This window comes from Protomyctophum bolini, assembly GCF_963924005.1.
Source record: "Protomyctophum bolini genome assembly, chromosome: 16".
Lineage (NCBI taxonomy): Eukaryota > Metazoa > Chordata > Actinopteri > Myctophiformes > Myctophidae > Protomyctophum > Protomyctophum bolini.
In genome coordinates this window covers 16,647,287-16,714,218 of record NC_137877.1, presented here as the reverse complement: position 1 = coordinate 16,714,218, position 66,932 = coordinate 16,647,287, and the positions used below count along the sequence as shown (strand labels likewise).

Sequence of the window (66,932 nt, the reverse complement as noted above, 5' to 3'; positions counted from 1 at the left end):
TGCTTTCCTTCTCCTGGGATTGGCGCTTTCCTTCTCCTGGGACTGCTGCTTTGTGATCAATGCTTTCCTTCTCCTGGGTCTCTGCTGCTTTGTGATTGATGCTTTCCTTGTGCTTCTGGCTATTGATTGGGGGATCATTACTTCCTGCTTCCTGTCGCTTGCCGTGTCCTCCCCTACCCTTCTTCTTCTCTTCATGTACTCCTCTCCTGCACAGAGAAAGAGTTATGCTTCATCTACTGTTTATCCATTTGTACGACTGTCACTCACTGAAAACAACCCTCTTACAGTTCATGTTCATGTTAGTTATTTGTATTAGCAAGAAACCCCTGACTAAAATCACCATGAAGTTGAATAAAAAATGAACAATCCAGAAAATGCTAGGTTGTGAATTTGTGATGTTATATGGGCGTGTCCGGAAATACACTGAAGTACACTGTGCAATGCAAACTAATGGGCGAGTGCGCTCTGGTGCGGTATTTCCAAACGTGCCCATAGTCCCATAATGTGTTTCGTTAAAAGAGACACACCCTTTGTGTCTTTGGAACTGTGTTGAAATTACCCTAACTGTGACCTCCACTGACCTCTGACCTCCACTGTGCTGCCCTCTGCTGGCAGGCTGGGTTGACTCCTCCTCCACTCCTGTAGCTCCTCCTCCTCCTGGCTCCTCCTCCTCCACTCCTCCTTCCTCCCTACGGACACGCCCCCTCCTCCTCCCAACATCCTGCTTAGCATCCTTCCTCGTTTCCCTCAATGTATCTGTCCTTGTTTCCTCGTCGGCTCGCGTTTGTGGTTCCTCCTTTGTCGTGGCTGTGAACACAAAACACTATGTGAACATGAGCCAATCGAAACACTATGTAAACATGAGCCAATCGAAACACTAGCCTATGTGAACATGAGCCAATCGATACAGTCTATGGGTGCAAGCACACTTAGGCGCCAAGAGGCGGCAAGAAAACGCCTGCAGCAGGCGCCTCTTCCTTGTTTTTAGACAGCTGGTGGATGGAAATGACGCTAGTGTGCGGCTTCAACTAGTAGCATCGGCAAAGTGTTTCCCCTTTTTGCCGATTCGACAAGTTGAAGTAAGTAAGTACAAGTTGAAATATAGCGGGGTGCAGTACTAAGTTCCGACACGCGTTTTGGTCCGACAGTCATTAGACCGACAACCTACCTCTATCCCTAACCTAACCTAACCATAACCGCAAGCAGGGGAGCAGCGCATGTTCGATCGGTAGTCCGACCGTTGTTCCCGCATGTCGGACTAATTCCCCGTCGGAATTACGTTCAGATCCCCCACCTATAGCGTCATTCACCAGCTGTTTAAAACCCGGAAGAGACGCGTGGTCGTGGCGTTTCTTGACACTTAAGTGTGCTTACAGCTTTACACCCTATACTGACATGAGGTTATTTTAATGACGTCATAATGAGTTGACATATACCTGCGTCACATTGGTTGGCGCTCCCTCTCATGGCCTGGGGGCAGAGAGCAGAGGAAAAACATCCAGGTGGGAAGAGAAGTCAAACTGCCCTTGAGTAAATCTAGTGTTACTGAGAAATAGTGGCTCATATGTAGAAGTAAACATAGTCATTCAAATAATTGGACCCTTTGATCCCCCCCCCATTTTTTATATAGATTGAATACCTTATGTATGGATGGTAGATGTTTCAGGACCTCTGGGTTCTTGTTTATGGGTGGAAGATGGTTTAGGTTAGCTGTAGGAACATCTTCCTCTGGAAGGCACGCACGCACACACACACACACACACACACACACACACACACACACACACACACACACACACACACACACACACACACACACACACACACACACACACACACACACACACACACACACACACACACACACACACACACACACACACACACACACACACACACACACACACGCGCACACACACGCACACACACGCACACACACACACACAATTTGTCTGTCCCTGAATTACCTCTAATCCCCTCTCAGATGACATGTTTTATGCACTCCATTGTTCCCTTTTCTTCAAAAATAGAATCCTGGATGATGTCGCTACATACATACCGTGGTTATGTGTGACATCATCAAGGTGCAACAGGTCCTGAGTGAATCCTGCCGTGATGTCATCATACAGGGACAGTTGAATGATTTCCCCATCAGGACCCATGAGCAGACTGCCCAGAGAGCTGCCTGCTTGAAACTCTGACAACAAGCAACTTTAAATTAAAGGCATACACATAGCAAAAACACTACGTTTATAGTCCCGCCCCAAATGAAAGGGGGCTGAGGGCACCAGAAAATTATTCCCCATTAATTTTTCCATAGACGTTTCAGAGAAAGACATTTAAAGCCTCGGACAAAGTCAACTAGGATGATGACAAATCATGACAATAAACACAATAGCAAAAATGATTTGTGATGATCATGATTTGTCATCATCCGAGTTGGCTTAGTTTGTCCGAGGCGTACTTTCTGAAACGTCTATGGAAAAATGAATGGGGAATTCTCTTCCAGTGCCCTTGAAGGGGGCGAGACTGCGACGCTCTAGGACCAATGGTTAAGAAAAAGAATATAGGCTATATATATATTGTCACTGTAAGGTCACTTGTATGTCGAAAACAGTAACTTTTCAGGAAAATGGAAAAAAGAAGGTGCATGCCGTGTCATTAGTGTCAACTGCAGGCAGGTGTTTTTTGCCTGTGAGATGAACACCCAAATCTCAAATTAAATATGAGACCAGGGAGAAAAACACCAAATGACGTACGATACGTCAATGGCAGTGTGTTGGATTGAAATGTCACAATGTGTACTCATGTAGTATCTGTCACTGTAGTATGATAAAGTAGGACATGAATTTACAAAACAAAAAAGCATGAGTTGAAATATGGAGATATGAAGTTTCTGCCCATTAGCAACTAAATGTAATCACATGAAAAGAGCCAATCACACCTCTCAGTTCCGCAGGCAACACCCCTCTCTGGGGGTCACTGGACTCCCAGGCATCCTGGAGGTCAGGTCCTGTTTGACCCCTCCTCCTCACTACACTCCTTAATACTCCTATTGGAGGAAAGGATGGGAAAGATTACAGTTTTGCGCACAAACACACACACTTACGCACAGTGTATACAGTATTCTGTAGGCTAAAACAGACAGATTGACAGACCTGTCTTGGTGTCCATTCTCCCTGGCAGTAAGACCAGCACCGTTCCGGGTTGGAGACAAACTCCCTCTGGCTTTCTCGGAGCTTGAACCCCAGATGTGTCTAGACACCCACTGTCCCACGAGGGTTCCTGGTGGTCCCAGGACCTGTCGGGGCGGGGGTGGGCCAGTTGGTTTCTGGGAACCATGGTGTATAGAGCGTCGCAGTCCCTCCCCCTTTCAGAACGACGAGTGGCCCAGGAAATGAAATGCAATGCATTTCTCCCATATGATTTTCTTTAAGTATTTATTTAAAGACGGTTACGCCGCGGACAAAGCCAACTCGGATCGTGACAAATCATGACAAAGAACACAATATTTTGGGCCGATCAAATCATTAGAAAGAAGAAAATAAAGGCAGGAGACAACACTTTTTTGTTTTTCTTCTTGATCGGCCTAAAACATTGTGTTCATTGTCATGATTTGTCACGATCCGAGTTGGCTTTGTCCGCGGCGTAACCGTCTTTAAATAAATACTTAAAGAAAATCCTATGGGAGAAATGCATTGCTTTTCATTTCCTGGGCCACTCGTTGTTCTGAAAGGGGGAGGGACTGCGACGCTCTATAGCAGTGGTTCTCAGTGGGACCCTCCCCCACCCCCCGACTAGCACTTGGAATTGTGGGAGTTGAGGCATTACATTTTGTTTGACTGGGTTCCACACACACATTATTGTGACAATAGCCAATCTACAAGCTCACAGCGCTTTGCAATTTGCTTGTAGATCGGCTATTTTCTAAATGTTTGCCTCTTTCTTATATTGCTAATATTTGACAATTTGGTCAATGTTTAACCATTCATAAAAGGTCTTAAAAGTGCTTAAATTGTCACTTGTGCAGATACCCTACAGTTAATTAATGTACTGTATGTTAATTTGTTTACTGAGAAAACAATGTTGCACATTACGCTAATTATCTGGGGAACCCCCAAAATAATTTGGTGAGTGGTGACCCCTCTGGTGGTCCCGACCCACAGTTTGAGAACCAATGGTGTAAGTAATTACACATACTCAAGGAATTTGAGCTATTTACTTGTTTATTTCCATTTTCCGATACTTAAAATATACTATACTTCCTACATACATCCTAGAGGCAAATATTGTACTTTTTACATCACCCATTTTGTGCTATTTAAACAAAGTTTGGACATGTTTTTAAATGTTACTTCTACTTTACTTTTGAATACATGGCTTTTATCTTGTAACAATTAAGGTATTCCTCCATTGTGGTGTTGCTCTTTTTATCGGGTAAAAAAAACAAACATCTGAGTACCATTACCTGTGGGGTTGGTCTTCCAGAATGGGTGGGAGGTGGTATTTCAGCCCAGCATCCAGACCAGCTCCAATCTGCTGAAGATCCAACAAACACTTTATTACACACCAGGGATCATCAACATTTATCAGTTCAAGGACTCTTTAGTTGAGAGAGAGATAGAGAGAGATGAAGCAGGGACCCCCAGTATATCGTATATTACAGAATATAATAATATTCTGTGACTACTTGAAAGGTAAGGAAAATGAAAACTTGCTAGCAGCTAGGGCTGAAATTCTAAATTATGTATTTACTTACTATGGCAGTAAATTAGTTTTAAGGTCAGAGGTCATGTGTTACCATGATTACCATGTCTACTGGTTCCCCCTGGGGTTGTCGCTGCGAGGTCACAGGGGGGAGGGGCGCACCTGATAGAAAGAAAGGAAGAATGAAAGATCCAATGTTATTTAGTCACAAACACTTGTTATTTCTTTGGTTCAATACCGGCTAATTTTGCAACTTTTCACGACTCTTACGGAATATGGAATTATGAAATATGGAGATAGGCCTACAATGTTTCTTGCCCGACAGTAATGACATGAACAAAAAATAACATTGGGGCCAGGGCGGCAGTGGTTCGTGGGTAGAGTGGTCGCATGGCAACCGGAAGGTTCCCAGTTCGAACACGGGCTTCTCCCCCATGAGTTACGAAGTGCGTTACGAAGTGTCCTTGAGCAAGACGCTGAACCCCTAATTGCCTTGCTTGGTTTCCTCCGCCACCGGTTTGTGAATGTGTGTGTGAATGGATGAATGCAATGCACAAATCTATGTAAAGTGCCTTGGATTAAGGCATTATTATATAAATGCACCATTTACAAAGACTGTCTTACCGGCCATGTGGGCCCGTCTGCTCCCGGCCAGGTGCCCTCCATAGTAAGTGACGTGGGACAGCCGACTGTTGGTCCAGGATGAGTCCACGGTGGCCGTGTTCAACACACACACACCCTGGTCCTCCGTGTCAGAAGCCTGGTTCTGGTCCTTCGTGTCAAAACCCTGACTTTGGTCTTCCATATCAATGCAGCTGTGATTCAAATCCGCTCCATGTTGATCTGTAGCGCCTGTCTTCATGTACACACAGTACACGTCACCTCCTGCTCCAAGATAAGAATACTGACAGCAGACGAGATGAGAGGAGGGATAACATGAAGGAAAGAGAGTGGTGGAGAAAAGAGTACTTTAAGAATACAAAACACAAATGACAGCAACGTGAAAAGTCACACTTGATGTGCTTAAAGGATCACCTCCGACCTCACCCATTTTCATATCATCATACAATTGTTACTTACTTACTAACAATATTCATTATAATATGGTACAATTTGTGTCTACTCTGTGTCTCAGAGGAGGGCTGTAGACAGTTCAAACCTGCCTACCAGTGGCATCATCGGTAGGCAGGTTTTCAGCAAGGGCGATTTTTATTTATTTAAATTAATGCAGACAACAATGGCTTCTATTATAGCATGCCTGCCTGCAGTTCCTATACCTATGAGCTTTCAATTCCTCATCGATGGTGTCACCGGTAGGCGTGTTTCTGAACTGCTCACAGCCATGAAGATGAAGTCGTCCTTTAACAGATGTAGGGGTGAGTCTATGCGTCCACTTTAGACCACTTGCGTTGTCCAAACTAAAATAATCCTCACATTCGTCTAATTTACGGTATATCCTAACCCAATTTTGTCCCAGTTTGGATGAGTAGCAGATCACCTGAGGCTGTGCTGGTTCACCTGGGGACCTTCGTCCGTGGCCTGGCACAGGATGGAGCTCTCTTTGTGGAATAGCTGTCCTCCTGGATGTATGGAGAACCAGCCCTGGATTAAGTTCTGTGAGTGGGATGGGGTTGTTTAGTTAACAAAAATGAAAGAAATCTAACACAAACCAGAATATGAAATAAATACATTTTTAAAAACACATTTTAGTTAACTGAAATAAAATAAAATCACACCTGTGTGAAGTGAGGGGCGCTCTTATCATCGTACATCATCATGACATAACATTCGTAACAACAGTCTATTCGCTCACATATTCAACACATATGACGTAAATTCTCCATTAATTGTCAATGGGGGGGGGTCATGCTCAGACATCAGCTGCTGCAGGGATCAATAGGTCCTACTCAGGCAGAGCTGCAGGGGCCAATAGGTCATACTTGGACATACACACATTCAGTCACTCTCAGGAGTGCTTGGCACCGTTCAAACAGCTACAAAAACTGAAACTTTGTGCTAATTAAAATCAAATAGAAAATGTCTTTAGTTTTAGTCTTTGTCAAAAAATCTACAGAAATAGCAGAACATGCTAATCTAAAAGCTCACAATGTGTCATGATGTGACGTGTAGATCTGCTAATTATTTTTGCTATTTGTATGACCTTGTTGAATCTTACCCCTGACTAATCCTACAAAAAACAACTAAAACAAACCAAAATAAAAGTCATCCTTTTCACAAAGATAGTAAAAATAAACTAAATTAACGTGAAATTGAAAACATTAGGCTATTCAAGAAGTAGAAATTCAAAACTATAATAACCTTGTTGTTGGACATCCGTCACAGATGTGTGCCAGATTTCTGGTCCAGGGTGGAGCTCTGTGTCTGACATAGCAGTCCTGGATGTATGGAGCAGATCGAGGCATCAGGAGATACAGTGGCATTCCGACTATTTAGCTTCTACGTGCGGTTAGAGTTAGGGACAAGATTAGTAATGCTGTGAGTCGGAATGGCGATGCGGCGGAATAGCGGGCTTCGGAATGCCTTCGTGTAACCATGGTTAGCCAAACAGTTTTGTTTGATGGGCAGAACACAGCCATCAAACACAAATGTTTGGTCAAACCATGTGACGTCCATTGGAAAAGCATTGAGGCTGCAATCAAACACAGACAGAACACAGAACATACATTCTGCATGTGTGTATGGGGCCTATGTGTGTATGAGGCCTGACAGAATACCTGGAGGACCTCGACTTTGTGGATGATGTTGCACTACTCTCACATGGGTTAATAATGCGGATAAACAACAATTGTCAAAACGCACAAATCCAGACACTGGAAGAAGTCGACAAATTCACATATAATTCGCAATAACCAAACAGGCATTAACATGGAACCCACAAGGAAAACGGAGCAGAGAGAGACCCAAAAACCTGGAGAAGGAGCACAGAGCTTGATGTTAAACAGAAGGGACTGACGTGGAAACAGCTGGAGAGGATGGCACAAGACAGACGAGGGTGGAAACGACTCAACAATGGCCTATATGTTCTGAAAGGAATATAACGGCCTAATTAAGTAAAATATGAACATTTGTCAAGACGGAAATGATTATGATGATTATGCAACATAATCGCAATCATCTCAAATAGTTGCGATCACACAGGATAGAATAATTGTGACAGGCCTACCCAGTCTGTGGTTCAGTCCTCCTGTATGTGTGCAGGATGTCTGACCCAGGACGAGAGTCTGTCTGTGGGATATCAGTCGTGGATGTTTGGAGGACCAGCTCTAACCTGATTTCCCTCCGTGCCTTGTGCCCCTGATGCTCCTGCTCCACATCTGTCAGGAGACACACGTGGATTCTTTGTTTTCATGTATTCAAACTCCAAGCAACAAAACGTACTCTCACTCCCAAAACCAACTGCAGTGACTTCTGTGGGGAAAATCTGACAAGACGGAAAACGTTTGACGTAACGGGGGTCCCCTGCCGAATGTTCAGTCGACTCACGCAGAATATTGTCCCCCCGAGACGTCATACGTTTGCCATGTGCATGGTCAAAGCCGCCCCAAGCCGCCACCTGTTTGTCGTCTTGAGAAAGAGAATACGTTACTACCAGCTGTTTACTTTAATTTAAGTGGCTACTGTAATGATATATAATTAACCAAAAGTTATTATCCATCCATCATTTTACCTCCATGGTATTTCTGTCCATGGGGTCTCAGAGGTTGCGGCTCAGGTGGGTCAGAATTGGAGTCCTGTGGGACCCGGTGAGGTCTGAGATGGAGCCTGGACTGGCGGGGTGAAGTTCTGGGTGTTCTGGGGCAGGGAGGTGGGGTTCTGGGCGGTCTGGGGCAGAGAGGTGGGGTGCTGGGTGGTCTGGGGCAGAGAGGTGGGGTGCTGGGTGGTCTGGGGCAGAGAGGTGGGGTGCTGGGCGGTCTGGGGCAGGGAGGCAGACTCTGTATAGGTGTGGGTGGGCAGCCATGGTGCAGGAAGGTGGGGAAGGGCAGGAGGAAGGGAACGGGATGAGAGACTTCTGCTCTGAACTGTGGAAGAGTGAGAGAGATGGATATAAACAGAAGCCAAATTACAATACAACACTTGCAAACTCCATCTGTGCCATTTAGATGACATCAGGGAAAATAACATAGATGTGCCTTCTGTATAGACGGCAACAGCATATTCGGGGGTTGAAACCAAAACAAAAGTTATAAACACCCTTCCAGAGTGGAAATCTTTGAAAAGGCTCTGCTTCACGTCTCCATATGAATGGTAAAACGCTGTGATGTCATGGCTCATGTTAGCTCACGCAGCGAATGATGTACAGTAGCCTAAACAAACAGCTGTGATAGGAAGTAGTAGGGAAGTGGTTCTACGCATGCTGCAGTGTGACTGATCACCATGACCTAGCCACCTGGGATGGCATGCACACTACAGCATTTTTAGTCACTGGTGCGTCTCCTTCTAAGCGCAGAATGAAAAGTGAAAACGCAACAGCACTTTACAGTTTTGTCGTCTAAACGTGGCAAGGACTCAGGAGGTGAGGATTAGTTGTGAGTCCAGAGCAATCTTGCAGTAGCCACATTCCAATTACGTTTCTGCCTACTCACTCCCTGTCAGAGTAATGGGGATCCTTGAAATTACAAAGTTTGAGAACCATTGTGCTACACTAAATGTACAGTATATATTGGACTGGAAGACAATGTGGAGTGAAAGGAAATTAAGGTATTGGAATTCATCTTATGCTTCTACCTGCTTGTTGCCGTAAGTCAAGATGGCTGCCGTCAGCTCCCTTAAGGTGCTCAGCTGCTGCTGATCCACTTCCTGTCTGGCCTGCTGCAAGCCCTCCCTCCTTCTGTTCCTTCTCTTTGATTGGTAGGCGGTTGCCAGGGAGACCAGGTCCTGGAAGCCGAGGAAGACATTCTGTTACAGTGGTTGAGTGTTGACAATATATTTGTATAATTTTGGATACTTGATTGATTTTCTCTCAATACCTTTAATAATAATGTTGTAGCTACGTTTGATGCAATTTATATAAAAGTAAAGCTAGCCTATACTGTAGCTTTGCAATTAAAGAAAGGTTATTTTTATATAATCCCTCAATGGTAGATCTTTCACAATAACTATTCCACACATGTGTATTTGACAACTTCCCTAAACATTATTAAATATTGTTTTTAATCCTGACTCGAGTGTGTCCCGCCAAATTGATGTTGCAATGGAAATATATTTAATCTTGGATTATACTGTTAATAAATACAGTTTCTGACGATGTGGTGTTGCAACAAATACATGGGCGCTAAGACCAGTGTTGGGCAATATTATTCAGGAGAGCAAAGTGCTACTTATTTAAAATATGACTTTATTATTATATTAAAATATTATTATTACTTAAAAAAATATATAGTATACCAATAAGACGCCCTAAATGGTGAGGTCGCGTGCACACATCCGCCTGGGTGACGCCAGACTGCTGGGCGAGCGCTGGCGCTTTGGATGGGGGGTCAGATCAACATATGGAATTAATTCTGTACTGGCCACGGATATATGGAGCGTGTCTTGAGTGTACAGGGTTTGATGAACAGGAATCAACAGGAATGTCAGAACAGGTCAGCTCCATATATGGAGATCTAAGGGTGGCAGCGGGGGGAATGTCTTGAGTGTACAGCGTTTGATGAGGTCTGGCCATATATGGAGCCATTGGAGTGTGTCTTGAGTGTACAGGGTTTGATGAGGTCAGATCAACATATGGAATGTCAGAACAGGTCAGCTCCATATACTGTATTGAGATCTAAGGGTGGCAGCGGGGGAAGTGTCTTGAATATACATGGGATATGATGAGGGACCAGGTAGGGCCTGTTGAGAACTCTACTAATAACTGTGGGGCGGGCCCGTCTATAATTTGAATGGACAGGCCGTATCAGTCAAAAGAAGAGGAAGGATGGGTGGGGAAGGACTGATCAACATATGAATGTGAGAACAGGTCAGCTCCATATATGTCAGATGCAGAGTTGCTGGCTGGCTCCATATGATCTAGGTGATGATCCAGTCTTCTCCATGTATGTCTATCCAGGGTTTGATGAGGTCAGTGTCGTGACACAAGGTGTGACACAAGGTGTGATACGATGCACTGACTGACTGACTGACTGACTGACGGGAAATGCAGATTTTCATAGTAAACGCAACCTACAGTCGCAATAAAATTTCATATTATATTACATATAATTTCCCCCCCCTAACTTCCATAAATGCTATTTCATAAATGCTAAAGTGATTTTGACAACTCCATTGGACTCTCAAACTGTCTGCTAAAGACAACTAATTCCACAATAAAGTCACAATACCAACCTTGATGAACAATCTTCATTTAAAAAAACGTGCGCACACAGCCCCACACACACAAACACACACACACACACACCTGTGAGTAAAGGATCAGGGGTCCTTTGCGTGTGCTATAGGTCTTCGGAGGGGCGGGGTCTAGCCCACCCAGCAGGTGACCGCTATTGGAAAGCCGCAGCAGGGAACCATGTGACCTCCAGATGTAGTAATCCTATTTGACGAGAGGGTGTAAGGCGAAGGCTTCATTTGAATACTCTTTGAACAGGAGCATACTTGAATTAAGTTGAATAAAAGTAATCCAGTGCAGTGATAGGTCGTTGAGACATGGAAGAAGGTTCATTTTATAATTTCCCAGACCCCCTTCATTCATTCATTCAGTATTTTCATTTTGTTCCTTTAAATCAGTGCTTCCCAAACTTTTTCATGTCAATTAAGGACCCCCAAAATGTCAGACGGACCCCCCCGATTTGAAAATATATGCCAAAGACATACTCACAGGCCTCTGGGGCTGGCCCCATTGGCCCGTCTGTACTCACAGGCGTCTGTGGGCCGGCCCCATTGGCCCGTCTGTACCTACAGGCCTCTGGGGGCTGGCCCCATTGGCCCGTCTGTACCTACAGGCCTCTGGGGGCTGGCCCCATTGGCCCGACCTCTTTCTGTCCAGTGTTGGGGGATAACGGCGTTACAAAAACTGAAACTATACATTCTCTCAGGTTATCCTCGTGACACATTCTGTATCTTAGAGGGAAAGATTTACAGACAGTACATATTTACATATCGTACAAATGTATGTTCTATAAAGTAACAATGTAATTCAGGGGTGCCGTGAATTAAAAAAGTTATTTACTGCATGATGGGGTGACCTGTGACAAAACAGTTTGAGAACTATAGTCTAGACGTGTGTCGTATACCTGTGGTGTGTAGCAGACGTCTAGACGTGTGTCATGGCGTCCTGTGTTTTTGTGGGAGAACACGACCTGTCCACAGCCTCTACTCAGAGCTGAAAGAGTTAAATCCTTCATTCTGAGTCTCTGAAACACAACATACATCATATCCATACAGTATACAACTCAAGAGCCATAAACGTCAAGACGTCTAATTGCCAATTAAGTCCCGGATGCCACGGACGACAAGACGTCTTCCCTTGGGAATTCAATTATTATTATTTTTTCATCCATATTTTGAAAATTCCTCTAATCTGGTGTACAGGTGATGACATGCACATTACATGCATAATATAATTACAAATTCTTTCTTTCTTTATAATGGGAAAATTGGCACTCAAAGCCTAAACTGGTGACCACCAGGTGGCGCTGAGTTGGATGCAAAAAAGGTGTTCTTTTTTATTAACAGTGTTAAATAGCTCTTTATTGTGAGAATAATCATTGCTATAGTATTTGTTCAGTAACAGTGTTAAATAGCTCTTTATAGTGAAATTAATCACAATACTACTTTTACTCAAATCCAATTTGAATACAGGACGTTTACTTGTAAACAGATTAGTCTTGTGTTTTGGTATATTGGTACTTTTACTCAAAACTCTTTTTACATAAATGAATTTCCTAATTTGTCAAACAAAACTGACATGTAAAGTTCACACCGTGTTACTTCACGACATGATAGCAGATCAACACTTTTTAACATTTTGAAAGTAAATGTTTTGAAAACACAAGGTTTCCACATTCCACCCAACAGTGACGATATATATACAAGTTCTAGAACTACTGTACAAGCTATAAGTACTGTCTGTCTGTCTGTGTCATGAGACTAAATGTTTATTTCTAGTTACATGTAAGTCTCGTACCTGAGATTTGCTCTCAAAGATGTACTTGTCCTCTGCACTCTCTCTCTCTCTCTCTGTGTGTGTGTGTGTGTGTGTGTGTGTGTGTGTGTGTGTGTGTGCATCAGCTGATGCCAAGGTAACACAAACACAGCCACTTTGACTCCATCCCTAGCAACAAGACCTCAAAACACACAACACACACATGCTGAGAGCATAGCAACAATTAAAGCCTGTGCGTGCGTGCATGCGTGCGTTGGTGCGTAAATAAATAAATAATAAAGAATATATTGTATGCTCAGAGTTGTTCTGGACACTATAGGCCAATTGATTGATTTATTAAACTCATGTTTATTAATTGTATTAAGAGTAAACAAATAAACTACCATCATGCAAAATGTTGGACAAAATAGTTTATATCGAGGTGCTCAGATGTCCTATTGTGCTCACCTATCTTGTATCCGCATAGTAAGCATTGAAACCTATTGCTATGAAATACGCAAAAAAAGTATCAGATTGATTAAATATGTACCAAATGAAAAGTCCCCCCAGGTTGGCAGTGTGAGAGTAGCGCCCAGGAATAGGTCACCTCAAACATGAACCAACAGGTCACAGGTCACCTCAAACATGAAGCAACAGACAGACGACAAAAAAAGGACAAAAAGATAGATAATTCTAAACAGCTGAACTGGATGTAGACCCTCCCCCAAGTTCCCTCCCCTTTCAGCTCTCCAGGGTGGGGTTCATCGCGTGGGTGGGGCTCAGTGGAGGTGTGTTCTGTAGGATGTTGGATTTAATGGGGGGTGGGGCTCAGTGGAAGGTGTAGTGTAGTCACTACACTACACCTTCCACTGAGGTGTAGTGGATGGTGAGGCTCAGTGGAAGGTGTAGTGGATGTTGGGAACGTACACATCTGCATCTGAGAGACACCTGGACAGCACTACAGGTCTGTTTTTATATTTAGCCGGTTGATATTGATATAAAGCTTATAACCCACGATAGCTGGAGTGTTAATGTCCGCATGCTGTTTACATTTCTTTTTTGAAGGGTGCTACCCCTCCAATGCATGGATTTTGAAGATTACGTCATATGGTAGATAAGTCTATGGGATTTGTTATGTTTGTTTAGAGCACTTTTCTATGTATTTGATGCATTACCATGTATTGTTCTTGCTTAATTAATGTAAATCGCTGTAAATACCTACATTGTAAAGATGGAAGGAACACGTTATTCCAACCAGCTCCTTTCAGGTGCCCTAGGGGGCTGACCAGCCGGGGAGCTGACCAGGATTACTGCATGTTTTTTGTGATGGTTACCTACCCTAGGGATTAGGGAACACAGGGAGAACATGCAAACCCCACACAGAAAAGCCCTTTCGCCAACCCCACCTACGGTATGGGCGCTGATGATGTGGAGGAGAGAACATGCCCCCAGCGTCCCTGACGGGAATCGAACCTGGGACCTTCTAGCTGTGAGGCGACAGTATACAGACTGCACCACTGTGCCCCCTGCTGTTAGGCCTACATTTCTGACAAAAAAATAATTAAATCAAAAAATAATCAAGACATACAATACAAACAATAGTCTGTCTGTAATAGTCCATGGCCTAGTGTGTATCAAACGTGCTTGAAATTGAACCGTTTGATACTAGTTAAAACACTGGTTAAAAGCCATCTGGGTCCTGTCCCTATCAGTAATACCGGCACTCCTACCAGTACTGCCAGTATTCTACCAGTACTCATCCACTCAGAGCCACTTCCTGAGGACGGCCATCGCAGAGCCAAAGGTTCCATGTTCCTGGTGGCTCCACCCACGGTGAGCCAAGAGCAGAGACCCAGCCTCTGGGCCATGTCCTGCTGCCAGGAGCTGGGAAGCCACCTCCTCCACATCCCATCTCCTTATCCTCTCCTCCTGCTGCTGCCCAGCGAGCAGCAGGGAGACCAGTGCGGGGTACAGGGCCGAGGAGACGCAGGCCACCAGGAGGCCGGCGTCCAAGAGCAAGGAGAGGAGCTCCTCGTCGGCCGCGTCTGGCGTCATGCCGTTGACCTGATCCAGGGTCAGCTGGAGCAGCTGCTGATCTCCGCTCTCGGCCATTAGCTTGAGGGCGGCCAGCCGGGAGCCTGGTTGATCCATGAGCATAGCGGCCACCTGTCGGACGCACGGTGTGGGGAGCCGGTGTCCGGTGCCATAGAGGGAGCGGATCATGGCCAACACCCGCTCATCCCCGTCCACTTTCCCCTCCTCCCTCCGGGGGCAGTGTGTGAGCAGGGCGGAGGTCAGCTCCACCCAGGGATTGGACAGCTCCTCCTTCATCGTCATGGGCGGCCACACCCGAAGGAGGAGCACAAGCAACTGAAACTCCTCCCATTTTCGGGCGGCCTCCAGCAGCTCCCGGAAGAGGGCATGTCGCTTCTCTTCATTCTCGACATCCTCCATCTGGACCACTCGTCGTCCGTCTCTCAGGATGTCCCGGGTCCTGTGGAGCAGCAACAGAGCGATGTCTGCGTCTCTGAGGCTGAAACTGCTCTCTAGGATCTGCAACACGTCGCAGCGTGGCCGCAAAGGCAGTGCATCATCACCGCAGAACGGTCGCAACCAAGCTACCAGGTGGTCTGAGGTTACCGTGCCATAACCACTCTCCGTGGCAGAGTGCACAGCGCTCACCATGGACTCCAGCACCCAGAGGGGTTGTGGGTAATTCTGTGCATCTGTGTGGCTGCTGAGCGCAGACACTAGTCTCTGCACGGCGTCCTGAACGACTGTTCTCACCGACAGGTCCGGGAGGGGTGTGACGGACAGTAGCTCTCCGATCAGCTCCAGGGGCTGTCCGTCAGTTGTCATGGTAACTGCCAGCTCGTGCACTCTGGATCTCTCGGAGCGGGAGAGGTCGAACGCCCGGCCGTAGCCTTGTAGCTTTGCCTGTCGGCTGTCTCTGAGCGAAACGATGAAGGCGTGGCCTAGCGCATCCAGGTGGGCCTGTGAACGTTTCAGGTGGGCAACGGCCTGCTCAAAGGTCAACACAGCTGCCTCTGTCCCCTCCTGCTCAAAGGACAACACAGCTGGGTCTGTCCCCCTCCTGCTCAAATGACTCTCTATTGGGTTTGTCCCCTTCTGCTTGCCATGGTCCTCTTCTCCCCTCCTCTTCCACTTCTCCCCCAGCTGACGCAGGGTAGTGTCGGCTCTCCTGACCACCTCACAGCGAGCCTGGACACTCAGCTTATCGGCCGCCGCGGTGGACAGCGTGATGTCGTCCAGGAAGAGGACGACGTCGGCGGGGCTCAGTCTCTCCAGGTATCGGCTGCAGATGTCGTACGCGTGAAGGAAGTCGCGGTCACCCTGCGGGGGTCTCTTCAAGAGCTGGGGGTCTCCGTTCCAGAAAAGCCTCTGCAGCCACGCGGTGTGCACCGCGCTGGCGGTAAGTGTTGCCCCTCCCATGGCGCCGCCAAGCATGGGCAGGTGGTGGGCTAGTTTGGAGAGCGACAGCACGTTCTGGCTGGTTAGGACCAGACCCAGAGCGGTCAGCGGATCTGAGGATATGTCTGTCAGCTTGCTGTAGTCCATTCCATCAGCGACAGCATGGATCTTCCTGAGCAACTTGACGTGGGAGTCAAGGCTAATGCGGCCGGTGATGAAGGCCTCACAGCCGGCGGCCTCCAACAGCGTGTAATAGTAGAGCAGGCGGCCCAGGTCGGTGCCCTCAACGGCAGGTAAGACATACTTCATCATGTGGTCATGGAAGGCCTGCGGTTCTGCCTTCAGCAGCTCAAACAGCCCCAGAGACTGGCTCCGCCTCTCAATGTCCTTGGTGGAGAGGCCGCTGTCCGTGAAGAGGAACTCCAGCTGTGTCATGTAGACGTCCCACAGAGGTACGTCGTAGCGTTGGGCGAGACACAGAGAGGTCCTGAACACGTCGTCCTCCAGTGTCTCTGCCAGGCCCAGAATGCTTTCCTTCTTGTACTCAGTGTCAGAATTGAACCGCTGGACGTCCACGCCGCGGCACAGACCTCGGATCGCCTGGGTCTGAGTCAGTTCTGTCAGACGCTCGTTGTACGCAAGTAGCTGGCCTATCAGCTTCTCCAACTCCTCAGGCCAATCCGAATGTGCCGAAACGTGTCGGGTGACCAATTGGATCAGCAGTGTCGGATTGGCGTGATAGAGGGTGCGACTCTTGTCCTTGAAACAGGGCACCAGGTGGGCATAGATCAGCAGGGAGTAATAGTATGCCGCCAGCTGCAGGCACACAGGCGACTGGCTGTGCTTCTCAAAACACCTGTTGGCATCCAAGACCTGTGGCAGGGCCAGTAGATAGGCCAGAGCCAGCGTCAGGTCCCTGGGGAGCGCATCACCGGCGAGCTGCAGCAAGACCTCCGTAGAGGAGAAGGGCGACTGTCCTTCAGTCTTCATCTCGGCCAGTTTGCCGGTCCTCAGCAGAACCTCTGTGAAGTTCTCCTGAGGCGTGCCGCTGCCAAAGGACACAAATACGTCCTGACTCGGGTCTACATACGGGTGGTCAAACAGCTCCTGGTAGAATGGGCTGCAGCCCTGTCTCTCTAGGTTGGCGTTCTCACCCGCCACTTCCTGGTTACCAGATCCGGCGCCGTCACACTGAATCGGCCGGGGATAGTTGATTGAGTCTTTCAACCAGCAGTTGTCTGTGATTCCGGTCAGGGGGACCTTGGTGGTTGGTCCCATGGTGGCCAGGACTTCGATGGTTGTGGCTACGGCGGTCTTGTGGAGCAAGTCCCCCCCTGTTCCAACAGAGGACGCCAAGCTCGGGGCCCCAATCTGGGGGAAGTTGGTCTCGTCTACATCCTGTCTTGTCTGGGCGTCGGTGGGATCCATCTGGTTGTTGACCGCCCGGTATAACACCCGAGCATGAAGATCGCTGGAGGCAGCCAGGAGGCTGTAGATGTCGTTGGGGGGGCAGTGGGCGAGGGAGAAGCCCAGCAGCTGTTCTCGAGCCCCCAGGTCTGTGTAGCCCTCGCTCTGCCCCAGCAGACTGCTCACCTCCCAGCCCAGACTGTAGCCTGCGGCCATGAGGTCCCGACAGTGGATGTAGGAGGCCTTAAAGTCCAGACGCTGGAGAGCGTGCTCTGCCAGCAGGGTCAACACTTGACCTGTTCGCTTCACCTCGTCATCTCCCGCCACCCGGAGGAGCCTGGCCAGATGCAGCATTGCAGCAGATTGTTTGTAGGCTGTAGAACACTGCGAGACGCAATCTTCCACCACAGACAGGCGATTTGACCGCAGGCGCACTTGAAGTGGCAGCATGTTAACACTGAGGTCCTCCAGCTGACAGAGGGCACAGATGAGGTCCAGTTCCTCCTGGATCGCCGGGGGACAGTCTGTAATGAGCTGGAGACCAGCTCTGGCCAGGTCCATACAGGGGTCAGGTGATGAAGTGGAGGAGTTGAAGTATTCTCTGGCTGCAGCCAGGACCAGCTCCACACTCACGTCATAGGCCACTTTCAGGACTTGACCTTTGCCCTGGAAGGCGCGGATGACTGGTGGCACGTTGCAGCTGACCTTTGAGCAGTGCATGAAGTAGCCCGCCAGGCGGATGTTCTCCACGCGGCCCGAGCACAGCAGGGATTCCACGTAGACCTGGAAACACGTTTCTACCTTCAGGCAGGAGTAGATGTCCCGCTGCATGTCCAACATGTCCTGGAGAAGATCCCGCCACTCCGCCTCGCCGACCGGGGGGTCTCTGCGTCCGATGTGTCTACAGAGCGTGAACATCAGGTGGTAGGCTTCCTCTTCGGTGTCCTGACTATTTTGCACGTAGGAGACAGGTTTCTGAAGGCCATGCTTCCCCAGCACCTCTAGCACGCCCAAATGCTTCTCCAGGCGGTCCACCCGGTCGTGGAGGGAGGAGGTGAGGTCCGTCTCCGGCCCATAGCCCCTCTCCGGCAGGCACTCCAAGATGTCGTAACACAGGCTGAGCTGATCATGATCATCTCTCTCACTGTTGTAAATGCACTCCAGAGCCAAGGTCATCAACTGGTCCGAGTGCTCTATGATCATCTGCTGGCAGTTGGGCTTGGAATGCTGGAAGACAGTCAGAGGCAAAGAGAGGTCTCGCCGGGCCAGGCCGACCAGGTACTCCCTAAGCAGAACGTTGCACTCACCGTCCGCCCGACTCTCACAGCGGCGCAAGAACGGCATCATCCACTGGAGGACGTCCTTCACGTAGCGCTCCTGGCTGGAGTAGTTCATGAGGAGGCAGAGCTTGTCGATGTCCCTGAGCTGCCGTAAGTCCCGAAGTGTTACACTCGACTCACACGGCGTCTCGTATATCAGGGTTTCCATGGTGACCAGGTCATCGCACAACTGCTCCAGTCCGGGAATTCTGCGCTCCTTTCCCAGACTCACGAGCGCCAGGGCGCAGTCCACCTGACCGGAGCTGGACTCAATGGCCTGAGCTCTGCTCAGGTACCAGTCGGTCAGCAGCTGTATGGAGGGTGTGAGCGTATGGAACCTCAGCAGCTCTGAAGCCTCTTCATACAGGAAAGTGTAATCATCATCACCGGACGGTGTCTGGTCCAACACTGCTCTGCACTCCTCAGCTTCACACCAGTCCACGTCTCTGTGTCTTTGCGCCATCCACGGAGCAAACAGCTTATCTCCATTGTCATCCAAATAGGCCTCTGGCAGCAGAGCGGCATACTCGTGCGGAGAGGTGGTTTCTGGGAAGTTGCAGAGGATGGAGAGGCGATGTTCCAGTAAGTCTGCTCCGTGATACGTGAACAGGACACCCAGGGCCTGCACGTCGCTCTCCCTGGCATATTTTCTTGCGGAAAGAACGATATTCTTACTGCGGAATTCCCGGAAGAACTCCGCGTCAAACCTCTCCTCGGCAGCGTGAGGACCGCCCAAGATCTCTTCATACGTGGCCAAACGGTCCAGGTACCGGAGCAGCTTCAGTCGGTTCAGACACAGCTCCTTCTGCTCCAGTTTCATGCTGCTGAAGTCCACCTGGGCCAGAAGAGCTCGTCTCCTGCTGTTCTCTATCTCCTTCCTCTCCATTTCTCTCTCCTTCCTCTCCAGCTCCTCCTCAGCCGAGAGGAAGTCCTTGTATGGAGGAAGGTCATTAATGTCTGCGTCCTCAGGTATCGCGAACCTGCCCCCATCCTCTCCGTTGCCTATGGCGATAAGGGCCTCCAGACCACTTCCTTTGAGTCCGTACTCCAGCAGCTCCTTGACAGCGTCCACGTCCCCGGGCACTCGCTCAACGCACTCGCGCAGTACTGTCAAACGCTTCCTGATCTTACTCAGGTAGTCCTGCATGGAGGCGATGCCGGCGGAACTCTTACTCCAGCGTCTCTGGTACAATAGGTCTGTGTCCAGGTCGTAGGCCTGTGCCACAGACAGGGCTTCGCCATACTCCTCATGGTCGATCTTCCTCTCGTAAAGCTGCATGGGTGTGGTGGACGTCAGGCTGACCAGCCGGTAGTTCTTGACCAGAGTGCGTGGCCGCTTGCACCGTGGTGGGGAAAAGCATTCCATCTCTGTCACGTAGTACAGGCCCTGCTTGACGTAGTGGAGGCAGCGGTCCTTGGGTGATGACTCAGCATCAGAGTCAGAGTCTGACTCCGCCTCCTCACCCTCACCGACACTCGGGCTGCTGTCCAGATGGCTGCTCTTCTTCTGCACTTCACACTCCAGGCCGAGGAAGTGACCACTGTGTGCGGCGGTAAGGCGTGGCACAGGTTCTAACCATTCGCAGGACTTTCCCAGGAGGTTCTGGAGGGTCCTGACAGAGGAGATGCTGAGAGACCCAGAGCAGCGAGCAAGGATCAAGGCCTCGTTGCTCCACCAGCTCACATCCGACAGTGGGTAGTACTGCTCGTTGTCCTTTAGTTTCTTTCTCTTCTTCAAGGAAGCGTTCCAGTCTGGGTTGATGTCCTCACAACCCGGCTGTTGTTCCTGGCTCCAGGCAGCTCTCTGTCTGAGGGCGGGGACCTCCCACAGAGACAGGCATCCGGAGAGGTGAATTACAGCCAGCAGTCTGCCATCAGGACTAAGGCTGAAACGGAACACGCCGTCCTGTTCGACACCTTGTCTGGAGAAAAACCTAAAGCAGGGCAGGGCCTTCTTCTTCTGAATAACACTGCCATCATCTTCATAGCTGGGGATGTTCTTGTAGTACGGAGACCCAGACAGAATCCTCCAGGCTGTGATGCCACAGCGTGACGCCCTGGCCTCACTGTGGTCCCCAGACTCACAGCCTCCGACCAGCAGCATCCGATGTCCAGGGTGGTATACAGCCGAGGTGACACCGTGGGAGTAGTGGGTGCTGAAATTGAAGCTGTGGTTCTCCCGGATGCTCTGATTGGTTCCAACGGCGACCAGGTAGCTCTTCAGCCCACCACTGTACGTGATGACAAGGAGCTCCGTGGACCACTGGGTGCTGGCCGTGTACTCCAGGAAGACGAGGCCCGCCGCGGCGCAGCTGATGTCCCCCGGGAAGCTGACCCCCCCGGGGGGGATGGTAAAGAGCTCGCTGCCCATCAGGTCAAAGATACGAACGGTGCCTGCGCTGTCGGCATACGCCAGTAGGGTGCAGTCGTGGCTCCATGCCACCCTGCGCCACTTTGGACGGGGGTCCTCGGGCACCGGGCACTTCCCGACGGTTGATCCAAAGTCATCCCTGGCAGATCTGATCTCCACACATTGGTCCTGAACTACGGCCAAAAGTTTGCCATTACTCGCCAGATCTAGCTGCCATTTGATCTGCTTGTCGGCCAGCCTGACGAGACTGGGAGGCAGATGGGAACGGTACGGCAGGTAGTGAAGGAGTGAACGGAACGCCCCCGTCACTGCCTCCACAATGACAGAGGTCGTCTGCTCCGTGTCCGTTTCCGATGGCCATTCTGCATTGATCAGTAAATCATATAAAATGTTTTCATCTTCATAGGCCATGTTTACTGTACCGACGTTCTGTTCTGTCTGTCGTCCCTCTTCTTGTCTCTCTCTGTCTCTTTATGTCTCAGTTTGTCCCTCTCCATCATTACATCTATCTCTTCCATTGTATCTATACACCCATCATTCATTTAAACACTGTAAACACTCAGACACCTTATATAGACAGACACACAATACAACACAAAGCATTGTCATGCATTTCTTAATGTCAATTTGCGCAGGTGTTCTTCTCTGAACCTGACGTTCCTTCAGGTAAATACTGTAGTACTTTACTAATGTAAAATTGTAAAAATCACACCCGTGTGAAATGAGGGGCGCTCTTGTTATCATACATCAATTTATGTTAACGGACATTTGACATTGCTACATAAGGCGGTCCCTTATTGGCCAAGCGCTGGCCATGTGATTGGTTAGCCGAATTGCTCATTTACATATGACATAAGTTTTCCCTTCAATGTCAATGGTGTTTAATCTTTTGATGTTTAATTTACGTCATATTCTCCTCCGCGTGCATCATCAGTGTCCATACCCGAGGCAGGGTTGGCGAAACAGCCTTTCTGTGTGGAGTTAGCATGTTCTCCCTGTGTCCCCTGGGGTAGGTGCCCTCACAAAAAACATGCAGTAATCCTGGTCTTTAAACTACCTCCCCCTGGCCAGCTGGGGCGCCTGATGGAGGGGAAAGGAACTGGTGAAAAGAAGCAGTTGGACTCCTTGTGCATATAAAGCATGAGGTCAGTCCGCTGCCCCCCCAGGTTGGCAGAGGAAGTGTAGCGCACAGGTTTACATTAGATAATTGGCACTGGGTGAAAAAATGTGTTGCAAAATCGTGGGATACAAATTATAATCATTTATAAAGAAGTAATTTACGTCATATTTAGCGAAATTATCAGCTCTTATCATATCATACATCATGCATCATCTCATACTGGCCAATCAGAATGCCTGTTGCCTGTGATTGGTTAGCTCACATACAACGTAAATCTTCTCTTCAATGTCAATGGCGTTTAATGTTTTGATGTTTAATTTACGTCATATTTAGCGGAAATCTGACATCATTTCTCCGTTCATTGTCAATGTTAGCCATGTTTGCCAAGATTTGCTCTTGAGACGTGTGGGGACAAAATCTGTTTATAGAAGGGGCTAGCGCCCTTAAAAATAACACCTGTGTGAAGTGATGGGCACTCTTATCATGGTACATCATCATGAAGTAAAATAGACACTGCCGATTTGCTCAGACACTATGACGTAACATTGTCCATTCATTGTCAATGGGAATTTGATGTTTGTGTAGGACAAAAATAGACACTAAGATGATTTGCTCAGACACTATGACGTTAAGTTCTCCATTCATTGTCATTGTAAAATTGGTGTAGGACTGAAATCTACACTAATATCTAAATATAGGAGAGGCTAGCACCCCTCAACAACATTGGTGCTGTTTGACCTTCAACAGATACGCTAGCATGGGCACTACTATGTAGTATGCACCACAAACCTGGAACAATATTCCAGACCATTAGGAAATTCCGACTATAGACGTTTTTAAGATTTAAAAACATATTTAACATTGCTTACTTTTCACACAATATCGCCGTCGGAACAGTCTCTTTGCCTGTGTGAATAAGGTGTAAACCGACCTTAATATTAATAATAATATTCAGTAACTTCTCTTATTAAATGAGATTTTTGTGATATTCAACATTAAAACATTTTCATTTCCCCATACCTTCCTCCCCAGCATAAATACAAATTAATTATTCCCACTGTTTTCTGTCACGTCATTCTAGACTGTATACTCACAAATCCCATAAAAACATAATTTAGAGAAAAGAAAGATGAGGAAAATACAGCTACAACGTGTGTGTGTGTGTGTGTGTATATACACACACATATATATATATATATATACACACACACACACACACACACACACACACACACACACACGTTATATTATTACATTTAATTTATACATAGCCTGGATGATATGAGGAAATAACCACATTTAAAAGTTCAGTTTTAATTAATGTATTAAATAATCAATTAAATGAATGAATTAACCAATGAATCATTCTATGTGACTTCTGACTAAATATCTATGATTTGTCATTTGATTAAATGACCATGATCATGAAATGATCATTCACTGGGCTGTGTGATATGTGCCAGATTGGCCTGTATGAGTACTCAAGTGTCTTTGTAAATGACCTGTGCCACAAACTGTACAAGTGAATAGCTTTCCCCTGTATGACAGCCAAGCTACACCGGGCATGTGTGAGTTTGACGTAAGCGCACTGCGCGCACAAAGTATGCGTGCGAAATGCCCGGCTGCACCAGATCTGTGGCGTGCGGCAGATTTGTGCGGGACCTTCCGGGAGGATATAGATACGCGCGCATGGGGGCATACGCACGTAAAAGAATTAGAACCGATCCTATTTTTAGAGCACGCGTAGGATGGCCCGCGGTATCCGTGTGTCTGGTGTAGCTGGTATCATTGACATATATTGGTCCTATCCAAACGCACTGTACGTGCAGAAAATTGCCTGGTGTAGCTTGGCCGTCAGTCCTCAAGTGTTGTTTAAGTTCACTTTCACTAAAGCATTAGCCACATACTATACAAGAAAGGGTCATTTACCCTGTATCAGTCTTCATGTGTTCTTTTAGATGACCCATTGAAAGCATGCAACACAAATTGTACAAATGAGGGCTTTTCCTCAGTATGAGTCCTTGTGTTTTTAGGGTACCCATATGACTAAAGCCTTTGCCACATATACGTGTAGTACAAGAAACCGGCTTGTCCCCTGAATGATTCCTTGTGTATTGTAGGTGTTACGTAAATCCATAGCCTTTGCCACAAACAAGTGTATTTTTAGAGCACTCTAAAGCCTCTGCCACAACCAATACAAGAAAAAAGCTTTCCCCCTGTATGAGTCCTCATGTGTTGTTTAAGATTACTTGAGTTGACACATCCTTATGTGTTTTTTAAGTTTATGCATTATTTTATAGCCTTTGCCACAAACTGTACAAGTAAATGGCTTTTCCCTTGTATGAATCCTTAAGTGTCTTTTAAGAGCGCCCTTTTCACTAAAGCATCTGCCACAACACGTACAAGAAAAGGGCTTTTCCCCTGTGTGAGTCCTCATGTGTTGTTTAAGATTACCTGAGTTGACACATCCTTTGCCACAAACTGTACAAATAAAGGGCTTCTCCCCTGTATGTGTCCTCATGTGTACATTTAAATCACGACTAAAGGATTTACCACATACTTTACAAGTAAGGGGTTTTTCCCCTGTATGAGTCATCATGTGATTTCTTAGAGCACTCATTTGTCTAAAGCATGCACCACAAATTGTACAAATAAAGGGCTTTTCTCCAGTATGAGTGAGTTTGTGTGTCTTTAGTGCACCCCACTGACCAAAGCCTTTGCCACATATTGTGCAAGAAAAGGGCTTTTCACCTGTATGAGTCCTCATGTGTGTTCTTAGTTGTTGCATTAATCTACATTCTCTGCCACAAACCGTACAAGAAAAGGGCTTTTCCCCTGTGTGAGTCAATTTGTGTTTTTTTAACAAGTCATTAAGAGCAAACCCTTTGCCACAAACTGTACAAGTATATGGCTTTTCCCCAGTATGAATCCTCATGTGTAATTTCACAACTTCCGCTCGACAAAAGCCTTTGCCACAAATTCCACAAGTAAAGGGTCTTTCCCGTGTGTGAGTAGTCATATGTAGTTTTAGATTGCCTTTATCATAAAAACCTTTGCCACAATCTTCACAATTAAAGAGCTTTTCCCCTGTATGACTTCTCATGTGCATTTTTAGCGTTACCTTTCGAGTAAAGCCTTTGTCACACACTTTACAAGTAAAGGGCTTTTCCTCTATGTGAGTTAACCTGTGGTATTTTAAGTTAGACTTTCGACTAAAGCCTTTGCCACAAACTTTACAAACAAAGGGCTTTTCACCTGTATGAATCATTATGTGATTATTCAGCTGTCCCTTAATTTTAAACATTTTGCCACACTCTGTACAACTAAATGTTTTCTCCTCTGTGTGACTACATATCATATGTTGTTTCAGATGAATCTTTTGAGTAAAGCTTTTGACACATACTTTACAAGTAAAGGGCTTTTCCCCTGTATGACTTCTCATGTGCAGTTTTAGCGTTCCCATTAGTCTAAAGCCTTTGCCACAAACTTTACAAGTACAAGGCTTTTCCCCTGTATGAATCATTATGTGATCCTTCAGCTGTCCCTTAAATTTAAACATTTTGCCACACTCTGTACAACTTAACATTTTCTTTTCTACATCAGCTTGTGTTTTCATGTGTTGCGGTGAAGTGCTGGCTACAGGCTCTCTGTTTTCACCAACATTTTTCACTATTAATGTCTGTGTTGACCAATCACCCTTCTCTGGTCTTTGAAGTAGTTCCTCCTGTTCCTCTTTAATGTGTGGATACTCCTGGACCAGACTGGTGCTCCTCTTTTCAGGGGATATTTCCTCTTTACACACAGGCAGGAATTCTATGCATGAGAGAAAAACTAAACATTACAAGGATGTAATCATGTAAGTAGAGCTACAGATAAACTGTTCAGGACGAGTACATTTTCGTGGAGCTGCCAGCGTCAAGAGTGGCCTGACGGCAGGCGCGGAGTGGCAGTAAAACCTGACAAAATTACTAATTACTTGCGCAAGCAGAGCGCGCAAGTAATTGTGGTCGGCTGGACGAATAAAGGTATAGTATGCGTGGTAGGTATATATATATACACTGGATGTTGATGGTGACGTAATTAAGGGACTCAAGTGATTTCATTCAGGTCCTACAAATCATAGAATCAGTTGACATTGGCCGCGTTTATATGCAGGGTGATCATTCCGAATGAATACTTCCGAATAAAATACTTCGGAAGTAATGTTTTTTGCTGCGCGTTTCCATGGGAAATGGTCATTCCGAATGATTGTTTACATGCATGTGATATAAGACATGATATATGTTAATTCACGTGAAACTACGCCATCTGCTGGACACATAAAATATAGACAGTTCATTCATTGTGACTGTCAGACGAAAGACGACACTTTGAAATCCCATCATTTCATTCCGCAGTAGTTTTGAGGCTGCTGCTTGGATAGGGGCGGACATATTATGTTTACCGTCTTTTTTTTCCCCACCTGCTGCGGCTCCCCTTCTCCGCTGGGAAGGTGATCATCTCGTTTTTATGTGTACTTTATTATCTACAGCACGGCCAGGGCACGCAACACACTGATTATTATTGTATCGGGTCGCTCGTTATTTTTGAGAGAGAGAGAGAGAATGTGAGAGAGAGACCGTTGAACACACACACACACACACACACACACACACACACACACACACACAGATCAGGGGTATCATCATCTGCTGCTGCTCCACGTTTTTTTGTGGATTTCGGATCTGCAAAATGCTCTATGTGCAAACTCCTCGGCGCGCCTTTGATATGAGCGCCTTGGAGCACGCTCAGAAAGACCAGAATGAACTTACATCCGAAGCAGTGTATACACGAGTCCAATTTTCTTTCAATCGCATTGAACATTGGAATAATCCGGCCAGTGACATCGGAATGGTTTTTAGATCGCATCGAGCATTATCATTCGGATTTACTTGTTACACTAGATGTGGAAAGTTTATATACAAACATCCCACACCAAGGTGGTCTAGAGGGAATTGAACACTTTCTCAATCAAGTTATCCCCAGCACTAAATGTTTGAAAGAGCTCACTGAAATAGTGCTTACTAAAAACTTTTTCTTGTTTGAAAATGACTTATTTACAAAAATGTGGTACGGCTATGGGTAGTAAGTTCTGGCACCCAATTACACTAACCTTTTTGTTGGGCTCCTTGAAACTGATTTTATTTTTGGTTCCAGTCACAATCCGTTTCTACAACACATGCCGTTGTGGAAACGTTATATAGATGATATCTTCCTTATCTGGACTGGTTCTTCTACAGAGTTGACAGCCTTCCACAGCTTTTTAAATGACAGCAGTCATTCTTTAAGGTTCACCATGGCCTCTGATCGTTGCCGAATGAATTTTCTTGACATTCTTGTCATTAAAGAAAATAACAGACTAAATCTGTATAGGAAACCGACAGACCGAAATGCCCTGTTGCATGGTGAAAGTTATCATCCGACCCCATTAAAGAAGGGCATCCCTATGGGTCAGTTCAAACGGGTACGTAGGATCTGCAGCTCAGATCAATCATTCACTACACATGCAAATGACCTCCAAAATCGTTTTGAACAACGTGGGTACCCAGATGAATGGATTAAACCTGCCATAGACAAATTCAGTGAATGTACCCAATTAGATTGTCTTAAAACAAAAGAGAAACTAATTAACTGTTATACACAGTATTCTCCATTAGGTAGACAATTCGAAGCAACGATCAGAAAGCACTGGCATATCTTGATGTCAGATCCCACCCTAGGAAGAACCTTCTCTGCCCCTCCTCGCATAGTTTACAAAAGACCACCAAATCTTAAGAACCTCTTGGTCAGGTCACATTTACATCAGGAGACACCCACACATTTTTTGTCTGATATTCCAGATGGTAATTGTGTGGCAGATGTGCACAATGTGGTTTCACATCAAAATGTCATACATTTAATCACCCCACTACAGGCAAGACTTTCAAAGTCAAGGGCATTATCAGCTGTACGACAAATAATGTGGTCTATATGCTTAAGTGTGTGTGCGGGCTTGCCTACATAGGAAAAACTCTAAGACCCCTTAAAACCAGAATTTCAGAACATAGGAGTGACATAAGAAACAAATTTCAAAACTCCTGTAGCCCTACATTTCCACCAAGCCCAACATTGTATCTCCTCCTTGAGGTATATTGGTATTGAAAGGGTCCAACTACCACCTAGGGGTGGAGACATTGATGTTCTACTCCTGCAGCGTGAAACTTTTTGGATGTCAACCCTCAATACTGTTAATAAGGGCTTGAATGAGTCTTTCGACATCAGACCATTCCTATAGTTATATATAATTGTACATTTATTGAGTCTCTCAATCCAGTATACCTTTGAGTACATTTGTGGTGAACTTTATTATGTTTAGGTACTCACCTGTTGTACCATTTGTATCTCACATGTTCTCTTCTCTATCTGTAGGTTGTCGGATGATGTACTCTGATGGAGTGCCCCTCCTGAAGAACTACTAGTCCTCATCCTCATTTGTTCTCAGCATCGGACACAATTGGTGATAATTAAAGTAATGGTCTCAGCTTCCTCACTAGGAGCTTTGGGACTTTATCTTTTTTATTTTCAACACCAAACAATAAATAAATGAGTCATCTGGAATTTCAAATTAGATTTTTGTTATCCATGACAATCTTTTTGTGTCCTATCCTGAGATCAATGTGTATTATTGTGTTTAAATATTGCATATTGTGTACACATTCTGTACCCGTTGTATCTTTGTGTATTTAAACCTGTTTAAAACGGGTTAATTGGTTTGGGCTTAGGTGGCATTAGTCACCACCCATCGTTAGAGCCAATCAGTTGTACCCCTGTATAAAAGGTGCACACCCATTCCCTGTCACATTATTCCTGAAGAAGATCCTAAGGGATCGAAACGTTGAGTCAAATAAACCAGTGGAGCTGAGTTTTTCATACCAGTGTTGCGGACTCTATTCTTTCCTCGAAAATCATTTCGCCCTTGGCCCCCTTCTTCTCACCTTTCTTTTTATGGAAATAACAAAAACAATAGGGCTTGCACAATAAAAAAAAATCACCTACGGTTGTGACAATAGTTGATTCACATTCAAGTAATTTGTAAACTAAACAGTACATACCCATCCTGTAAAGCTTTACTACGGGTTGCAGCATTGCATCAAACGGTCCACACCCCTTGTCTATCTCTCGCTGTTCCTCTGACAAAGTTGAATGTCTTTTGGAGGCCATCTCTCTAGATACTGTAGACCTCTCCCTGTGGTAGTCTGTGGAATCACCAGCTGGAAAAGATATAATATAATCTATTATTAAAGGGTTAGTTCAGATTTATGTTTCTTCTGTAGTAGTAAATACCCCAAGTCTCGTAGTGGGAGTTCTGGTCTGGTTTTGGTGAATATCAAGTAGTTCCGGTCAGTTGGTGTAGGTCTGGGGGCCTCTCATTACAAAACTAGCTAACACCGGGGCTCCACCGGGCGTGTCAGCATCTCGTCTCCGTCACGTCAGGGAATGTTCCCTGACGAGTTGCGTTTTTTGCTGCACGCAACGGAGACGCAACACGCCCGGTGGAGCCCCGGTGTAACTCATTTGTATTGTTGACCTATTTCTACCATATAGCACAACTTTCATTTAACTTTGACTCCTCTTTCACATGGAACATTTTTTTTCATCCAATATCACTATGCCAGCAGCAGCACAAAAATATAGTATGTGACAGAGGGGTCAAAGTATAATATATGGTAGAAATAGGTTAATACAAATTATGCTAGTTTTGTGGATTCATATATTTGAAATGCGTGGCCCCCAGTGCCCCCACCTAATGACCGGAACTACTTAATAATCAATTAATACCTTTGCAACCACTATATTAATGGCAAGTATTTCCCAAAGCTTCAAGTCCAAAACTCTGAACTATCCCTTTAAACAACCTTCAATGCTTAATTTCCTGGTGAAGCACATTGACAATAGGTACAGTTAGTAGCACTAAGGAAAGTCATTTTATGCTTGGTAGTGTGTCTGTGTCACGCTCTGAATAGCCAGTCTACAAATCAGGCATTACGGCTCCAGACTTTTTCACAGGTAGAACTGGTGCCACCTACATTTTCAGTTAGGTAGGTGGCACCACAAATTAGGTCGCACCATTTTTTCTTTGTATAGTGTGGTATTAATACATAACTTTATCATGCCCCCACATTCGGCGCCATTTATTTATGTAGTGGTTTCCACCATTAAAAGGTTTGAATCATGAAAACCCCTACAAAGGTCACTGTGTAAAAAACTGCAACCTACCTGGTTATACTTAAACACTAATATGATTTCAACCCAACACAAAGTCAATAAAGGCAATACTCCACACAGAAGGTTTTGTGTTGAAAATGAAATGCAGTTCAGTTCATTCACTTTTTTACGTCCACTCCACATTTAAACTCAACTTCTGTTTTTCACAACATCCAACAAAGTAACCACCGTTGTAAATAAGCGTCTGTGTGTGTGTGTGTGTGTGTGTGTGTGTGTGTGTGTGTGTGTGTGTGTGTGTGTGTGTGTGTGTTAGCTTAGTGCTGGCATCAGGCGAACGTCCAATATTTTTTATCAATGGAATGGGGAAGCACCGCAGACTTTACTCGTGGCTCACGCTACAGGGCAAGGGACAAAACTCACATCTTCAAAACCAGTCTCCACACGTCAGCAGCTCCTAACACTCCTGGGGATATTTGATATTCTTTTCTTTACAGGATACAAAACAATTTACTACATGTTTAAACGACCAGTGAATGAAACACTACATACCTATCCTGTACAACTCTACTACGGGTTGCATCATTGCATCGAACAGTCCAAATCCCTGGTCCATCTCTCGCTGATACTTTAACGTTGAATAAGTTTGGGAGGCCATCTCTTGATACAGTGGACCTCTTCCTGTGGTCATCTGTGGAAATCACCAGTAGAAAATACAAACAGTTATCATTCAACAACCGTATTACCACATCACTGAAGAGCTTCAATAATTGTAAGCACTGAAGATATCCTACAATATTTCTATACTATATTCTCCTCAAATGTTTGGCTTCTAACTAATCCTACATACTATTACATTCACTTAGAAAATCCATTCAAACTGTAAAAGATCCAGCTTACTGTGGACACGTATGCTTGTACCTTTCAGTTTGAAATGTGTTTTTTTTTATATTTAACTTTTGAACCTCCCTCCCTATTCCTTCTATGTCCACATAGAAACTTGATGCACAATCAAAAGAATCACCCTTAGTGCTCTAAAATACATTAGACAATAAAGTTTGATTGGCCTACCCTAGTATCTAATTTTGGGCTTGTTGTTGGAGACCTCGTTTTCTCTAACTGGCAACATTGCTTATGAAGGGAAAATGTGTGGCGGTGAGGACAGCCAGACACACAAACACTAGCTTACCTTTTTGGGTCCACTGAAGATCTTTTTGGGTCCACTTAAGAGCTTTTTGAGTCCACTGAAGATCTTTTTGAGTCCAGCGTCCTTGGATTTGTCACCCGGGCTCCCTGAATGGCCCTTCTGGACATTAGTGACACCAGAGCTGCAGTCGTCAGAGAATTCAAGTGCATCTGTCCAAAGACTACAGTGTCATTTAAGGGCCTGTGCATATTAGGCTACATTTAAAGCAGTACTTGACCCACACAAGACTAAAGGCCTATTCATAGTCTGGATTTTCGGTGATGAGGTGACCACCGCTGCGGTGGTGAGCTGACCACCGGAGCTGAAATAACGTTGAGCGGTGGTGAGTAAAAACAGAGAGAAGGGCTGGAGCGGTGGCGGTGGTTTGCTCTTCACCGCGGCTCGTGACGTCATGTTGTAGTTCGGTGGTCACCCCACCACCGTAAATCCAGACTATGTATGAGCCTTAAGAGCAAGCAACAAAGCTGGACATGGCTATGGGATTCAACGGGCACTCAGTCAGTACACACACACACACACACACACACACACACACCGTTTTTGCATTCACTACTTACAGGGTATCACCAGATTTAAGACCCATATGTATTCAATATTCATTATTTATTTCAGTTGTTTGATTGCTGGTTTCATCAAACATTATACAATCGTCAACAGCCGTTATAAGGTACCACACCAAATCTAGTGACGTACAATGTTGGATTTTTTCACATGCAAACATGTTGGCATGTTGTAGTGAGGGAAGACATGTCCTTTCATTTGCACTACTGTGTCACCACTACTCACCACCAATTGAATGGGATGATGCCCACCTAGAAAAAGTGTTTGATCTCTTAGTGTGTTCTTGCATGTTATACCGGCATCCATAGATTCCTCATTGCCCCACATTTTCCACGCAATAGATTTTAGATAGAGACTTAGCATGAAACTTACTAGTGTCCAGGTGGTCTTCTGGTTCCTGTTTAATGTGCTCTTCGGGTTCCTGTTTAATGTGCTCTTCAGGTCCCCGTTTAAAGGAATCTTCAGAGTCCTGTTTAATATGAACTTCAGGTTCCTGTTTAAGGTGGTCTTCAGGTTCTCGTATGAGATAGTCTTCAGGTTCTTGTTTAAGGTAGGCTTCAGGTTCTTGTTTAAGGTAGGCTTCAGGTTGAATAGAAACCGTCCTGGCTGGACACATCTGAACCTGCAGGCTGGACTCCACAGACTGGTCTGGAATGTAGAATAATGACTTTAATCGAAAGGACTTTGATTTGACATGAATAAGGACTTTAATAAGAACTCTGACTTGACATGAATAAAGACTTTGATGTGATCTCTCTCTCTCTCTCTCTCTCTCTGTCTGTCTCTCTGTCTCTGTCTCTCTCTCTCTCTAACTAGTTAATAGATAATTCATAAAGCATTAGTTATAGTTATTAATGTCTTGTTAAATATTTGTTAACAGTTAGTTAAGGAGTTATATAGCCATGCCTGGTAGTTATCCCAAACTATTAGTAAACGTATGTATTAATACATTTGATTCAATTAATTTCTGTGATTAATTGATACAATAATGTGATGGTACAATTTTAAAATAAAGTTATAAAAAATGGAAAATGCTGAATTACGGTTGTGTTTTAGGCAGAGATGGCAGCACACCTGTGTTGATGCTGGTCCGGGGTCTGTCCACGCTGGTTCCCAGTACAGCCGCTGCCTCCTTCTTTTCCTTAGCCTGGGTGTTCTCACCATCGCTGTCGCTCTCACTCAGGTCGTCAAAGCCAAAGTAGCTGCTGCGTCCGACAGCTCCCGCGCTCTCCAACCCCTCCTGGTCCTCGAAGCCAAAGTACTCTAGCTTGGTCTCCTTCTTGGTCTTCAACTGGATGGGCCGGAACCTGTTGGAGACACAGAGACCGGTGGAGGGGTTACTTTATTAGGGTTTATTGGCAAATGGCTCCAACCTCAAGACTACTTTTGACAAAGTCACAGATTTTCTGAGGATGGGGAGAACAAGTCTATAATCTGCAGCAAAAAGGGCTTGGTTACAAAGTTTTAGGTTAAATTCAAAGAAATATAGAAAGGGATCATGTCTACAGTTAAAATATTATGTACAGAAGTCTATGTAGCTTTAATATTACAGCATTTATGGCAATAATACATATATTTTTTTAGCAAAAGCAGATAGTTTGTCTGCAAAACATGAGACTGGAGAGAGAGAGATGTCATTTAGCGGGTGCCTTTGTCCGGCGCAGCATCCAACTTACTTCTTCATCTGGCCCACCTCTTCTAGGTCCGTGGCAGCTGGGATGGCCAAGCTGCGCCACAAGGGGTCATTGATGGTGACCCTGGTTACCGACGTGGATATCGGGTACTGCTGGGTCTTGTATTTATATTCCCACATGCTCTGCCTCCCCTTGACAGCCTGTGGTGCTGCAGCTGGCTTAGCTGCTGTGTTGCTGGTATTGACAATAGTATTACTTGCGCCGGCAGCCGAGACACTGTAGACTTGAAGAGATATCACTCCGGGCAGCTGGCTGCTGCCGTCCACTGTGTCGGAGGAAGCTTTGTTGGGCCGCTGGTATTTCCTGCAGTAGAAGGTTGTGAGGCTATATGGGGATTGGATATCGCCAACAGAAGGCTCAATTGGAGGTTCCGCTGGAAGCTGCAGCTCCACACTTTTTAGTCCTTCTGTGTAGAGTACATCTTGGGCGGATGAGGAGGACTGGCAGTCGCTGCTACCTCTACACCCGGCATTAGAGTCTTGAACCAGGATGTCCATGCTGAGAGCAGAGGACAACCACTGGATCTTCACCGAGTTTCAGTCATCAGAGGAGGTTGTCTTGGTGATATAGGAGACAATAGTCTGGTTTGAGGTTGTCTGTCAGGTGTGCTTCTGTACGCCGTCTGGCTGTCCTTTACCACTTTCTGTACAGATACATACGTTTGTACATCTGTGGATGGATATGGTAATAATTACATGGTGTTAGAGCATAGATTTCAATGGCAACAGCCAGGATGGTACATAGAAGATAACCATTATGAGTATAGTATTAAACCGCTTTCAAATTAAACTACCGCTGCAGCTTCTTCAAACTGTTGTAGGGGCTGTAAAGCCTGATTGATTTATATTTAGGCAATCTGCTAAGGACTGTGAGAAAAGAGAGCAATAAGGGCCTTTCTCGGCCCCACCCTTCTCCCATTGTTTATATTATGTTTCGTTTCCAAGATAGCGGCAGCACCAGGAGGGGGTGGGGCGGAGGTGAGCGGGCGGGCGGGGTCGACATATGCCCTTACTGAGCTGCATTCAAGACACTTGCCTTGTGTCTGACACCTGACTTGTGTCTGAACACAGCTTTGATGGATGTGTTCTGCCCCCCTCCCCCCCATCCATCAAAATGTTTGGTCAAACCATGTGGGCTTCCATTGGAAATGCATTGGAGAGGCCATTAAACACAGACACAAGACAAACGCAAGACAGTCGTCTTGAATTTGTGAATGCAGCCCAGTAAGGGCGGGTGCATCCCTCCATTCCGACATGCTGCCATTCCGACATCCCCCCATTCCGACATGCCCCCATTCCGACATGTTGCCATTCCGACTTCCCCCCATTCTGACACATTTTAGTCCCACCATTCCGACACATTTTAGTCCCACCATTCCGACAGTCCACAAATCTTAAATGTATTTTCAAGGCAATTTTTTAAGGGGTGTGTAGCAACTGTAAATAATGTAATAATCAGCTCATAATGTAATTAAAAGACGAGCACATAACTTAATAGATTTTTCTATAATGTAATAATGTGTTACATTAAGAACCTCCACATAGGCGACACTGACATGACACTGACATGATACTGACCATGATACTGACATGATACTGACCATGACACTGACCATGACACTGACATGACACTGACCATGACACTAACATGATACTGACCATGACACTGACATGACACTGACATGACACTGACCATGACACTGACATGGTACTGACCATGATACTGACCATGACACTGACATGATACTGACCATGATACTGACATGACACTGACCATGACACTGACCATGACACTGACCATGACACTGAGACATGATACTGACATGACACTGACCATGACACTGACATGATACTGACCATGACACTGACCATGACACTGACATGACACTGACCATGATACTGACCATGATACTGACCATGATACTGACGATGACACTGACATGATACTGACATGACACTGACATGACACTGACCATGACACTGACATGACACTGACATGACACTGACATGACACTGACATGACACTGACCATGACACTGACATGATACTGACCGTGATACTGACCATGACACTGACATGATACTGACCATGATACTGACATGACACTGACCATGACACTGACCATGACACTGACATGATACTGACCATGATACTGACCATGACACTGACATGATACTGACCATGATACTGACCATGACACAGACCATGACACTGACCATGACACTTAGACATGATACTGACATGACACTGACCATGACACTGACCATGACACTGACATAATACTGACCATGACACTGACCATGACACTGACATGACACTGACCATGACACTGACATGATACTGACCATGACACTGACCATGACACTGACATGACACTGACATGATACTGACCATGATACTGACATGACACTGACCATGACACTGACATGACACTGACATGATACTGACCATGATACTGACATGACACTGACCATGACACTGACCATGACACTGACATGATACTGACAACACTGACCATGACACTGACATGATACTGACCATGATACTGACCATGACACTGACATGATACTGACATACTGTATAGGCCTATCATCTTCAGAAATAATCAAATATAAGCAGGATAAACCATTTGTACTACTATAATCAATAAAAAATAAATAAATAATAATAAATAATAATATTTATATTAATATAAATAATAATAAATAATAAATAATAATAAATAAATAGTTGTAAACCATGTCATAATGGTCAGTGTCATGTCAGTGTCATGTCAGTGTCATGGTCAGTATCATGTCAGTGTCATGGTCAGTGTCATGTCAGTGTCATGGTCAGTATCATGTCAGTGTCATGGTCAGTGTCATGTCAGTGTCATGTCAGTGTCATGGTCAGTGTCATGGTCAGTATCATGTCAGTGTCATGTCAGTATCATGTCTCAGTGTCATGGTCAGTGTCATGGTCAGTGTCATGTCAGTGTCATGTCAGTGTCATGGTCAGTGTCATGTCAGTATCATGGTCAGTATCATGTCTCAGTGTCATGGTCAGTGTTTATATTAATATAAATAATAATAAATAAATAAATAAAATAAATAAAATAAATAAAATAAATAAAATAAATAAAATAAATAAAATAAATAAAATAAATAAAATAAAATAAATAAATAAAATAAAATAAAATAAAATAAAATAAAATAAAATAAAATAAATAAAATAAATAAAATAAATAAAATAAATAAAATAAATAAAATAATATAAATAATATAAATATAAATATAAATATAAATAATAATATTTATATAAATAATAAATAAATAGTGATCTGTCGGAATGCTGGGACTTTTTCTGCCACGGGTCCCTGTCGGAATGGTGGGACTTTTTCTGCCACGGGTCCCTGTCGGAATGGTGGGACTTTTTTCTGTCGGAATGGTGGAATGTTTAAAAATATGGAGCATACCACCATTCCGACAATTAGAAGTCAATGTAGGAGTGGCAGCATGTCGGAATGGAGAGTGAACACCAGTAAGGGCATATGTAGACCCCACCCGCTCACCTCCGCCCCACCCCCTCCTGGTGCTGCGGTCACCTTGGAAACTAAACACAATATAAACAATGGGAGAAGGGTGGGGCCGAGAAAGGCCTTTATTGATAACTCCACCGGTCCCCGCTCTGACCAGTAGGGCAGAGCGCTTCAATGTTGGAGAGCCCATAGATATATATAAAGAAAGCTAGATGGATCACCCGCGCTCTGGCCAATGGAGAAGTGACGTTGCTACGTGGCGGCCATCTTACCTCGGGGCAGCATAACATTGTGTCTATGGGCATGTACTTTTAAATAACCATAACTTGCTCAATTTTCAACCGATTTTCAAACTGTTTGGTTTGTTATAAACGTCAGAGACGTCCGCATACTTATATGCTTTATACAACGTTGATATTGCGTCCTAACCTAGTAATTTTAGTAATTCTAGTAAGACTAAAAGTATTTTAGCAACTTAGTCTTAATTTTAGTAGCAATTTCAGATTTAAGCTCAGTCTTTGAACAATCCATTGAACTTTAGGCCATGCCTAGGCTACTTAATCTAGTCTTAGCCAACAAAAACTTAACACTGGCATAAAATAAACTAAAACAAAATTGCTCACTCTTCAACAGCGATGGCAAAAATAAATATTATTTGTTCTGTAGTTTATACAATTGTATACAAAACACTGAAATCCTTAAACCAGAAACCACTAACCCTAATGTAAGTGGGGAACATAGAACCTGGGGAACATAGGGATGACCCCCTACGCTACGGGACGTGAGACTAATGCTAGCCTCAATTTGCAACTCTAGATTTTTTATAATGGTACTGTATGAATCTAGAGTTGCAATACCCTCCATTGACTCCCTTGAATTGTCCACTTTCAATCTGCCGAGCTTGTTTTTCATTAAAAAAAAGATTCGAAACAGGTGGTACAGGACCGTTCAGTGACTTACGACGAGTGCTTCCAAACTCCAGCACTTGGAAAAATAATCACCTGCACAGCATTTATTGACAGAAAGTATCTCATAACATGTCTACGGTGGATTTTTATGAAAAACAAGCTCGGCAGTTGAAAGAGGAAAATTCAAGCTTGGCCTATAGAGTTGTTGAGTTTAACATCGTTTAATACAAGCAGATCGCAAACGCAATTTGGATGAGTAGGTAGTCAATGGTATTGCAACTCTAGATTCATCCCATATATTCCCATAATAAACAAAGTTGCAAATTGCGGCTAAAACTAATCCCCAATCTCTTCTAGTGGCTTCCACTATACGGTATTGCTTTTGGTAGGCTAATTATATTCTTATGATGAATAGACGTGTAGGCAATCCAAACGGATTGTGAGCTTAATTGTATAACTCTCGTAAGAGATCGTTAGCATTAAAGTTAGCTACAACAGACAAGAAAGAAACAGGCAAAGAAAGCCATCTATGAAAAATAGACATTGACAATAAAATAAAAAATTAAATGACAATAAACAAGTTGAGTTGCGAGTGCATGCGACTCACCGCTGAGTGTAAATTGTTTATGATTTCACTATGCTGCTTGTTGGCTGCACACACAAGTTAGCCATGTCTATGCTCGGCGTTGCTCGAATGCTCGCCGAAAAATAGAATCACGCGGTTATAACGTATCGATTCCACCATGGCCAACCACTACCGGGTAAAAGTGCGTGTGTGTGTGCCATAGACAGTGTGTGTGTGTGTGTGTGTGTGTGTGTGTGTGTGTGTGTGTGTGTGTGTGTGTGTGTGCGTGCGTGCGTGCGTGCGTGCGCTGTGTTTTATTTTGAAAGTGAAGACAGGAAGTGTTGTCGTGAAGACAAATTAATGGGCTCCGTCCTCCTTTTAATACTCTATGGCTCCGTCTTATGAGCTAATTTAGAACTTCCTGTCTGAGAGCTAGCTAATTTAAGACATCCGGTTGCCTTCAGAATAAAATAAGTATATTTAATTCGTTATTTAAATAATTATTACATTACATTATTAGTATTATTATTACATTACAGTTATTGTAAAGACACACATTATGTTTCTGTGTAAAAATAAGTAATTAAATAACATTAAAAAGTTATCTAAATGGATAAATGCTATTCACTGGAGTGCATGGACTTTATAAAGTGGACACTGGACAAAAGACGGCTCCGCGAGGCAACTATCTGGACATACCCACGCGTTCGGGAAGATGTCCTCTACCACCCCACAGTCTCCGCTAAGCGGGAGAGGTGTAAAATTCACAGCAGCAGAGCTTCTACTGGGGTCAATGCAAAAAAATGTACCGTTTCCGGACCCAGAATGGACACTGGACAAAGAGGCCTCCGCGAGGCAACTATCTGTACATACCCACGCGTCCGGGGAGATGTCCTCTACCACACCACAGTCTCCGCTAAGCGGGAGAGGTGTAAAATTCAGAGCAGCAGAGCTTCTACTGGGGTCAATGCAAAAAAAAATACCGTTTCCGGACCCAGACTGGACACTGGACAAAAGACGGCTCCGCGAGGCAACTATCTGGACATACCCACGCGTCCGGGGAGATGTCCTCTACCACACCCCACTCTCCGCTAAGCGGGAGAGGTGTGAAATTCAGAGCAGCAGACCTTCTATTGGGGTCAACACTCAAAAAAGTGCCGTTTCCAGACCCAGAATGGACACTGGACAAAGAGGCCTCCGCGAGGCAACTATCTGGACATACCCACGCGTCCGGGGAGATGTCCTCTACCACACCCCACTCTCCGCTAAGCGGGAGAGGTGTAAAATTCAGAGCAGCAGACCTTCTATTGGGGTCAACACTCAAAAAAGTGCCGTTTCCAGACCCAGAATGGACACTGGACAAAGAGGCCTCCGCGAGGCAACTATCTGGACATACCCACGCGTCCGGGGAGATGTCCTCTACCACACCCCACTCTCCGCTAAGCGGGAGAGGTGTAAAATTCAGAGCAGCAGACCTTCTATTGGGGTCAACACTCAAAAAAGTGCCGTTTCCAGACCCAGAATGGACACTGGACAAAGAGGCCTCCGCGAGGCAACTATCTGGACATACCCACGCGTCCGGGGAGATGTCCTCTACCACCCCACAGTCTCCGCTAAGCGGGAGAGGTGTAAAATTCACACCATTCATCAGTTTCAATGTGTACATTTGGATATGTGCACAAGGAGTGCACTCTCATATTAGTTTGTATTGTGCGCCACGTGTACTATATCTGAACGCAACCCAATGTTTATAGTGTTTCAGTTCCAATTATTGTCTGTTAATTTATTTGTGTCATCACTTCCAATTTGATGTATTAAATTATCCTGCATCATGTATGAACACTCTCCTGATTGTATGAAATTGGTATACTGATCTGGAAATGCTTTTTCTGTTTACTAAAGAGCTGGAGAGACAGGGAGACCCCCGGCTGGCATAAACCAGCGTATGATGGTGCACCGCGTTGGTCATTACTAACCCTATATCCCTAAGCCTAACTCCCTAACCGCATGCAAATCCACATAGTCGGAGTGATGGGATGACGGAATTATGGGCAGTCCCCCGTATGTAGGGTTGCACGATTTGGGAAGGATATGAAGTCATAGTTTGACTTACGTTTTGCAGAGCAGATTGTTGAGTCGTGGTCACAGTGAGTGTAATGGTCCAACTAGTAGAGAAACACTGAACTATCAGGAGAGATATCACATTCATCAGCTTCAATGTTATAGTGTTACAGTACAACTACTGTAGCTGTAGCTCCACCCACAGGCAGGCAGGCAATGTGACACAGCATAGAGTTGTGCTCTTTGTTTAAAGATTGTTGAATCATTGGTTATAAATAATTAATGTGGGTTTTCTAAATCATGTCTTCATGTAGTTGAACTCTGCACATTAATACAATTATGGAGACACATGCATAGTACAACTACTATGCACATGCATAGCACCTTAGTTTCTAGTTTTTAACCTTTTAACTAGTTTATTTTTCTAATAACATTGTTTTTATTCTTCTTTAATTCTGTAAAGGGACTTTGAGTACCCGGAAAAGTGCTATATAAATCGTATGTACAGTATCATTAGTTAGATTTTAGCAACACATTTGTGAGCATCACAGCACATGCAGGCCCACATGCACACAAGCCACCCAAAGATTGTGAATAACTAGTTGCTCTGTCCACACTGATCATTAAGTTGACAGTTTATTAGTTTGGCGGGGTGAGGAACCTTCTGATCAAACACCTGGAGGACAGTAGCCTACAACTCCTGCCAACACACACACAGCTGACTTGTGTTTCACTTTTACTCTGTAGAGTTCAAAACCTGCCTGACGTTTTATGGCCTGTCCGGGCCTCGGCCCAGATCAGTTAGGGCCGGTCCTATTGAGAACTCTAAGTGGGACCCTTACTCAAATAAAGTACTTTAAATGTACTAGTTTGCAGATCAACTGGTTGCATCCAGATCATAGCAGACGTTGTGGAATGGGGGTTCAGAGACACACAACCACCTCTATTTGTTCTTAAAACTTGTCACAACTGCATGGAATCGGCCGATACCTTTTGGTCACTTTTAGGATATTTTCTCCCACCTTTTGGAACCGACGCAGATTGAAAGCAAAGTCACGACAAACTTGGTTCAGGTAACACTTTTTACTTTCTGTTAAAATGAAAAGAGTATTCAAAGAAAAATACACAAACATTGCAACATGAAATGCATACATAAGTAAAGAATTATTTACACAGACGGCACATAATATATAATATTGTAGCTGTCAGGCAGCATCCTCGTATCTACATATTTCAACTTTTTATGTTTTTCAATAAATTAACACAGAGAAGGAGTAGTCTGCAAGTCTTTGCTCCAACAGTGGACTACTCCTTCTCTGTATGTATCTACCTTTTGTCCAGCACCAGCAATGAGCTAGATGTGCACTAGCCAGCTGCTTTTCAGTAAATTAACGACAGTAGTTTATCATACTATAGTGTCACTACATATTGTTGCAAAAATAGCTGATCCACCGGACAGAGACGATCCATTCCCAGAGAAATGGCTGATTCGAGTAGATTCAATGGACACAGGTTAGGATTCCAGCAGGCTTTTTTGGTTTTTGAGTCCAGACCAGCAGAAATCCCAGCCGTTTAAATTGAGGTTTTACTGGTCTGAGTGGAAAGTGAACAACACGTTGCGCGACGAAAGTGGCATCCAAACGACAAAGAACGTGACGTGGAGGGTGCCCGGCGACGGTGTTGCGTACCTCAAGTAAAACCCGAAAGGTAGTACATCAGGTCATTGGAAGGCTCTGGTCCCCGCCCGGCCCACAGACCAATCAGAATCCTGGGTGTCCGAGACACGGAGCATAAATCGCCCTTTTCTCTTCAGAAGAGATGCTGCTGGGGGGTAAGCCGGACTAGACCACCCCTCTTTGATCGTCGTGGGAGCGTTGGTGGAAGACGAAGGACACAGTGGTGGGCTCCCAGGAGGCCAGCAGCACAGCGTCTTTCAGGCCTTTCTTGTCACAGCAGTGGTTCCACTGGGACAGGTCGCTGGTGCAGTCAGAGCCTTCGGGCGCCGGGCGCACCTGCCGGCCGTTCACACAGCGCCGACAGCGCAACCTGGTACAACAAAACACGATTGATAATCAAATAATTACATTTTTTAAATAGGCGAAAATAGGCAATCGATGACATTGTAGATCGGCTGCTTTCATTTGAACGATGAAGAAATATAGGGATTAATGGACCACATCCATTTTCAACCTATCTTCTTATAATCGGTCCTCACTAATTCTAATTATAAGATGGCACCATTTCTGTCTTTCTCATTGGTGGGCTATAAGGTCAGAAACCTGCCTACCAATGACATCATCAGAGACGCCAAGCCTTTTTCTTCCTGGAAAGTTAGTATGAAAGTTTGCATAAAAGCTATTGCTCCTGCATATAAAAAAATAAATCACCCTCATGTGAAGTGAGGGGCGCCCACTGTAGTTGCCACATGATGTCACAGGGGGGCATTCATTAATTGTAGCTTCACTGTCTTCACTGTCACTATACATTACGAGACATGAATGCAGTGCTGCCACATCTCACGTCGTCATTTAGTGCCCTAAACAAACATTAAAAGTCCATAGACTGCCATATGACCGATGATATGAATTTCAAAAGCCATGCATTGACAATTATATCATGACACAAGTTGATATAAAATGACCACATCATAGGTTGAAAATGTCTGAAACGCTCACCCTGGCATCAATGTCTGTTTCATCAATTCCGTGCTATGAAATGGCATAAAATGGCATGTTTATAGCCTATTAAAACATTAATCCGAACCGTGCTAATCATGATGCACTGGGGGCGATGATCCGTCCCTTCCCTAGGCCTACACTACAGATCCGGACTACATCACTTCCTTGGCTTGGCTGAGCAATCTACTTATTGAGGATAAAAATTGTGATTGGCCGGAATGTGATGATGTACTGTATGATGATGGTGTCACTGGGGGTGTTGGTGAAAAGTGTTTACTTGTCATGGGTGTCACTGGGGGTGTTGGTGAAAAGTGTTTACTTGTCATGGGTGTCACTGGGGGTTAGGGCTGCCGTAATTGTCCAAAAATTGGATTCGGATATTCGTTTTAAAAACCCACGTGGATTCGAACAATTCGAGCCATTCGGATTTCGGATTTCAATTCGAGCCAATCGGATTTTTTAATAATTATATTTACACCAATACAACCTGAGACATAACATTTAAGATCGCATTGCTGGCGCAACTCTCTCTCTCCGCGCATTGGTGTTGCTGAAAACTGAGATGGAACGGTTACGGAACGCATACATTCTCCCTTCTCCAGTAAAACATTTTTCTTAAATGAGCAATCCTACCACACAGCCTTATCAAAACGAGGCACGGAGGCAGTGTTAATTCTGCTGCATTATTATTATCTGTGGACTGTGGGTCTGCTGCCGAGTGCCGACGTTATGAAACTTTTTAGCTGGCTAGCGCCTGCGCTCCGCTGTTATGCTCAAATTAGTGACCCTAAAGAATTCTGAGGCAACACGGCTGGAGACGAGGCAGCCAATCAGAACTGCGCTGCGCTGCGCTGTATAGTCTGTGTTTAGGAAATGATTTATTCTTCAATGTATGCCGTTGTCGGCGTGGCAAATATAACTAATCTACAAGCTCACAAGTCACAACGCTTACCCATGGCACCGAAAACTAATAATAATAATAAATAAATAAATATTTTTTATTATTATTTTTAATTCGAACCTTAATTTGATATATTCGGTTATTAATTATTTTTTTTGATTCGAATCTATATTCGGATATAGAATATTCGTTGGCAGCACTACTGGGGGTGTTGGTGAAAAGTGTTTACTTGTCATGGGTGTCACTGGGGGTGTTGGTGAAAAGTGTTTACTTGTCATGGGTGTCACTGGGGGTCTCCTGGTTGAGGGAGAACAGCTCTCGGAGCTCGTCGTGGCTGAAGTGTCTCTGGACATCTTGCTCCTCGTCCACCACACAGCTGCTCAGGGCCTTCTTGTGTGTCTGCCTCTGGAAGATCTTCTCCTCGATGGTCCCCGTCTGGCACACAACACACCATAATTAGAATCGAATAGTCGATTATTCGGTGGTAAAATTAAATATATATTTTTCATCCAATCAAGCATTAAAACACAGTGTTCTGAAACAACCAGCGAATAAAGGGTTTTAAGGGCCGCAATAAAACAACGACCTTTACATCCACAGCATGCACTACTGTACTACTGTACTGTTTTTTATTGTAGTTTATTTAGCTAGCTTTAGTTATAATAATCATTTTTTCTTCTGTTTTCTACATAAACACATTATAACCATATCAAATGAAATTGTAGTAAAATGCTGCGATTTGTAAAAACCCATTTACATCACTGTCGCGACATAGCTGTTTGTATTTAATAATGCTGCACGCTTGCACCTTTGTTGGATAAGCATAAAGAAAGATGAATAAGAAACATAACATCACGGCAAGACTCTACTGTAGTGCCACCAAACTGGATATAATAATGGGCAGGACGGCTACTGTACTGGATGTCACATCTCCAATCTAACCTGTTGAACAAACTACAGTAATAAACTCACCAACAGTAAGTAAAGTCAAGTATTTACACACTGTAGTTGTCCCCATTGAGCGTATGACGCTCAATCAGTTTATTAGTTTGATTCATCACAGCAGGTCTATCAGTAAAGATGATGACTCACAGAGAGCAGTCTGAATCATAGCAGGTCTATCAGTAAAGATGATGAGACTGACAGAGAGCAGTCTGTATCATAGCAGGTCTATCAGTAAAGATGATGACTCACAGAGCAGTCTGTATCATAGCAGGTCTATCAGTAAAGATGATGACTCACAGAGAGCAGTCTGTATCATAACAGGTCTATCAGTAAAGATGATGAGACTCACAGAGAGCAGTCTGTAGATGTAGCAGGTCTTCTTCTGGCCGTCTCTCCAGACGCGCGCCATGGCCTGGTCATCGTTGGCCGGGTTCCAGTCCGGGTCGAACATCACCAGGCGATTGGCCCCGATCAGGTTGAGGCCACACCCCCCTGCCTTGCTGCTCAGCATGAAGATGAACTCTGGACTCTGAAACCACAGGAAAACATGCGTTTCATTAATTGTACATGATTGTCACTCGTGTTATGTGGACAATAAGGGAGAGGACTAATAATTGCGTTAATAACTGTGTGTTTTGACATTGAAAATTAGAACATATAAATTAAAATTACATTTGTTTGCATTTTAGGCTTTGTAAACAAACACAAATATGGTGTGTGTGTGTGTGTGTGTGTATATAAACATTATGATAAGAACAATTGTAATGATCTAAAATAATTGTGATCAGGTGATTCTGTCGTCAAACTCACCGATGGACTGTTGAATCTCTCCACGATCTTGGCCCGTTTCTTGATGGACATTGTGCCGTCAAGTCGGACGTAAAGATACCTGTGACATGCAAGATGGAGATCTGTTGATCACCTCAATAAATATACAGACATACAGCTACTATGGATAGGCATTAGGCAGGCATGCATGTTTTTGTCTCAATTACCTGCGAGATCTGCACAACTTCTCAAAGAGATCCAGTGTTTGAGTGTAGTTGGACACAAGCACCACCTTGTCACTTGTTGTGCTCCTGGTATGTGCAAGGATGTAGTCCAGAACCAGCATTTTCCCTACAAGGCACAATAAGACAAATATTTAAGGATGTATAGCAGTCCAGAAGCACACTGGAAGTGATCCTTGGCAACAAACTGGCCTATGAAGTCCATCTATACGCCATGACTCATCACTGCGACATATACATCTGATCTATAAAACACGAGTTATTGCTAGTTCTGTGTTCTTTTTTGAACCCCATGCATGATGTGATATTTTCCTTACAATTTACAATTTGGGCATTTAGCAGACACTCTTAATCCTGGTGGTAATACATAAAATACATACAAATAGTCTTCAGGAATCATACGTAAGCGAAGAATCTAACAGTGGAATATCTATAATGAAACTATGCGTATACAGTACACTATAGAGTGTTATGTCTACATGCTATCTAATTTACATAAGTTGAGCCTTTGTGTGTTGTGCCACGGGCTAAGATGGAGTTCCCTTCATATTCGTCTCGCTCGTCGGGCGCATGTTTGACGTCAACGAGCACGTTGTTCAACACGTCAATGGTGACTCTGTGACATTTAGGCTGCGTCGCTCTGGACTTTGTGCAGCTGCCAGTGTGAACGCAGCATTAGTGCTGAAGGTGATAGTAGGGCTGTCACAATTACAACATTTAAGTTACGACTTAATCGTGTTATTGGAATTAAACATATATTCAGAACATATGAATAAAGATGTTCCTTTGGATGGATATGACAAATAACTTAAATATACAAAGAAATCACTCACATATTTAATATTTACACTTAAAAAAGTGAAGAAAAGAAATGCAGTAATAGCAGATCTACACATTTACAAGGTGTCACTTCTTCGCGCATTGTGAGCATGTAGATCTGGCATTTTTTCTATTTTCTAATATTTGAAAACGTATGATTTTCTTTTGCATAATATGGAAAAATAATTGTGATTACACGATCATGTAATAATTATGACAGGCCTATACCTGAAAGCTGAGGCTCCACAGCTTTAGCGTTGTTGTATCCTGCTGGAAAGAGATCCAGTGCTCCTTCAAAGCCCTCCTCGCCCTGCATACACTTCTCATAGATGAGACCTGGATCTGCATGGACATACGGACACACACTTGTAATCGATGCAGAGGTTTTAAATCATCGTGATCGAGATCAGAATGATTGTAAACACTACATTAATGTGTAGTGCTGTGCCCTCTAGGCCAGGGGTCTTCAATGTTTATCAGACCAAGGACCCCCGAGCTGAGAGAGAGATGAAGCTGCCCCCCCCCCCCCCCCCCCATTAAATATCGTATAAAATTGGGTTGCAGATTTAAATTTTTCACAGGTTTCATAGACCGCTTCAATTCATATACTTCATATACTTGACAGCATTGTCATCAGTTTATGTTAATGAGTATCCTCAGACATTTAACCACTTCAACAGTCAACACTTAGTAAACTTGACCTTTCACTCTGTACTTGGTCTGCTCTTTTCACCCAATACACTGAGCCTCTTTGCCTAAATCAGCCGATGTACAAGCTCACAAAGCCTCGATCTGTGAGGCGTTGTTCTCCTCAGGGTAGGGATATTAGCTTTCGAGTGGTTAATGCCCCTGCTCTAGGCAACAATAACATAGGATATAGAATGGTGACACAGGCTGCCCTGCTTACGATTGCAGAGCTTCTTGAGAGAGGTGATGGAGGACAGGGAGGACATGGTGATCTTGTCCTCCTGCAGGGTCTCCTGGGGTTTGGTCTGCCTCACAAACCTCTTGTACAGCTCTGTCTGGAGAGGTGTCAGCCTGCAGCACATCCAGCACAAAACACACACATTTAGCCAGTTGCAACACATCACACTAGGTTCAAACCAGCGTTGATGTTGACAGCAGATTTTGATGTTGATTTAGTCTTTTGAATAAAATTCCATTTAGTTTTAGTTGCATTTTAGTCACCTAATGTTTGTTTTTTTCTTTTCTAGTTTTAGTAAATAAATATCTACAGTTGATTTAGTCCAGGGGTTCTCAACCCTTTGTGCTGGGGACCACCACAAATACTCACGCATTGGTTGAGAACCCCTAAAATATATTTTTTGACAGACCTTGTAATGTCTGATTTATACTTGGCCTTGTGTTGAAAATAGCAGATCTACAAGCTCATAACATGTTGTAGATCTGCGCAACACCGACACACAACAAAGTATAAACTGACTTGTCTATTAGTTCTACTGGATCTCTTCTCCGCTAACCTCCCTAACACACTTTATGTATGTTCTAGCCTTCGGAACAATGAATGTCTCTTCATTCACAATAAAGGCATAAAGAGCATACCTGCAGCAGACCACGTGCTCGATTTTCACAGGCAGATACTTGGAGAGGATATCTGACGTTCTCCTTATCAAACACCTGCCAACAAAACGCATTGTGTGCTTTATCAGTCAATGTATGGGGAGTCCTAGACCTATAAATTAGTCATATTTTCATCCATAAATTGTGAAAAAGGAAAAGAGAAAATAAACTAAAACACACATAATAGGAAATATACACATAAAATCAACTTAATTTTATTTAACCACAACATAGCCAATGCATAAGCTTTGAAGAGTAAAATGCAAGGGTTCAAACATCAGAATCAAAACCAGTTGTTTTAGATATCTTAATATAACTGTCAATGTGTGGTGCGTACAGCAAAAGTGTCTTTGTGATCACCTGTTGACGACACTGATCAGCTCCTTGAGTTTGTCCTCTCCACATTGTCTGTCCTTGTCGCTTGCGTCTGAGTCTCTGCCCTTCAAAATGGGAAGCTCAAAGCGCTTCTTGAACTCCTGGGCTGTCCCTGGTATTGACAGATTGACACAGAACTAAGGGTAAGGGCACGGAATGAACGCAGCTAATCAGGCTGGAAACCAGGCTCCTCTTTTTTCCTTCTACACTAAACGCCTTTGCCACAAATAGCCGATCTACAAGCTCACGTTTTTAGATATGCTGTTTTTGGCTAAAGTTCTCCTCAGAATAGAGATGCTAGGGTTCAAGTATGTAAAAAAGGTATCCTATTACACAAAGATTTGGTGGCCCCCCTGTAGTAACTCTGAGGATCCCCTAGGGGTCCCGGAGCCCCCGCTGAAGACCCCTTGTATAGCATGGTTTGCTTACCAAGAATTCCTGCGTTAACAAAATGCACCAGACTGAAGTACTCCAGCAGGTCGTTCTGGATAGGAGTTCCAGAGATGAGAACTCTCCTCTTCACACTCATGGAGTTGAGTGCCTGATACGTCTGGTTCTCGGAGTTCTTAAGCCGGTGACCCTAGAGGCACAGCAGAGGTTCCCAAATGTTTTAGGCCGTGACCCAAAAGAGAAATGTGATGCCTCCCAAACTAGTGACAATAGCAGATCTACAAGCTCACAACACATCACAATGCAATGTGTTGTGAGCTTAACGATAAAACACACGGTATAAACCCTAGCATGAAGTAGGGGCATAAGGAGACAGATGCCTGCCGTACCTCATCACAAATGATCATTCCAACTTCTCCCTTATGCAGAACTCCTGCATGAAGTCGAAACGTCTCATAGGAGATGATCAGGATGGGTGTGTGAGCTCTCGCACTCTGCTGACACATGAAGTTCTCTGTGGAGCACAAGCAAATAGAAACAAGACCTTTAACCCTGCTAGACCTTTAACCCAAAATGAATGGGCTTTTCTTTTAGTGCAACCACAAAACTGCCGCAACTGCTATGCACTAGGCTATTATAAGGCGCAACATTCCATTATTCCATAGAAGACATGTATTGGTTTCTATGGAATCAAAATGACTGAAATCATTCGTGGAGACTGAGAACTTTAATCCAGAACGACAGCTACAGTACAGTACCTAGCTTTCTGTCGATGTCTTCCTTGGAGCCTCCGTCGATGGCGACCGGCGTGACGCGTCCTCCCAGCCACTTCGCCACCTCATTGTACCAGTTTCTGACCAGACTGGAGGGGGACACCACGATGACCTGAGGGTTGTCACCGTCATGACGTTTTAGTTGATGATTCATTGTCAAACAGTTAAACCATTTAGACCTGGAGAGCCCATGGTATACCTTTCAATGTTATACCTTTCAATCTATACCTTTCAATCTATATAGAAACATAGCATTTTGTCGCTGTTGGGATGGAAAAGATTTGGAAATTGGGATTGATGATCACTCAGGCGATGATGTAATAATTGCGTCAGGCCTAGTATAGCTCAGTGGTTCTCAACCTGTGGGTTGGGACACGCAGGGAGGTCCCCAGACTTTTTTCTTTTGGAGGGGGTCCCAGATGTTTCTATTTGTTGACATTTTGTATACTATGCCGATACATAGTCCACAATGGATTGAATACATAGGAACACAATGGAAACACAGGATCTTTCTTGTGTTCTCCTTTTAGTTGGACTGCACCTCGTTGAAATGATTCAATCAATCAAACCTAACCTAACCTTGCTGAGGTGGGGCTTGGCGTCGGGGCTCTGGCGGAGCAGTGTCCACATCAGGGCGATGCACTGCAGGGTCTTCCCCAAACCCATCTCATCAGCCATGATGCAACCGAACGAGTCCGCTATGCGCCTCCCCGTCACACACTCCCACAGGAACTTCACCCCCTGGAGGACAGGAGGAAAACCACACAGCTGGATTAATAGGCTTCATTTTCAACCCATCTTCTTTGACTGCCAACATTGATACAGTCTGTATGTCACTAACTGCATTCAGAAAATTCACCCCAAAATGAACCGGAAGCTAAATCGCCTAGAGCTAATGTGGCTAGTACCGCGTCAAAGTCATCATTGTCTCCACCAGGCCGAAGGCATGGAGTGAAAATATGTTTTGCACTCCGTCCATGTGTCCGTCTGTCCGTCTAATCTCCGGCACCGTTAACCTGGTCGATGCCAAATTTTGCACACACACTCCCTGGATGCCAACGATGAACCTCTGCCCCAAATGTATATATACGATAAATAGCTCCTGTTATAGCGCCACCAGGAGGCAGACTTTTGAAAAACACATTGTTTTATATTACTCCTCCAGATTCTGTCCAAAAATCCAGCAATCCAAGCAATATCTCTATAGTCATGTGTTCAAGCCGGATCTGTCCGATATTTCATAATCCATCCTAATTGGCTAACATTGGCTTTCAAAGTTTGCAGGATTGGCCCGTTTTGGTGCCTGGTGCAACCTATACTGTATGTTGTTCTACCTTTGATGCTGGCGCGCTCTCTGCGTCTCATCAGCAATTGCTATACATGTAGCAAGCAACATAACTTTTAATTTTTTTAAAGAGAATCAGAATTTGAAGGTTTTCAGAAACCTTAGGTCAGGCCCTAGAAAGCGTTTCCAAATTCGGCCTCAGGCATCAATGGGTATTGTAACTGCTAGGTAGCAACGATTTAGTAATGAGCCCCTAACTAACATTGACATTCATCGATGTTCTTTTACTCAAGCGAAAAGTCTGAGCACAGGACTTTTCCTTGTAACAGATTATTTCGACATTGTGGTACTGTCATTTTTACTCAAGTAATAAAGGAGTACTTTTACCTCTCTCTGGTGAGGTCGCAGGACGTTTCCTAACACTGGGTCGACAACGACATGAACCGGGAGCTTTTCCCTGAAAACACACACACAACGCCAGTTGAATGTACAATGAAAAATAGCCGATATAATAGCATACCGTATAATAGTCCCCAAAAAACACTGTTTGGAACTCACTTGTCGAGTTTGAGGAGGTCATGAGCGCTCACCACCGGAGGTTCATACAGAATCAGAGCGCCTTCGGCGTACGGGTCGTGGAGGGATCTCCTCACCCCCGCACGCTTTAGGCCCAACGCCCTGACTCCAAGAGCACCTGGCAACACGATACACACACAACTCTTAATTATTGTCTCATTGTAAGGTGGAAACCTTGAATGTTCATCAAAACCGTTACTTTTCAGGAAATAAACAGTGTTCCAATGGATCCAATGTAGTGATTTAGTCACAATACTTTCATTGGTGTATGTAACTTTTGCAGATTTAATGGCTTTCTTTCACTTTCAAAATGTTTGGAAAATAGTGAAACAAGCTCACATGTGACAGTGTAGTGTCGCTATTGACATTATTCAATAATGTAATTTACAGAACTTGCATCATTTACTGCATAATTACTTCACTTTACACACTATAATGTCAATTGATACTTGTGTACTCACAGACTAGACTAGAATTCTAACATCATAATGTACCTGTGTAATTTGCAATAGGGATTTTAAACGGCTTGGAGAGAATACTTCGAATAAATGCTTCCTGTTGAAAGAAAATAGAAAATAACAAAATATTATTGATGACAATAATAAGATTTGACACCCAAGAACATAATACTAGCCTATAAGACACCAAACGAGCATAATGTAAATATATATATATATTACAGACGAAGTACATGATAAAATTACATGATGATAATGATATTTAGTAGCCTACAACATGGTACAACGTACATGTTTGCTTGCATCCACACACAGAGGCAGGTTCAGCAGTTGTGTCAGTGGTTTCCTAAAAGGAGAGATGTACTTCTCTCTGCTTTCACCACCACTTTTCTTCTTCCTTTTGCTCTGTAAAACAATTTGATTAAATGTTTCAATATAATGTTTCAATAATAACATTTTTAAACTTACATTTCAAACTTCTATAACGATTAATAGCAGATCTACAAGCTCACAATGTGCCATATTGGTATTATCGGTAACATTGTTACAAAAAAGATTTACAAACACATTTTGATGTTATCTGATTTAGATTTTTTGTTTTTAAGGAATATCTTTGATTTTTCTTTCCTGACTATAATGAAATGCCTAAAATAGGGCAATAATCATCTTCATCTAGCAGCAAGTTGAAGTGACGTGTGTATTCTATGTTGAATGAAAGGTTGATTAAAAATATGATGCTGGTGACAACCAGATACTAAAAAGAAATCACACTCATGTGAAGTGAGGGTCGCTCTTATCATCATACATCATCACATTCCGTGCTCAGCCAATCAAATCATCACATCCCATGGTTCACACAGAGACACAAAGCTGGGCATACGAGGGGATAGCACCCCTCAACAATCCCTACTCACATCCTCTTGGCTCCAGTCTTCATCTTCAGAAGAATCTCCAGCTTGTTTGCTTTTGGCAACTTGACTGGGAGCCAGGCTTCTTCTCTGGAGGCGCAGGGAAACACAACGTTAGATGAAATAGCCTATCTACAAACTTGACTTGTTGCAAGCGTCTATTCTATTTTTTTTTATAACTGTTCATTAATCATAATTGAGGCAAAGGTTTGAAATAATGGTGATATTGAAGTCATATGGCCCACAAGGCGTCACAAGGTCACATTATAACTTCATGTGTTCATGTTCTTACCATGTTGTCTTTCTAGATGAGTTCCTTCTAAACGTCAAGCCTCCCTCCACACCAGCACACTGAAAATTGGAGATCAATCATAATAATCAGTGTTGATGATAACACGTCATATGAAAACATAATCACAATCATATTCATAATAAATAAATATGATAATAAACATGAAAAAGGCAGTGATCTGAGCACTCAAAAAGGAGGAGAGGGTGGATAAAAATCAAGGTACTTTATTAGAAGTTAAACAAGTTTTCACTCACAGGAGTCTTCAACAGGGCAGGTATGTCGCATAATAATAAACATGTTCATATAAAATAAACAATGAAAGAGGATCAATAAATCACAACACTGATTCACTGTCCTCCTTTGCTTCTCTGAATCGTGTCAATCTCCTTGCCTCCCCACACTTTAAAAGAACGCTTCTTCAGCTATTTTCAACCTTAACTTCTATATTAATGGTCCTCCTCACACCATTTCTACACACTCTGTTAGTGGGCTGTGGACAGTTCCGAAACATGCCTACCAGTCAGAGTGGTGACAGCCCTAATTAGGTAGCATTTACAGTAGGCCTACACCTGTGAGAAACACCTTAGCTGCCTGTGAAAGGCAGACCACTACAGTACCAAAACCATTTCTGTTTCTGTCCATGTTGGTGGATGGAATGACAGAACAAAAGATCTCCACAAACTGTTGACCTTTCACAGCAATAATAATAGACCAGGCATAACCTTAGAGTATATATACATACATATATTCATATATACTCTAAGGGCATAACCCACTAGGGGTCCATGGACCCCACTTTGAGAACCACACTGACACTGGTCTAAGTATTGGTATAGAACAGGTATAGCTCTGGTCCATATCTCTAATGCCGTGCAGGACGCTATGGACGAATTGAACATGGTGGATCCAACAAGTTTCATGGTGTTGTTCACAGTGCTTGAAATGTACTGTAATTCTCCAAAACTGTTAATAAATTCTTCAATCAATCAATCACTCACTCTTCGGATGTTCAATGTTGATCACTCTTGTACGTTGTAACTGACTAACATCACTTGATGAACACTTGATGATCCTCCTGTTTTAAGCAAAGATCACTAGTTTTTTATTTTCATTTTGAATTTCGTTCTCCTCAGACGCATCGTTCAGTTCACTGCAATGAAAATGAATCCACCACATAATGCATGTTACTGCAGTAAGCGCTTGTATATGTACGACGTAAACAAAACAATGTTAACTGGTATTAAGGGTTTACTTTCTAGTAAATAAACGTATGAAATAAATATGTACTACCGCCTTCTCTTCATGTTTACATTCGTTGGCAGAGCGCGCGTCGCGGGACGTTACGGAAGCCCTGAAGGTGCAAATGAGGTGACTTACTACTTCGCCTGGTTTCTATTTGCTGTTCAGTGCGCACATCCGATGTTGAGCCCGCCTACTGTTTCGAAAATCAATGAAATTACACAAACGGTTTCCGTTTCCGCTACAGACCGGATCTGCATTTGGAAAGTCATTCCAAACCAAACCAATTGGGTTTTGTTTGTATTAGAAGTTGAAGTTACGCCCACGCGGGTGGCGCTTTCCTTGGCTACTAATAGTTGCCCCGCCCTACTAGTAGTAGCTGGCTAATAAAACGAGCGCACCTTGGAAATAGTCACCTATGAATACAATATCAATAGCCACCTGTTAATGTTGCGCGTGTACCTTGACATTATAATGTGTTAATAAAATAAATAAGGCCTTGTGTGTGGGATACATCCCTTGTCTGTAAACGACGTCACATACTAAGTTAGTAAAACCTGGAGCAGCCATCAGCTCCAAATAACCAAAGTGATACTCTGACGCCACCTGGTGGAGGAATTAAGAAATGCTCACCACGAAGTTGTTAATGTTCAGTAACTGTGGTCTCCATGTCTCTCCAGATCTTTAGTGAACATAAAATACATTTTCAAACTGACATTTTCGGGTTGTGATACCAGTGTCATCCAACCGGGTGAGAGAACTCACACAGAACATAGGGTGAAGTTGGAACTTCATTGGAAGTGATATGAAACAAATGAGCAGTCAGACACAATTGGAAGTGGAACACAAGCTGAGAAGCTCTGTGCGACCAGTGTTTAGATTAGATGAACTAATTATATACATTCCCAAGTTGTTGTTTTTTTTGTTGTTTTTTTATCATCAAGATATGCTTGTTTTTATGACATGAACTGACATGCACTTTTGGGATAGTTTACCCCCACGCCCAAAAAAAATACTTTAAATTCCTGGGCATCCGGAGGCTCTGGCCTGGTTGTCACAGGTTTGATTCCAGGCCAGGCCAGCAATGTGTTGATGTTTGTCCCTGAGCAAGACTCTATAATAAACCCCAAGCTCTGGCTCCCAAAGCAAATGGCTGCTCACTTCTGTTATAGTTATAGGATGGGTAAATGGGTAAAACACACACACACACACACACACATTATTAAGGTGTGGAAAAAGGTTTATTTTTTTCATTTTTTTCTGGAAATCTTGAAAATAAAATAAACAATTGTGGGAAGTTGTGGACAAATAAGTGTACAACAAATACCCGTGGCCCATACAAAATCGTCCACAAGCCAAAAATGGATCACGTCACCAAGTTTGGTCAACACAATGTCACAGACATATTACTGCTGTGGCCTGCCATGGTGTCAGTGGATCTGTAGATACCGGTACATCATAAAGTCACATGACACTGATGTGGTCGGCCATGGTGTCAGTGGATCTCCAGTCATCCAGTATAAAGTCACAGACTGCACGCAGAGCACTCAGAGCAGAGCTTGTGGTGTGCTGGTCCCGGTCCCAGGGGTTTCTCCGCAGGTCCAGGGTCACTCTCTGCGCTACTGGGGGATTCTGCTGTAGACGCTGTGCAAACTCCAACAGGTCAGCAGCCTGGATGAAGTTAGAGCTGTTCTCCATGGGCAAAACAAAAAACAAGAAAATAAAAGAATACAAAATAAGTACACAAAACAACAGAATGTATTGTACTGTATATGCCATGCTAGGGCAATCAGGCAGGCGAAAACAACAAAATATCTAAATCAATATTAGTCTGATTTTACTTTGCTACAATGGTGGCATACAAAAATAGATGATTTACAAACTCACATTGCAACTGAGACGGTCTATAATATAGACATTCTCACTACAAGTTGCACATTAAATAATTCAATTGTGAACACTTGCCTGATGTCCAGCGTTGTGATAGTGCTTTGTGAAGTTCCAGCATACAATTCTGCCAATGTGGAGACATTCTTCGCTGTAGACACAACGCATTGATTTTTATTGATTTCTGTTGAATGGCTTTGTTTATAGTTTTGTTCATGAGTTATAATCACTGTACAGACGTAATCAAGATACACAGTAGTTGCCCCCAGTTCAAATATGATTATTTTGGGGGCCTGAAAAGGTAGCGAACCACTGGCCTGTGGCTTACCGAGGCGGTTTTGTGCCAGGCTGAGTGAACGCAGTGATGAGGCTCTCTTCACACAGTCCACCAGCTGTCTCAAAGCACGCTCCTTGTCACTGCACCGCTCCAGTAGACGACAGTCCCTCAGCGACAACTCTGAAAAGAGGCACACACAAGTTGACACAACACACGTGTCAATTACTTTCACCGTTTCTCAACTTCTATAGGGCCAACCAAATCCCGAATAGCTATCTATATCCAGGTCCCTTACACCGGTCCAAAAAGTAGTTTAAGTTAATTGATGTATCTGTCTGTTATGTCCTAAAGCTGCCATAAGCAATAATATGTCAAGATTTTAATTACTTTTTTTATTTATTTTTATTTTGGCCAGCCAGCAATGAGTAAAACGCTCATGGTCATTAAAATTTCGACATATTATTGCTTATAGCTACTTTAATGAAAACAAATACGTATATAAAAAAAATATTTGTTTAACTTTAATGTTAAAATTAATGTTGGTGTAATTTTCTGTTTCTTACATAATTTACAAAACATCTCACGGATACCATTTAAGATACTTTACATTAAACTGGACTGTTAGAATTATTATTAGCCCACTTTAGGGGACAGAGAAAATAAATACATTTAAAAAATAAATAAATAATAATAAAGAAAAGGAAAGAAATAAATAGCCAGGGATGCCATTGCATTGTTATTTACTGTTAAACAGCTATAAATATATATTGGAACACTGGCCACTTACTTTGTCAGACAGCAATCAACTGAAATGGTGTTTTCTAGCTGGCCAACTAATTTGCTAAATGAAAACGGTGGTTCAACCAATCACAGATACAACTAGTAGCAACCGTTTGTCAGAAAGTAATTAAAATGTGACTTTTGGCATAAAAATACACAAACATGGATTTAAAAAAGTTATGCCCAATTATGTCCAGGGATACACTCTAAAAGTGAAAAACACACTGTCTTACCTTGTAACATAGTACATGTAGTCAGTACATGCAGTACATCAGGTAGACAATCAGCCATGTTCACATCCTCCAAGTGGAGCTTCTTCAAGTGTCCACTTGACTCTGAACAAATAATGATCACACTGTATTACTGACAGCACAGGCTGGAGGTTTAAGTGGTTGAATGTCTGAAATTGCACATTAACATGAATCCAACATATTAATACAAAAGAAGATGTGTAAACAGGAAAACAAAAGAAAACATTAAATGAACATTGTTGATAGAGCTGTCAAACAAGTCTATGAAGTTATCTATGGAATCTATTGAAAAGGTTTAATCTGCAACACAATGTAATACCATGGAGTCCCTGCTTCATCTCTCTCTCAGCTAAGGGGTCTTTGAAAAAGAAAATAAAAAAGACCCCTGGTCTAGCCTGATGTCTAGTGTATATACTGGTGGTGTTGATGGCCAGGTTACAGTACCTGTGATGCAGCGTAAGAGCAGTGTGTTTGAAGAGCCACTGGGCATCCGGAGTCCTGAGAGATGCAGTGATACGAGCTGTGGACATCTCTTCAACAGACATGTCACATGACCTACGTCGATCTCCACCTGAGCTACTTTCACTGACAGGTGAGACAGAGAGAGTTCTGTAGCGCGCGCGCACACACACACACACACACACACACACACACACAGTCACACACGCACACACAGTGTTTATCCTCGACTGCAACGATATCAAATTTGGTCTTTGGTTGTTTTTACACACCTGCGTCAGACAAGGCACTGGTGGTTGGATGTAGTGTGGGGTTCTCCGGCATGGGGTGAAACTCCACCCATAGGGCGGTGAGGGCAGGGCACACGTCCAGCAGGGTCTTCATGTAGGAGGGGTGTGGCAGAACTCCCAGCATGCTCAGCTCAGTTAGACTGCTGCCGCTCGTCGCACACAGCTGTTCGAGACTCCTCAGCAAGGTGGCCAGCACAGCACCTCTGCACACCGCTTAACACACACGCACATTTGTATAGTTAACCACCAAGTAACTAAACCAATATCCGATCCCGATCCGATTCCGATCATTTGAAAATGACGTGATCGGCCTAATTAGAATCAAATAAGCTATCCCAAAGTCACAATAGGCTGACATGGCAATACTGCAGTGGAATTTATTTGACAATAAATGACTAAAACTAGCAATTGGTTTTAAACCAGTCTAAAAGTAGTAGTCTAAAACTAGTAAAAAAAAAGAAATCTACTTACAGTGAGTGTGCAGGGACAGAGACTGAAGGCTCAGCCATGTTGGCAGCAGTGGAGTCAGAATGCTGATGACATCCTGGGCACACTCCCTGAGCTGCAGTGAATGGATGTGTCCCCGGGGACACACCGGTGGCATCGCAGTCGTTGCCCAAACCTCCTCCTCAGGTTCCAATTTGGGACGTTTACGTGGCACGACGTGGGCTGCCTCCTCGTCAGGCTCCTGGGGGTGCGGGCCACTCTCACCTGAAAGGGTACAACATTTAATAATCAAGCCAGTCAATTTAATAAATTATGAAAATCTAGTCCTATATTGTGCTAATCATAGAAATGGTTTAGTTTAGTTAATTTCAGTCAATTTTGTGGTAACATAGTTTTGGACAAAAAGGCTATAGGTATAAAGCTATAGCGTATTAAGTTTATTATTATTATTACCCTTTTACAAAACAGTGAAAAAATGTAATGGAAAAAATGGAGAGAAAAGACAAAAAACTAACAAAAAAAGAAAAGTAAAAGATACTTTTGTACATGCTCTACTGTACAAGTATATCATGCTGTAATAAATAAGTGAATCATACAGAAGGCAGTGGTTTGTGTTGTGTATGTTTTGTATGGTCACTCACCATAATATTTGCAGGATAAACACTGATGTAACAAAGCTGTGCCGTGACTAGTATCATAGCAGATAGCCTGGCTTGGCCATACAAATATCACAATCCGTCGAGGGCTATTTTGCACCGGCAGATTTGCGTCTGGCCACTGCAAGGCTACATACTAGCAGACCCATGAATAGTGTTTGTGCCAAGAGTGGTGTGGCCCCCGGTGTGACTATTCTCATTGCAGTCTCTCTGAACAGTGTCTGTGTGTCACGTTTGGTAAGGATTGGAGCAACGGCGCGCCTGGCAAGTCCGGATGTTACACGTGTGGCGTCCACCGATCACCAGGCAATTTTAATACAGGATAGATGCATATTAAGAAGCAGCAGATCTACAAGATCACCTGCAGCAGGTGCGTTGATGCCTGTCCGCCAATTACACATCACGTGGCAGCTGGACGCTCTGTCCTGAAGCATCCAGGACACAACCTCCGCATCCTGAATGAATCATGAATGAATACATGGATTATTGATTGTTTTACAATGATTATACAATGTTTACATTGATTATTCTATTGATTATTTCACAATGATTATACAATGATTATTCATTATAATATAATTAGAGTCATTTGTAACACCAAGGAAGCGGCCCAAGTTCTTTCCAATATGGCTGCTTATGTGCATAGGGCCTGTGACAGCATAGAAAAACCTAGATGCCTCATTGGCCGCTGCAGTTCATTAGAGGGACCTGTAATGCACGGGAAGGACGAAGTGCGAAAGGCACGCTGCCACTACTGGCCAATCACAGAGGGACCCATCAATTCAATTCAAATTAGCTTTATTGCCATGAGAAAACAAATGTTTACATTTCCTTGGATTGGCCTACCGAACGTCCCCTTCTGTTACGCATGTGGAAGCTTGGCAAGCTTTTGCGTGCGTCACAGAAGGAAGCTCGTCTTCCCTCGAGATACAGATTCCCCACAGCCGAAGGAGGCGTCTGTCTACCTTTCTATGTCTATGTGTAACAGTCCTACTAACCTGATTATGTATGACGAGTTGTGTGGCTTTGCCATGGTCCAGCAGTCGATGCAAGACGTATAGAATGCAGTCACACTGCCCCCTGGTGGCCACTAAATGCTGCTTGACCTCCACACACTGTACCATCCTCTCCAAGCTGTCCAGCAGGGTATTCTGCTCAGCACCCAGGCTCAGCAGGTACCTGCAGCAGTGGGAGGAAGACTTCAGTAAACGTAACGATGCCAGCAGTGGTGGAAAAAGTACTCACATTGTTAAAGTATCAAAAGTAGAAAGTACTCATTATGCAGAATGTCCCATTTCACAACTTTTAAAATGTAAACATTGTATTAAAATGTTTTGAAAATAGCAGATCAACAAGCTGTAGATCGGTTATTTTCAATTGGCTGAAATGTATATAGCGTTGAAGTGGGTAATGCATGTTTTGTAATAATAACACCTAAATCTACAAAGTAACTTTTTATATCATTGTCATATCATTGTAGTGTAGTAAAAGTCTAATATTTGCAAACCTGGAGGGCTTGACATGGAATCGTGTGAGGTATTTGGCTATCACCAGGAGAAGGGAATTGACGTTGACTTTTGGGAGGTGTTTGGTGACGCCTTGGTTCCTGTAACCGTAGAAAACCAAGCAAAACAGTTTGTCCATGGCTTCCTTTTTACATTCCTCCTCTGTGTGGAAGTCCATGGCCTGGAACACACCATTCACACGTTAAAATGAGCATATCTTATAGCAGTGGTTCCCAAAGTTCTATCTCAAGACCCAAAAAATAAATTAGATGTTTTATTGTCTTTTTTATGTGCACTTTTTTGACAAAATATAGGTCAAAACATGGATAATGGGTGGTCTAGGAAAAATGCCAAAGATGTGCCATTGTTTAACCTTTCTTACAGCGACGTCCCACCCGTTAGGACTACTATAGGACTACTATTTGTGATATAATGTGTTGGCTAAACAGCAGAATACTTACATGACGACGTCCCCAGATATCTTGCAGTATTGCAATCCATGCTGAGTAGGTTGATATACCTAAAGTCAAGGAGACACATGTGACACACAGCTCGGCCAATCCATGAAGCCAGTGGTTTGGGTAGGCTCAATCCAAACCGGATCGTGTCAAACCAGATACATGATCTCACATGATCTAAATGTCTCAATTGACATGACAAAAGAGCGAGAAGACAATCAATCCACCATGGCATGAACCCAATGTCAGGCAGCCTTCTGATTGGTCCAGTCACTATACAGCAAGGTCAGTCAGTGGATAGAGACGATTTTTGTCCAACCAAGCAACAGCAACCAGGTGGGACTTGATAATGGGTCAATTGTATGAGTTATATTGTATTAACATACTCTACCAAACAGATTGGAGTTGGACAACATTTTATTCACAAAAAAATGAATTACAGAAGCTTTAAATACAACCAGTCGTCTTACTGGCGACCTCGCCCTAAAGGGCATAAACGCATCCGCCTGGGTGACAGCAGACTGCTGGGCGCAATTCCACAGGTTCATGTACTTTTTATTTGCATTGTAATCCCCATAGGGGGATTTTAGGCCGCCTCATATAAGAACTGTGTTTGAAAAATAAACAAATCATCCAGGCCGCTTCACTCATATGAATATCAACTGACTGAGAGAAAACGCTATTGTTACTGCTACTGAATTAGTTATATTTTCGCTAGAAACAGACTGTATCATATATGAGTGACTGACTGTCGCAAACGATACAGGGACACCTCCCTGACAATAACACAGAGACAGCTTGTTTCTTTTTGGACCACACAACGCTTATATGAAACGATTTTAAGATGAGCCGATGTTATTTATTCTCCATAGAGAAATTACTTCCGTGAACCAGGGGAATCGAGGGGACGAGCGAGTGACGTCAGGACTTCAGCGCTCTATATGGGCAGGACTGAAGGCATGATGTCACGAGGTGTGAGCAAATATGGAGGCATGATGTCACGAGGCGTGATTATATGGAGGCATGATATCACAAAGCGTGACCATATATAGAGGTTTGATGTCATGAGGCATGACAATATATGGAGGCGTGACTAACGGAAGAGAGTGTGACTAAAGGGAGATGTAGGTTTTCATAGTAAAGTGGTACAGTGCCAGTCATGGCGCAGAGCTAATTAAGTAAGATAATTATAAAGCACCTTTTGAAACAATTGGTGTTCATTGGTGAAGACCTTATGTGCTATCCAGCACGAAGAGGATTAAGTAAGTAAGTTTTGAAGCAATGCTACAAGCTTACCTCTATCATTTAGAGCTGGCTGGAGTCTTTCCAGGTCAATGATGTTCAGATGAGGCAACAGGTCCTTAATGAGGGACGTTGGAAGCTCTGAAAGTCAAAGATTTGTATTAGTGCAAATACTAGTTCCAGAATCGATAAAAATACATCTACAAGAGTCTAAATCTTCTTAGGCTACAAAAATATATAAAATATTGTGAGCTGTTTTCTCATTTTGACCTATGAGATTTTGAAGTTGATTATCTTTGCCCATGACACTTTCAGAAGGTTCCCCCCTTCCACCATGCCCATATCATTCCATCATCTCAGATTGATTTTTACATCTGAAACATTTTCTAAATATGAATTTAAGCACATGCTACTTCTATCACATTTACTTCAGTGTTAAATGGTAATATTGTGGACCACTGGACCATTAGAGCAAATGTATTTGAAATGTTTCATGCCGATTCATCGTTATATTGTGTCTTGATTATTTGATTAATCTAAAAAGTAATCAATCATTTGGGGGTGTTTTTGCACATAAGTGATGCAGGCATACAGTATGAGTGTGCCTGCATCACATACATACATTCTACCTACCTATACCTATACCCATCACGTACCAAGCAGAGCTTTCAGATCCATTTCCAACAATCAATCAATATACAATAAATAGCAATAGCTAGGGGTCCAATAATTAATCTAACAAATGTTTAAATCCCTACTTTGGGCATGTAATAATCGTGAAGAAAAAATGGGGAAAAAATCAATGGTAGCCTACAACTATAGTTAGCCCGAATTCCACTCTCCGAGTGAGGTTGGAGATAAACATAAATTATTATAGTTCCGTTTGGATTTGGAACCTCACTCGGAGCTACAATAATCAATAGTTAGCACTCACCCAGCAGAGCTTTCATATCCACATGGCTGAGATGCTGGCTGGCAGCATTCATACACAACAGTTTGAGACTGAGCACACATGGCGTGTTGTTGACTGCTGCCTGTCTGCTCTGGATGTCTGCAGCATAAACCTCATGCATCCTCATCATCTCTCACACCGCCGTAATTACAACTGCAATGTTACAGTTCTGCTGACACTGCAGAACTATACAACACCACACCACCTTGTTTGTTTGTTTGTTTACTTTACACTTCTGAATGAAACTGCTAACAGAGTAGGCTACATTACTACAACACCAACAACACTGTCTGGCAAAGGAGCCAAAACATGGACCATTGGACCAATGTACTTCCGGTAGTGCACTTCAGAGTAAGAGTCTGTTTCACGAATCAATTAATGAAAACGTGCATATCCACGGATATCCTAAACCGTGCATATCCCAAGCCATGCATGACTATGACTAAACATTTTTAAATTACTCCTAAACATTTTGCCAAACATCACACTCTCCTATCCTCCTGGTGGAGACCTGCATGTGCCCAGGCCAGAAGGGCACTTTTTCTAGTTAATTTCTGCATCTCTCTGCTACCTGAACAGCCCATGGTCCAGCCTCCACCTGGGGGCTTAGGCCGGGGTGCCGGGAGTTTCCTCCTCCTGGCTACGCTAGTCTGCCAAAATGTTATTTGTAGGCCTACCCATATAAACTTAACATTTTAAATTGATTTATTATAGACTCATTCCCAGAAAATCACATACTTTAACCTCTTGAGCCCCATTGTCCACCTCATGAACAGCTCTCAGCGGGTAAATGGAGACCCAATTGAGTTCCAACTCCGATGTTTTTTATTTCCCCCCCTGGACCCCCCTGGGGTTAAACTGAATAGAGAAAATTCATCTTAAGACCACTGTTTTCTTGTCTTTGGTAATGCGTTGTTGCCAATGTTCATATCAATTGCACTGATCGAGTTAAGCAATTGGGATAGCAAATATGAATGATTAAAATCGGGTGTGAGAAAAATAAGGTCCCACTTGATTTAACAATTACCGGTAGTTGTCAATATTGTAAACCAACCACTAGAGGTCAGAATTGAACAAGTGTTATCTCAAGTGAACTTGCCAAGATACAATAGTGCAATAAATGTAGTGGAATAAAATGTAGGCATTTGGAGAAGGATTCAAAACAGTTTCTCTCTCTCCATCAATTAAATGTATTTTATTTTGTATTGTATTGGCATGAGAAAACATACCTTTACTTTGCCAAAGAAAAAGTGGAACAAAAAAATCAAGATCAATGTATGTACAAATAAATATTGAATATAAATAGGAATAAAATAAAGGACAAACAGAGCTGTGTTACATTAACACTTTGAGTAATACTATAAAAAGATTGTTCATTTTCTCTCTCTCTCTCTCTCTCTCTCTCTCTCTCTCTCTCTCTCTCTCTCTCTCTCTCTCTCTCTCCCCCCCCCCCCTAGTTTAAATTAGTTTAGCCTATCTGCACTTGTAGTTAATTGGAAAAATGCTGTTTCAGGACAGTTTTGAAAGAAGCCGGTTATTTAATGGACGATGTCAGGGCATTATTATTATTTTATTTTTTTACTATAGGGAATTAGGGATAAAGATCTGAGGAGCGTCTTAAATTCCAAATTGAAGTACAATCTTTCCCCGAATTTCATTCTTATTGTATTGTTATTTTTGCTTGTCTATTTTCCCCATGCATTGTCTGTTTGTACAGGTATGTGCTGGTTGATTACCTGATTTCTCTGTACTATTTCCCCTGGTTTGTGCTAAATTTGGGGACTACCAGACTGTACCTGTGCTTCCTCTGGTGTTTTGGCTGTGGCTGTCTTTTACCCTGAGCCATCCCACACTAGCAAAGTGTGTTGGAATTAGGTGGGTTATAGACTTATGTCAGAGTATCATATATCATATGTCATATCAGTTTGTTTAGGGAGGTCTGAAGCTTAGACATTGGAGAACCAAGAGGTGCATGCAAGTATAATCAAAAGTTATTTATTTTAACCTAGATACTAACAGATTATTGTAAGCTATGCTTATTTACTGAGAGCCACTAGAACGGATATGAGCGAAATCAACTTGTGCATCCCAGGAGGCTTTGGAGTTTGGACAGAGGACCTTTGGGATGTTAAAGTAAGATAGAAATGGAAACTGTTTGACACACTTGCTGGATCATAAAACACACAGCGGGATAACTGGGGGGAGGGATGGGGTGAGGGAGAAAAAAATAAATAAAAATGGTATGTTCAAACTGTACTAAATTGTTGATGCCTACTACCAATAAACATATA

At 43.7% G+C, this 66,932-nt stretch overlaps 3 protein-coding genes across 5 annotated transcripts; all 3 read right to left on the bottom strand.

The window, feature by feature from the left end:
* Nucleotides 1–14,569: 14,569 nt before the first annotated feature.
* LOC308330852 (NBAS subunit of NRZ tethering complex-like) lies at nt 14,570–21,745 on the bottom strand (the record flags this gene model as incomplete). Its single annotated transcript, XM_080785927.1, has 1 exon — nt 14,570–21,745. The coding sequence occupies one exon, from the start codon at nt 21,743–21,745 to the stop codon at nt 14,570–14,572; it is 7,176 nt and encodes a 2,391-aa protein (XP_080642053.1).
* A 20,465-nt stretch (nt 21,746–42,210) lies between these two features.
* rad54l (RAD54 like) lies at nt 42,211–55,494 on the bottom strand. Its single transcript, XM_080785149.1, has 20 exons — nt 55,197–55,494; nt 54,199–54,257; nt 53,913–53,996; nt 53,290–53,403; nt 53,035–53,095; nt 52,523–52,658; nt 52,352–52,421; nt 51,259–51,420; nt 50,665–50,791; nt 50,296–50,420; nt 49,946–50,096; nt 49,502–49,628; nt 49,124–49,198; nt 48,468–48,598; nt 47,789–47,902; nt 46,727–46,850; nt 46,542–46,620; nt 46,081–46,260; nt 45,058–45,221; nt 42,211–43,253 (listed from the first exon to the last, which is right to left on the bottom strand). The coding sequence occupies exons 2-20, from the start codon at nt 54,199–54,201 to the stop codon at nt 43,049–43,051; spliced, it is 2,232 nt and encodes a 743-aa protein (XP_080641275.1). The 5' UTR covers nt 54,202–54,257; nt 55,197–55,494; the 3' UTR covers nt 42,211–43,048.
* A 975-nt stretch (nt 55,495–56,469) lies between these two features.
* Nucleotides 56,470–64,907, bottom strand: LOC308330759 (leucine-rich repeat-containing protein 41-like). Of its 3 annotated transcripts, none has more exons than XM_080785757.1 (13): nt 64,624–64,907; nt 63,744–63,830; nt 62,451–62,509; nt 61,992–62,170; nt 61,483–61,663; nt 60,846–60,939; nt 59,853–60,092; nt 59,364–59,594; nt 59,077–59,241; nt 58,615–58,716; nt 57,653–57,781; nt 57,403–57,475; nt 56,470–57,124 (listed from the first exon to the last, which is right to left on the bottom strand). In XM_080785757.1, exons 1-13 carry the CDS (start codon nt 64,769–64,771, stop codon nt 56,902–56,904), a joined length of 1,911 nt encoding a protein of 636 aa, XP_080641883.1. In that variant the 5' UTR covers nt 64,772–64,907; the 3' UTR covers nt 56,470–56,901. The 3 variants fall into 3 exon arrangements, with proteins under 3 accessions (XP_080641883.1, XP_080641884.1, XP_080641885.1); XM_080785758.1 differs by having other exon boundaries at nt 59,077–59,208; XM_080785759.1 differs by having other exon boundaries at nt 61,992–62,090; nt 64,624–64,679.
* Nucleotides 64,908–66,932: the final 2,025 nt, after the last annotated feature.

Bases quoted from the DNA above. Each gene is read 5' to 3' on its own strand.
- rad54l (XM_080785149.1), bottom strand. The intron at 52,422-52,522 runs GTGAGTTCCAAA...GTGTGTTTTCAG, and splicing joins GACCTCCTCAAACTCGACAA to GGAAAAGCTCCCGGTTCATG. The intron at 49,629-49,945 runs GTAAGCAAACCA...TGTCAATACCAG, and splicing joins TGTTAACGCAGGAATTCTTG to GGACAGCCCAGGAGTTCAAG.
- LOC308330759 (XM_080785757.1), bottom strand. From the start codon at position 64,771: ATGATGAGGATGCATGAGGTTTATGCTGCAGACATCCAGAGCAGACAG. The intron at 61,664-61,991 runs GTTTGCAAATAT...CCACTGCTGCAG, and splicing joins TTCCATGTCAAGCCCTCCAG to GTACCTGCTGAGCCTGGGTG. The intron at 59,242-59,363 runs GTGTGTAAAAAC...CGCGCGCTACAG, and splicing joins CAGTGCCTTGTCTGACGCAG to AACTCTCTCTGTCTCACCTG.